Genomic DNA, 60,948 nt, shown 5'->3' with positions numbered 1-60,948 from the left:
GAGCTCTTTCGGTTCCGCGCGTCGGAGTCGGGGACGAGCGGGTGAATCAGAAAATTCCCGACAGACGGGTTATCGCATGGATTATGCCGTCGGAATGGTGCTGTATTTTACAATTCCCGTACTGCACACACTATCAGTCTCACGTAGAAAATCGCGACCTCGTTCTGCTACCAGTGGTCATAGCTGACACCCAGATGCAAATTTGGAATTCGCTTGCGACCCTTTTCGCCTGCGTGGGCCCTTGGAAGTCCTAATCAACATTCATGGCTGCTTCAGTGAACGATGCTGTGAGGCTAGTGGGGGATGCGACAATATTGAATGTCGTCTACCATAACATTTGATTCGATGAATTTATCGAGTGACTGATCCCAACATCAATCCGACTCTACTCACCCCATCCCTCCAATGGAAGACAGGAGTTCCCAGTTCCGACGCTTGCTCAGGAGGATCTAGAAGCTTCGGGAGCTATGGGTTTCCCGACTACGCTGATTGGAAATATCTCTAGAGCTCCCTCGATCCAGCAGAGGAATGCGGCGCGAAATTCACCTTTGGTAAGGCGCTCCGCTCCATCGGATTGCAGCCCCTTTGTTCGGGGCTGTCGAAATGGATGTTCTTGTCAATGGAATGAATCGAGCTCCCAGCTTGCCTTGGGCGACGCTTTCGTACGTCTGTTTCTGTCCCGAAAGCTCCGTTGACGAGAGAAACTGGCGTCGATCGAGCGTCTCCTGTGTACACCATCACAAGCATCGTTGTGGAGGGTCCGAGCAATCACTCGAGGTTCATTCCGTACCCGACCTTTCCTCGCGAGTTTTCGGGGAACAAACTTGAGCATACAGAAGAATAGAAAACAAAGGAGTATATTCTCAGCTCAGTGCTAAGCTGCGGTCCCGAATGAGTCGCGGATGTGAGACGAGAACAAAGAGCTTCAGAAGAAGAATGTCTTCTTGACCCTTCAGAAGTGCTTGACCAGCACATAAGATTATCGAATGCGGCATAAAGCTCCTCATACCCCATATTCGATTTAAACTCGGACCTTGCTCGGCCTTGCGAAGGCGCCGAGAATTCGAGGAGATCAAACCCGCCAGGCGTAGGGTCAATATTCAAAACGTAGGGTCTGAGGGGAACTGAGTGAGACCTATGAAATTCGTCTCATCTGATGGCGATCCCCATGGAAAAAAGTCGAAACGGTTAGGAGAGAATCTTGGGTTGAAGAAAGGACTCTGTTCCTCGCCATGACGGGACACCGCCCGTCGTTAGATGACATATTGCCCTCCTGATCTTGGCGGGATGAATCCCGCATTCCGCGGACTTGATTTCGAAAGAAATGTACGTATACGTTGTGAATGGATGAGTCTTCGCAGCATTCATCGGTGATGCGTCCTGTTGACCACCGGTCTGATGTTCCTCGCTCTCGAACAACTGCGAGTACTTCGCAGAAATCTTCAACAGTGAATGAAACATTGCTCGGAGCCGCAGTCGCTCGACCCTCTGAAAAAAACTAAATATTCCCATCTGGTCCTTTGATCTATGCCGCCATCGGGTCAGGAGATTCAATTTTTCCACATTCGGAGTCGGACCGATACACTATCGAAGCGCCGCGCCGTTGAGCCGGGATTCGTCACAGGATTCTCGGCCACAGGATTTTCTCTTATGTGGAAAAAACGTTCAGAGACGGGAAGCCGGAAAATGAGCTACGATACCAACCGATAACTTATAGAAAAAGATTTTCCGCTGAGATCCACTGCAGCAAACGATGTTCTGGCTGCCAGGCAACGCCGAGACATATTTCTGGTTTCATGGCAGAATTTCGTGGCTGTTTTCGAAAGGACAGAGCTCAGCAAGCGTACCCAGCATGTGGATGACATCAGCGGTCGGCGGTGTCGGTTTTGGCCGATTCAACCGAAAGTGATCGGTTATTCAGCGCTTGTTTTTACCACCGAGCCGATGGTTCTGGTTCACTTGATGCGGCTCCACTGTGACTTCGATCCACCGGTTCCGGTAGCCCCTGCCATTGGACCGCAGCTACGGAGGCATTCCTCGCTTCTTAAGTGGCTTGTTTGAGGCCCAAAGGGGTTCCCCGATCGGCACCGGCAACGAAAACGCCAAAATCGTTACATCGGAGCTCGCACAAGTCGGGAGCTGCGCGACATCCTCCCTCCTGCTGGCGTATGTGCACATGCAATTCCTCCGTCCGGTTGAGTGGTGTCCCTATAAGAATGGTATCGATTATGTGTGCACCTTTCGGGACACAATGATACACGGAATACGCGGTAAATTCATGACTTTGGAAGCTAATTAGGGCTTTCGATCTCGTTGGAGTTCTATCTCTTCCTCCCGGACTCTGTCCCGATACTTCGTTCTAAATCAATTTCGGATGGGTAAATTAGCCTCCGGCGCGCACAGCAACGTCGCGGAGTCGAAGCTCGCTGTTCGCTCCAGCGTTCGCGAAACGACTCCGTCCCCGCCTCGTTGAGAGGAAGCTCTAGAAGCTAAGCAGGATCGTCACGCGGTGAAATTGCGCTAATTTTATTGATACAGTCTAAAATAGGGCGAAGTCGCAACGACCGGTTCTCGCCATCTCTTGCGATCCTTCAATTCTAGAACAAGGATTGAAAGTGAAGGGCTTGAGCTCTACGTCGCCTATGCCATGACGCAGGTGAGGTCGACTAGACCTCGAGCGCATTTAGACTACACCCGACAACATAACTGTCGAGACCTTCGACGCTGAGAATAATTATTGACTGCACAACTCAACTCGGCCCGGATCCGAACGTTTTCCGGTCGCTCGCCGTGGCGAGCGAGCCACATTGACGCCGTCAATTCTTTGGTGCTCATCGTCAATTGCGTGTCGGCTCAGGGATATTCGAGCATCCAGAGTTCCGCGCGTAGGGCTCGGGATCTGAAGTCTGTACCCATGCTGTCCTTGGCTTTTTGTTTCCTTCTTAGATTGGATTTGCGTGCGGTGCTTCACGTTGGGAACTGTCGTAAATTTCCAGATGACACGGTAATTCCTTTGGGGGACATCTGGGACATCTACGACGAGGCGAATACGCTCGAGAAGTTTCATGCAGTTCATGGGTGAGACTCATTATTCGGATTGTCGAGCACTCCTCCTCCGTCTACTAATTAATTCCACCGCTTCTTCTCTCCCGGGGCTCTGATTTTCCGAAGAAAATTCCTGTGGAAAATATCAAATGGGTGGTCTGAGCTATGGTCGCCATCGTTGCCGCTGCTGACTGAAAGAAGGAGAGAACGGAGCTAATCTTTCGAGATGGTCGATGGGTTCGGGTCAGTCACTGACCTCTGCTGTCTTCCGGTGAATCAGGTATCCGCCACGTCTGCGGCAAGCGAAAATTCGAGGCCTCAAAAAAGATTCCAACTAATTGTTTCTGAGACGCAACGTCCATCATTCATCCCGACCTATTCCCGTCGTCCGATGAATGGACTCAATGGGTAGAGGATCTACCGATTACCTGCTCACCGCATAATGGCCTCATTCGATTATTCAAATACGGCGCACGATAATTTATAAGACTCACCGCGCTGTAGGGGTCGCACGGCTGAGCGACGCATCAAATGTTGCATTCCTCCGGCTTCAGATTCCAGAAGAACGATATATTTAATTATTATCTCGATCTTGATGATAAATATTTCCAAACTATCTAGTTGACCATTCGGGACAACGATTCGCCGAATCTCGGAATTGGAAGCGTTTGTGGTGGACGAATCCAGAAATCCTGAGCTTCTATGTGGCTTCAGCACTGATGGCAAGGGTGAACCTGAGCATCCTTGAGCTATAGTCGACGAATTCTACAAAATTAGAGAAGGATCTGACTTTAGAGTGAATTCGCGATGTTGACTTTTTTCCTGTCTTGCAGTATAATCCCATCAGCAGCTATTTCACTCGAAGTGCGTTTCGAACAAGGGAAAAATTCTTCCGTATACCGGGCACTTCCTCTTCATACTCTTACCGGAGTCTTTCATTCCAGTTCGACATGTTCGGCACGAAGAAGAGCAAGAAGGGGGGCGGGGGCAACCTCAACTCGACGAAGGCCCCGTTATCCCTTCAGGGCTCGATACCTTCGATAGGATCTCAGGATGATGTCAACGGTAACAGCGTGCTCACCACGCAGCAGATGCTCGATAGCCTCGATGATTCCGAAATCGATCGTCTCTTCCGTGAGATGATGGTGAGTGCTTGGGAGATCAGTCGAAAGTCAGGAAGCGAGATTCCCGCAGCTTTTCGGAAGCATAATCAGACTCAATGAATGTATGGCTCTTTGTGGCTAGGTTCCCCCCACGGATCCTGATCCGCGGATCCGGACACGAGAGAGTGGCAAAGTCCTCGCGAATCTATCAGGCTAGACTCGCTGACTACATGCACGCGTTTGAACGTTCATATCTTGGGAAAAGATGTGGAATATATGAACGTGAATATTTGTGCCACGGCGGTATCCTGCGTACGCTAGCCATAAAAGATTGCGGGGATGGATGAATGAATTCTTAGGATCCTCTGAATAGAAAAAGGCTAGAGTGCTAGAGAACTTGATCACAGCTTGCCGTGGCGGCACATCTGATGCGGGGGACTCCGTAAGGTTCATTCGCTGAGGACGAGCCTCCGGTGGGGATCTGAAGGAAGCAATCAGCTTCCCTTCCGTCGCAGATGAAAGCTGGAGAATCGCGGCATTACGTTCCTGAGAAAATATTTTGTTCCCGTAAAGAAATTCGCGCCGGGGGAACGCTGTGCATCATTGTTGCGTTGCTTCGGAAATAATTAAATTCCGTTCACGTTCCCTTCGCCTGGGCTTGACTCGCCTCATTCCCACGTTGATGCCTCATTTCGTTTTGAAGATTTCGTTGGCATAGCTCTTGTGATGTGCGGCGATATTATATCCGTTGATTTATAAACAGGGAAATCCAGTCCCGTGCCTCCCTCGAGTCGGTAATGATCTCCGGAAGTCTGGAAGACCAGTGCCGGCTTGAATCGTTTGCGAGAAGACCATCCATCGTCTCGTTTTGGATTCTTCCCCTACTGGGCATCGCAGCATTCTTCGTCGCTCGAAGTCCTGCTCTGACGTTCGAATTTTTCGAAATATAGAATCTCTCTGTCAATTTCGGCAATCCCCCACCATGCTCGGACTTTGACATCAGTGTCATGACTGTCAGAGATGAGAGAAGAGTGGCCCGTATGATGTTTTGAAATGATGTTTCGAAGCCGACAGGTATCAACTTCGTATATCTTCCCGTGATCTTCCCTTGAACTAGAGATATCGCCGGAAATCTAGGGCACACGTTTCCCGCCCTTGAAACCATTCGAAGTTGCTCCGAATGATCGAATAATTCTTCCACCGTCGATGCGAGTGGAAATTTCCACATCGAGCTGTCTTCAGCGCCGAAAACGTTGCTCCGGTGCTTCCTTTCGATTCTAAAGCTCTCCCGATTCCGCTTCGACTCCGGTTTTCGGTGCGGAGAATTCTCCTGAGGGAGTTTTCTTGCAAATTGGATGGCTGTCAATAAGTCAAACAATAGTAGTGAATCGGAGGAATTCTAGATGAAGCTCTCTCGGTGACATCAAATGAGCTAGAGGAGAAAAACAGAAGAATTAAAATGACCCCCTCCCCAAACATGAGCGTGGAGCGCTACGAAATCTATCTCATGCGAAGATCGGTCCCGTGATTATTTGAGAATTCCCCTCCAGGTGGACATGAACGTACAACAAATGGATAAAGTGCTACAAAAATCAATCCAAGAAAAACGAATGATGCTCTACATGCGGGAAACGACGGATACAACGGTGAGTTTTCGCAAATCCATGTATCTTTCGAGCAACCTACGGGGCGTCACACATAGCGATGAGCCCTTGAATGCCTGCGGTACCGTCTCGCATATGATTTCAATTCGACTCGATATATTTCAGCGAGGGAAGCTGGAGACCCCAGCCATGTTCGTTCAGTGTCTCCGCAGCGATGCGAACTCGGAAAAGTTGTTGAAAAACTGTGAAAGCTTGAGGATAGCTCTGACGAGCAAGACTGTGTCGTGGGTGAAAGAGTTCATCGACAAAGGCGGAATCGATGTCCTGCTCAATCTACTTAAGAAAGTTAAACCAAAGTAAGAGGAATTTCTCCGCCGTCAGAATTTGATCAAGATGAGTCGATTCTGAGGAATGCGTACTGAACTCGAAAACTTTGCAGTAAGAAACTGAATGAGAAGATAGAATTGGAACTCATCAAGTGTTTCCGGGCCGCTTTGAACATCGGCGTAAGTTCGCTGTTATGAGTAGTAGCCGAGAGTGATATCAATTATTACCAGTCATATGGTCGTAAATGAATTTGACGGATCGAGGGTTACCTTCTTCCCACGGTGGGATTTCCACTGGATGGTGTCATGAAGTCAGGTTTCTTAAGAGATCCCTGTCACTTTACAGCACGGCGTCAAACACGTACAAGCTCACCAAACGGCTCTCCAAGTTGTGTGCAGCAGCCTCCGGCCGGATCGCGCATCTGTGATGTTGGAAGCCGCCAAAGTTATCGCTCCGATTTGCCTTATTGATGGGGGTCATGCGTCGGTTTTGAAAGCGCTGACACTGGCCGCCGAACAGGACGGGACCGAGAGATTTCGCGCTATCGTGCAAGGTCTAGAAACAGACAACGATCAGCTGAAGACGGCATGCATGCAAATCGTCAACGGTATCCTAGACGTGGACGATTACGATTTTCGAGTTCATCTGCGGAACGAGTTCATGCGCTCGGGCATGTTGCGGATCTACGAGAAACTCCAGACTGAAGAGGAGCTGTCCAAAGAGTTTGGTTGTCAGTTCGATGTGTTCAAGAACGCGCTCGAAGACGATTTCGATGAGCTGACCCAGAAGCTTGAGACCATCTCGCAAGATTTCTACGATTTGACGGAATGCTTCGAGATGATCAAAGCTAGTATCACCAACACCCCGGCTCAGTCAGCATTGCTGTCAATCTTGCAGCACATGCTGTTGATACGGGAAGATGCGCAAATTCGGTAAGGAATCCGCACGAATGGGGGGAGGGGGCTCAGTGAACGCATTTAGAGACATCGCTGGGGCTGCATCGCGAACACGTGCACTGACATTTCTCCCGAATGAATTTCCAGCGCTGCCTACTACAAACTCATAGAAGGATGCATAGCTCAGATCACGCTGCATCGAAACGGTGTCGATCCGGACTTTGCCTACACGCAGAAATTCAACATCCAAGTGGACGAGATAGTGGAACGCATCAAAGGACATTCGTCGATGGAGGACATAAATGTAGATGCTCTCCAAAATCGATTGGAAGAAGCGCTCACCCAGAAACAAGAAATGGAAGCGAAGTTGGCCAATTACGAAGCCAAACTGGGCCAGATTGGTACCCAAGGATCTCCTACGAAAGCTCTCAATGTGCCAGCAGGTCTATTGATAGGTCAAGGCTTGAAACCTCCGTCGGGCTCGGGTGTACCTCCGCCCCCGCCTCCTCCTATGCCTGGTAAGGTTCAAGAGTCGGAATTTCGTGCATACGGAGATATGAATGAGGGATCTCGAAATCACGAGCGGTTTGCTGAAATGATTTCTTCCCGCTAGGCTCGAACGTACCCGCCCCTCCCCCATGCCAAGAATGGGCGTTCCCGCTCCCCCTCCGATGCCGGGGAGTGGAGTTCCCCCACCTCCTCCACCGCCAATGCCCGGGATGGGCATCCCTCTCGCACCGCCTATGCCAGGAGTCAGGGGACCACCCCCTCCCCCACCTATGCCAGGTGAAATATCCGCGCTCTATCATATAATTCCTTTCGATGCTCTGTGTGGTAGCCTTTGCACAACATTTCCGAGTACTCATGATGGGGAGCCTATTTGACAGGTATGGGAGGTCCTCCGCCGCCCCCGCCGCCACCAGGAATGATGATGGCGCCTCCTGGGATGCCTTCTGCTGCCGCAAGCCTCGCTCTGCCCTTCGGCATGAAGCCCAAGAAACAGTTTGAAGTTCACGGAACACTAAAGCGAGCGAATTGGAAAAAAGTAAATCCCACGCAAGTCACAGCCAACTCCTTCTGGGTCAAGGTCGACGAAGGAAAATTGGCCACCGATTCCCTGGTCGAGCAGCTGACCTCTAAATTCGCCACACAACCACCTAAAAAAGAGCTCAAGAAAGAGGATACTGCCGGCCATAACGGACACAGCAAGAAAAGCGCAAAGGAACTCAAGGTCATCGATGCCAAAGCCGCTCAAAATCTGAGTAAGTTCGGTTCGAAACTCCTAAATGCTCAGTATAATAACAACAGCTCAGTGCTTGATGGATAGGGTTGCGTGTGCTACTGACACCTCCGTGAAATCATGAGAATTAGATAATTAGATTGTATAAATCGCGTGTGCTTTCAGTGATCATGCAAGGTTCTCTGAAAATGTCGGCTGATGACATCAAGACATGTCTGCTCGAGGTGGACGAAAAGCGTCTCGATGAGAACATGTTGAATCAGCTCATAAAATACATGCCGACCCAAGATTCGTTGAATAAGCTCGCGAACCTCAAGGAGGACTACAGCGAACTCCACGACGCTGAGCAATTCGCGCTGTCTCTGGGCTCGATCAAACGACTTCATCCGCGTCTGAATTCGATTGCTTTCAAGCTGCGTTTCCAAGAGATGGTCGGCGACATAAAGCCGATGGTGGTCGGAGCAACGGCGGCCTGCGAAGAAGTCAAAAGTAGTCGGAAATTCGCCAAAGTACTCGAGATCGTCCTGCTTTGCGGTGAGTGCGCGAATCGTCAGGTGGTTCCATAACTTCGCTTGCGAGGTAACATACACGCTCGAGATGTCGGAAATTAACGATTCGCAACATGTTGATCGCAGGCAACATCTTGAACACCGGTACGAGAAACGCGCAGTCGATCGGATTCGACATCAGCTTCCTGCCCTCGCTCGGCAACACGAAAACTGTCGATCAGAAGTCTACTCTGATACACTTCCTGGCGGAATTCATCGAGAAGAACGATCCCGATACGCTCGCCTTCGGGGACGAGTTATCTTACGCTGAAAGGGCCTCGAAAGTGAACGTAGAGCAGGTCGAAAAGAATCTCAACACTATGAAACGGTGAGTCCTGGCGGAATAATCTATCTTGAATGAAATTGGCCGTAAATCGGTAGCCGTTCTCCGTCTAGGGGCATGCGCATGACTGGGTCTGCCCTTTCCAGGTCATTGGAAGACTTGAAGACCGATCTGAAGAACTTCCGGGCTCAAGGAGAGAATGATCGTTTCGGGGAGATTATGCATCCATTCTACGAGCAGGCTCAGCAGACTTATGAAGTCCTACGTGGCATGTTCACGAAAATGGTGAAGCTGTACGAGTCGCTGGCGGAATATTACGCGTTCGACATGAAGAAGTACACCCTGGAGGAGTTTTTCACCGATATCAGCACTTTCATCAAGCAATTTGATATGGCCTATGCTGAGAACCAGAGAAGTCGAGAGCTCGAGGAGAAACGTCGATTGGAGAAGCAGAAGAGAGAGAAAGCGGATCAAGACAGACGGGAACGCCAGGAGGCACGCCGGAAACTGCTCACGGTCACCGGCGACCAAGAGGGAGTCATGGATAACCTCCTCGAGGCGCTCAGCTCGGGAACAATCTTCAATAACAATAACAAGGCGCGGCGGAAACAGGCCCGTAGTACGAATCCTGGTGAGTGCACCGATTTTCCGATCTGCGCATTATGACTGATGTGGATATCACAAGCTGCTTAGAACCGGTGATATCCGATTTTAAATTCCTTTGGAAGCACTGCTGGTGCGATCCAATCGTCTCTTTCGTACTTCGATCTCCTAAAGAGATCATTCGATCCTAACGATCTCCAACTAGAGCCATCTCGATTGCAATCGATCTTTCCTAAAGATAAAGATTCAGAGTCTGACAAATTCTCTATCTCGTAGAATCTTTCATGGTGAGTTTCTCTTCGAGTGGGACAACCATTGAGATCGATACCTCTTACTCGGTGGGAGCGCTTGGGAGAGATACGAATACCGTTTTGATTCACCTGGGCTCGCAGTTCCCCGATGACCTTTGCTGCACGTGGATTGGGGAATGCAGAGGACAGAGGCCTGGAATTCAGATGAATCTTTTCTTTCCAGCTGTGAAAGCCCAACTGATGCGTACGAGGTCTCGGAACGCCATCGCGATGGACACGATGAAATCGTTCGACATGAGCTAGTATGAATTCACCTAGTAAGCGAGGAAACTGTGAGAACGCCTTTCAGTGACGCGGCCACTATCCGCTGTGGGAGATGAAGCTCCGAGCGCAAGCTCGCAACATCGGGCGCCGCAAACATTCGAGCACGAGCATGGAGTGGCCGTCTGTGGCATCGAACCTGTGAATGTTCAAAAGTAGAAGCTACATCCAATGTGCACAAGCTAGTCTTCGAAGCGCGCGGTTCTGCCAAGAACGATTGACTTCGAGTACAAATGTACATAAGAGAAAGTAATTAAAGCCCACCATGAAGAAAGGGTCTCGGTATGAAGTAGTCTGACACGAGGAGCGGAGAATTCAGATACCTACATATGTATATGTTGGACCATATTTTTGTTGTTCGAAAGCGCCCGAAGACCCCGCTACATTCCGAGATGAAATGGTGACCTCCCGTCTCCGGAACGACGGTCGAGTTCTCCGATTTGTGTAGATTAAGGCTACTGAATATTCCCGGACTCTATACGCTCAGTGTCGGAAGGGTTTCTTTTTCGCCCTATTGTTAAACATTGTTTTGCCATTCCACAATAGATGAAATACATGATTCGAATGAGGGCGAGAGCGGGAGCGAACTCTGTGTGACGTGATTGTCCTAATTTGGACCGAGTTGATTTAGTTCAGAGAAAGCTGTGGACTTTGCCTCTGAAGCAGGTGACTAATAAAAGACAAATAAAGAGAGAGAGAGGAAGAATGATATTGCTTCTTCATTCAGAGCAAGGGGTGAATATTCCGCGATGAGTGGGATCTGTCCGAATTCCAGGTAGTAGGTCTCTGGGTCCATTCTCATCACCTGAAGAAGTTCTCTCAGAGAGAGTACTGCTCCCCGAGGGGTACGGATATCGCCTAGGACTCCCGTCGCTTATCTCCTGAGCACCATCGAGGGGTGACCGAGATCTCTCGAAATCCTAGGTTTCGTTCCGAAGTTTGCGAGGATGCTCCTCTTCAGGCTGAGTCGAGATATCACAGCGACCCCAAAGCCTCGAAGGCTCTCTCCTTTAAACACGCTCATTTTGTTTGTGGATGCAGGCATTGTCTCTTCTAGCGGTGAGATCGGTTTCTATCAGTACGTTGAGACGGCTTTTGTCTAGCGTGTGCTTCGTCTGTTTGTGTACAAGCGTGTATCTGGAGCACACGGTGAATCTCGAAGGACGTGGTGCCCCTCCGGATCCGGGTCTATTTGACATCCGAGCAAGACCTGAACTAGCGAGATCCTCTAATGAGCGCAATGAGGTTCCCGTTTTTTGTGACATTGTGTGTTCTGGCCCACTGCGCTCAGGGTGTCAACCGGCCTACCGTTGCTTTTGGAGAGCCTGAGCATGCCCATCCTCTGAATTTGAACCGCGTACATGAAGTGGGCAACGTCTTTGATTATCTCTGGCATATTTGGAAAGGAGTGGAAGATGTCATTACTGGGAGAATCCCTCACCCCTTCAAATGCACCGAGTGCTTCAAGGGTCTGGGCTGCTTCGATGCATGCAATGGAACTTTCCATTACATTCACCTATTACCGGAAACTCCCGAACAGATCAACACGACGTTCCGTCTGTACCCTTGGTGAGTGTGTATGAGAGCTCGGCATCATAATACGATTTGCATCATTCGGATCTTTTTTTGTTCCTATCAGTCTCGTAGATGGATGTGATGCCGTTGTATGACACCAGAAACTTGATTCCAAGGTACGATAACTCGACGGCGCTCTTGCTGAACTACACGAATGTTAGCGGCTTGAACAAAACGATTTTTGAAGACAAAAACCGCGGACTTCTCATCGTGAATCATGGCTTCGCAGCGGACTCGAATTCTGACTGGATGGTTACTCTCAAGAACACCGTCATCGAAAACGTACGGACGACGCAAGTTTTAACACCTCAACTACGTAGAGGCCTGGCGCTCGTATTGAATTCGCCCTTTCAAAATATCTGGGCTCTGAATCCGCGCATATAGCCTAGCGGGATCCCCCGCGAGTCATGCACTAAAGCAGGCGATTATCTCTTTCCCCTCAACAGCGACAGCACAACGTCATCCTCGTCGACTGGCTGAACGGCGCGGGACCCTACGACTTCTTCTATCCGATAGCCGTTGTCAACACAGATTTAGTGGGTCGCCAAATTGCCGTCTTGCTCCACCAGCTGATGTCAACGTATGCCTTGAAACCCGTGACCATTCACTACGTCGGTCACTCTCTAGGCGCTCAGTGCGGCCACTTCTTCGCCGAGTACTTTAAACAGATCTCGGGCGGTATGAAAGTCAATCGAATCACGGGTGAGGAGAAGCGACTCGTCTTCAGCTCTACATCAGAACTTGAGGGGAATTCGTGGCTTTCCCGGCATGTCAGCATTCGTTCGAATATCCTTGACCAGTATCTCATACTTTCATTCCCAGCTCTGGATGCAGCCTCTCCACTCTTCGAAGCCTATAATGTTGGTCTGAATACGAGTGACGCCATGTACGTGGATGCGCTCCATACATCAGCCGGAGATTCGATCCTCACTGGGAAGCTTGGCGTGGCACACCCTATTGGGCACGTAGACTTCTACATTAACGGCGGAACTTTTCAACCAGGATGCTGGGAAGTTGGTGAGTGCTCCCTCGAGGACGTATCAGCGTCTCGTCTTATACAGAAGGAACTGACCGAAGTCATTGTAGCTCCAGGTGACCCAATATTCACATTCTCGAACGCCTGACCGAAACCCTAATTACATGATTGCTCTTCTCCTCCGTCAGATCTCGTGTGTGCTCACAAGAGAGCTCACGATTACTACGTAGAAGCTGTCGAGAATCAGTTGGCGAACACACCTTGCGAATTCATCTCTCACTCCTGTGTCAACGGCATCGGCGGCTATAAAAACGGCACATGCATATCTGCCATCGGGAACTTCAGTCGCATATCGTACGACACTGTGTCTCAGACGGGCGACGGCATGCAGTACCTCGAAACGAATTCGTCCGCACCCTATTGTGCTGCGTGAAAGGTTATTGGCGGAGCGATTCGGCAGTACCGGGATCATTTTATCAGAGCTAAGGTGTTGTTCGTAGCGGTTCCATGTACAGATTCCAAAGAATTGTTCCGACTTGAAAGGAAAATGCACCCACAATACAGTTATCTTCGAACTAGTCGTTGTAACAATTTTTTAATTAGAAGTAAGTCATGCAAGCAGCCCCCTGCCTTCTGGGAATCACGCAGAACCATATGTTTATGTAGATAAACTTATCGAATTTCGGCCAACTTGAGCTTCTGATACATGGAAGACATTATCCGAAACTCCCCTTCACAACATCGCAATCATCGTCGGGGCAGCCCCCCGAATTTCGGTGAGTCAGGTAGCGGGAACTCTGGTTCTTCTATAGCGTGTCTCTTCCCGTACGGGTCGAGTTAATATAGCTCACCCAAAGATCAGTACAGGATGAGCAATTCAATGTAGAACATAAACTTTATTCCATGAATCATGATTTTTTTTATGATGCGATCATGTTCTGCACAAAACACTTCATTCAGTATTGTTGTAGAATCATCTTCTCTATCTCGTTCTACTCCGAAGTTTTCTCGTAATACGAAATTCACGGCGAAACTTCGTCTCCTCGCGGCTGAGTTATGGTAGACAGTTCACACCCAGGAATTAGAACGAAACATTGTTTCGCTCACTTGCTACCTGAGCTCGGTGATCCGATCAAATTATGTTCCGGTACCGAACTCGATCCCTCCGTCTTATCTCAGAAATCTAAGCTTTGACAGGAAGAATTCATCGATTTGGGGAATTCGATCGTGGTAGAAATTTGCAGGGATCAGAAATATCTATCACCCTATTTGAGACCTCATCGGGAGAGCACTCGTCCCAGAATCGATTACTCGAGAAAATACGAAAGCTCTGAGAGCATATTCTGCATGGTTCAACTTCCCCCACCCTTGCCGGAGATTTCTCATCCCGATACGAGGTCGACGCTGAATATCTCTGAAAACAGAGCAACCGGTGCTTGTAAAGCGCAAAGAATATGATCGCAAAGAATATACCATCGTCTTCCGCGAATATTAGGTCAAAGAAGTATGATCAATAATAATTTTGGGCGCCACCTCATTTGTCGTGCGAGACGCTCGTTAGCGACGCCCGATCTTCCCCAATGAAAAGAAAAGATCATGGATAAAAAATAACCGGATAAGAAATTAGGAGATCAAAACGGTTCGTAAAAGTTTGTATCCTCGGAGACACAGCCTGTTAGTGTTGAGTGTGGGTTTAGAGACGGTGGTCGCAAGAGCAACGATTTCACCCGAGTACGGTTTCCGAAATTCGTGTTCGACATGAAGCGTCGCAGCTCACGACAACCAAGATGCCTTCGATGGGTCCCATTATTTAGCAACCTCGTTCCCTATCCGCGCCTTTTGTACTCGCAGAGGTCCCCTCCAAAATACTTTCACTTTTCTGCTCTCCGCTCGATCGCGCAAAGCTTTGAGTCGGTCGCAGTGTTCTCGGAACAGGATATACATCGCGTCGATACCCGAGTTTAATTCTGTGTCGGACTTGATACGGTGCTACTTGGGCTGGTTTGGCACTGTTGTTTGTTCGTTTCTGAGACTCACAATCAGTAGATAGACTCAGCTGCGTCGGATTACTGATTTTTTTGACAACCCAAGACCCCCACATTGGTGGATCGGAATTTATTCGCGAACTCCTTCATGAGTATCGACTTCGGAAACGAAGATATTCCTGCTTTTCTCAACCGATCCATCGAGTAACTCTACGCGAGCCCGCCGCCACGTGAGCCTGCCCATGATTTATCTGAGAGCTTCATTCTTACGCGGGACATCGAGAGATATCTAGACGCCTTTTCATTTGCCGGCGATTCGACAGCCCTTACAAAATGTTCCCCTTGACGGCGCGGCGTGCTCTATCCGTCAGAAAGGCCTAATCCAACGATCCTTTGTGCTGGCGACATCATACAACTAGGAGAAGTGCATCCGAATTGCGGGTTCACCGCTAAAGATTGACAATACAAAGAATCCAATCAGATGGTGCGCTGTAAATACACGCACCAATGGCTATCACTAACACATTCTCGTGAAGCACATCTATCGGTATATCGACCGACCAACCGACTGATCAGTCCGCGAGTCAACTAAGCGATAGAGTCCTGTGAAATCACTGCAACCGCTGCAGCCCGATCACATAACAGTCTTCTGTCTGCTCAATCTATGTACAAAGGGCCCGATACTCGCGCAAACCCGATGCTTGCGCCAAGTTGTATCGTGACAGCCTTTCATGGCATCTTGACTCTGACTGACGTGAGAACGTCATTCACAACAACATTCTGATAAAATTGGTGCGAGAGGAAAAGCACTCATCGAAAATATTTTTTCCACTCGAATTGACTACTGGATCCTCACACATTAACGTCACGTCGTGGCTGAAAATGTCGAACACAAAGCTATACAGATAAACTCTTGTTTGTCGGAGTTGCTCTTGGATTGTGAGTTCGCTTTCCGTTTGTACCGTTCATATTTCCCAAGGCTTTATCTATATCAGTCGAACTCCCTCGGCTTTTTCGGGAGCTTCGGCCGAATTGGATCACATTTCGCAGAGTGTGACCATCAGCGAGTCGTCGTCTTGGTCCTTCAGGACGCTCATTTGGAACGTGTCCTCGTTGCAATAATGCTTGACAACATCGTCGTCCATTTCGACGGTGACCCTGCGGGGAATAACACGTATGAATTGAAATACATTTATCCATGATCGCAGGACCGGACAGAATCATAGATTACAGTATCAGATTATTATGCTTATCGGTGTAGAAATTCGAACTACTAGGAAGAATGCTCCTAGGGGCGCCGATCGGGCGAGAGCCGGAGGAGGAGGGGGGGGAAGGCGACCCTTGCACCATTCCGTCGCTTACTGAGGAACTTACCCTTTTTTGCATTGTTTGTACAAACTCTTGATCTTATTTGCCGGTACTTTGTACTTGTTTTCGAGCTGCTCATGGGAGAGAGAAAGGAATCACATGAGAAATCAGAGAAGTTGGCTTCTTCGGGATTTGCGGACTGGCTCGATTTATGGTTGAGGACCGATTCTCCGAGAGAAGCGTCGGACAAGATCTGAGTTCGTCATCCATCGACGGACTTACCGCCTTCACGAGCCCTGAGAGACTGGGAGGGACGACATGCAGAGCCTGGAATACTGGCTCTTTCTCCTGGCGGACGTACAGGAGAACTCTATCGGTCGGAAAGGCCTTCAGTTTTTTCTGCGGTGGTGGCGTAGAAACGACTTCGGGTGCTGCAGTGGTACTCAGGAGCTCGCGTTCCCTGTGAAGATGCTCTCTTTGTGAAACCACCTCCTTCATCATGCTGAGAACTCCGGGATCCTCCCGCGATCGCCTCAATAATACGCCGTCAAAAACATGGGCGGTCGGAACCAACCTGTTCTGAGTGTAGATCCCTGACCAGTCGTGAAGCGAATCACTCGTGGATCCAGGTCGTGAGCAAGCGTCCATCCTTGGGAATAGATCGAATCACTTTAGCGAGTCATTTCTTGATCTTGAGGAGCCCGTACCCGGCGTCTCGTCTCGGGAAGGAACCATCGTCCACAATAAGCTGAAGAAGCGGCTTGAGTTTCCCTTACCCTTGCGAGTTCGGATCGTCTATTGAGCCGCTTGTGTAGAAATTCAGGTCCACATTGTTACCCTGTTGGGATTGCTGGATCAATTTCTCAGTTTCTTCCGTGGGTGTAAATAGCACCGGGGGCTTCGATAACTCGGCCATTGAGTAGAATTCCGTACGGTCACATGTGGTGTGGTACATCTCCTCGATTTTCTTTCGACCATCTGGGAACAAGGGCATTGAGAGTTTTATCATAAGGACTCCGTCTGAAGTCTCATCGCATACGTAGGGACTTGCGAGAATTCTCCAGCTCGATCGGAAACTCACTTTGAGTAGCGGTGAGTTTTCGTTTCTGCGACCGGCGTTCTTCGTCACGAGTTTTACGCTCCGCGCCTTTATCGCAGAACACTTTTATCTGCGAGTACCCTCTATGAACGGGTTGAGATCCTTCGCAGTAGTCATCATAAGTGTCGACCTGGATATGCAACGGAAGGCCTTTCACACCCTTCTGATTGCTAAAATCCGTCGACAAGCACTGCACAGCCACGTTGATCTGTGAAAATTCGAGCGTTATCAGCACTCCCGAGGCACAAAGACAGAAAGGCGGTACGCAATACGCAGGCAATGAGAGGAATCCATCGGGGTCCGGATTCGGGAGGCCAGTGCTCAACGGCGCTTCGAGCATTGGCGCTTTCCGGTGCTATTCCGTTGGAAACCCGCAGAGAAATCAGAATGCTTTCTGAGACGGAAAATGTATCCGGAAGAGTTCGACCGACACATCCCCATAGACCGAAATGAACTCGTTCCATCAGCTCTGCGCGAGCAATTCTTCAGAATGGGGCGCGCAGTTATTCAGCATACGATCGTGAATGGATATCCACGACTCATTCGTATCCGAGATGCCAATATATTAAGAAAGGAGGATAATAAAATGAGGCGCTTCGGCGGAGTTACGAATCTTTCATTAGAATATGATACAGCTGGGCTATCAGTTTGCTCGGTGGATTCATGTCTCGCGTGCTGCAATCGACGTGTTGCAAACTGCCATATCAGTGTGTCCAAATAATCATCTTTTTTCGCCTAGTATCTCGATCAGCAATTAAAAGTCCATTCGACCGAAACAGGGTCCGCGAAATCAGTGCTTTCGTTCTGTGTACTTCTTGACCCAGCTCAGGGGCTACTCGGAGCGTCGCTCCGATTTTGTTCCGGATGTAGCCTAAGTGAGCATGAGTAAGTGAATACCGAGCCACAGACCGACGATCGTCCGAATACCGAACCGCTTAGACCGTGGTAGAGCGGCGACAGTCCATCAGCCCGAAAGCCGAATGAGTGGGGGCTTGCTTCTTACCGAAAATTCGGCTGAATCAGCCGGAGCTCGACCGACTCCAGAAAACTTGCAAAATAAATCATCTCTTCTACCTCTCCATTATTTGGCGAGGCACAATAGACGATAGAGCCCCTTTTGCTCGCTCGTGTCGACTCATGAAACCCCCGCTAGTTCAGCAAGAGGGGGAGGAAAAAATAACTTTCGGGCTAATGTGTGTGGGCCTGATTGATGATACGGGTAGAGCACCGGAGAGTATACAGTAAAATGAGTTTGTAATTGACTCCAAAGCGATCGAACCTTTGCGGGGCCTTCCAAGGGGTTCCAGTAGAAAGCTATTCCATTGTGTGTGATTTCTTCAATGGGCCCGACGATTCCCGACGAGTTCTTGACATCGGCATCGAGGATTCGTTGCTTTGCCGAGTGCTGACGTGAGTGCCAAAATTGCCATGCCTGTGGGAGTCGTCCGAAATTGGATTAGTATCGCTAGATGCCGAGATAGGAGCTCCCGATTCCCCTGCTCGCAGGGAAACCTTTCGCGGGTGATCCCGTCTTACATTAGTGATGGGAACTCTGAGATTACCTTGATTTCATCTTCAGCGCTCTTCTCTTCTCTGAAGACGAGCATAACAAGACTTTTGACCGGGGTATTCTTCAGCGGTCGATCCGGATCGGGAGCGTATTCCAGAGTGACTCCGTAGAACTGGCCCTTGTTAATGTACGTGATTCTGTCATCTTCCTTCCGGACTGACGTGGAGATCGGTGACTCAAGGTAATACTTGAAGCCTACGTCCGAATGGCTGAAAGGGGCAAAGAAATGTTCGGTGTTAGAGATTGTCTCTGGATTCGATCGATTTCGAAATTCCTCCCTACCACGAATATTCTAGCTAGGGACGGTCCCGAATCGATGGACAGTCTCTAAAGAAAGGGCTCGTTTCCAGGGATCGAAGAACGGATGGGCCCGCTCGTTTGTTCGCTCGTTCATAAATTGAGTACTAAATTGAGACTAGAAAAGTCGCTAGATGGGGATTCCGAAATCCTCTCATCTGGTTCGATGCCTTCTGCCTGCATTTGGGGAACCTCTCGGACCGCAGGTGCAGAACCATGCAACTCCCTCGAGCGCTACCGTCGAATGCCGTTCGCTCATCGACCCCGCACTGGAATCCAGTGAGTAGAATCACCTACGAGGAGATACTTCGGAAGAGTGGCGATTTGAAGCACCATGAGACGCTCATGGTGCCGTTTTTCATGCTGCCAAGATGAATACGCAGCCGCAATGGGCGCGACTGACGGCGGGAGTGGCATCGGCAGAAGATGGAAAAAATTGGAACTCCTCCTATTTGTTAAAATTTCATGCTCAGGCGTTTGTAAGAGTCGATCGCACTGCGCGCTGGATTCTTCAGCAAAGAGCTTGGATCGATCGGCCCGGAGAGCGACACGTATGCCCGTTGTCATTCTGGCTGCGATGGCGAATATCTGACAAGACAGCTGAAGTGTTTTTTTTTCGCTTCTACTACATGCTTTCTGTTGCCTCAAGGAAGAATCTCAGGGAGTTCGGTTAACGTCAGAGCATTATACAGAAATGACTTGTTAGTAGACGAGCCCGACGACCACACACAGAGAGCCCAACCACGCCGCGATACAGCAGGGTGAATGGTCAGAAGAGACACCGCTGCTTACGCTCTTAGTCGCGGCCAAAACGAGAATGTGAGGTAAATGAGCAGACCAGAAAGGACCACGAAAAAGACAAGAGCTCTCTGTTCGATTAGATGCAGATCCAAACGATAACGGAAATTCGCCGGATTGTCCTTCTCGGTCCTCGGAGCTGTAGATCGAGAGGGGAACAGCAGGATGTCGACAATTATCGGAATTTCCCCTCAGCCCGACGATCACTCAAGAATTGCCATGCTCGATTCACAATCCCCAAAGGGTTAAAGGTAAAGCGCGCCGGGTGAGGTTCGGTCTCCGGAAAGTGACTGAGAACTTCCATCGCAGTCCTTCGAATTTGACTTCAAAAAATTCGCGAATATACGGCAGGATGGATCAGTAGAGGCTCAGTAAATTAGAAAAAAATATATCTATTCGGGTTCGCCGGAGCAGTGCTCTGCGGTCGGCTGCCGTTGGAATCGTTTGAACTGGAGAAGCGAGCCGTCGCGCTGTCGACATGGAGGTGACGCACCCATAATTGGCTGCTTCATACGTCCACGTTATTTCTGAACGTGATCTTCGTTCGTCCCCTCGCTCTATCGCTCGCTCGATATCTCGGACGATCGCTTGCCCGTTTGCTTGATCGCCGCAGTCGACACACGCGCAAGCATGAGGCCGACAACACAGAATTCTTTGCATATGGCACGACATCCCACCGGAGCTCGGCGCGCGTCAGCAGGGTTCCCGGAATATGTTGGCTTCTCGACACACGTATTCGCTCGTTCGTTCTTTCCATCAAGGGCCCGCTGTCCGGCAACTTCGGAATCCTCACTGATGGAGTTCCTCGTCTTCAGCTTCCAGATAGGATCTGGAGGAGTGGGGACACACAGCGGGAGGAGCAGACTGAAGATCAGAATATAGGATCTGCCTCGAAATCCGCCCGAATCCCCGTCGCCTGCTTCCGGAGTCTTCGAAGCCCTCGACTCGGAGAAAGCAAATCAAATCGAGGAGGCACGCTTCACTTCTTCGCAAACATGAATTCAGTCTTTTTCGATGGTTTGACGCTTTGCTGAAGTCTCCTAAATTTGAAGGGAAGCATCTGAAATGCTCGCTTTCAAGCTGCTCGCTCCGGCTCAATCGCGGACAAAAAGTCGAGGCGTGGTTGCGTCGTTTTCTTCACGCTCGTTCTCCGCACAGGAGCCGGCGACTGCCGCTCGGGTATGCTAATACCTTGCTGAACGGTTCGACACGGAGAAGAAAAACACATTTCGACCGAAGTCAAATGGACTTCCTACGAAAACAACTCTGATGCAAATGTAACTTTTTGATATTATAATCATCGCGGAGTCTCGAGAGCTTCTCCGGGAGCCGGAGGAGCGGAGCCGCGCTCGAGACTTGCCATGGCAGCCCGTTCGAGGAGCATCGTCATTCTTCTAAATGCGAACCTGAGATTGGCTTCGAACGCGTTTGAACGCATCTTTTGAAAACTCACATTTTTGGTATGAGGATCTTGTCTGATTCGTTCGACCTCCCGTACTCGTGCCATGATCGGCATCTCTGGCCTGTTCGCGAGTTGCTGACAAGCTCTCCCTGGCCTGTCACGGAGCTGGCGGGTGATGTGACGAGTGTTGTCGTCGAATTTGGGATATCCGAGTAGTCGAAGATCTGCAAAAGTAAGAAACACGAATACAGTCAGGAATCATGGCAGCTCTCCTGTGGAAATCGCCGGAAGGATCAGAGTACATCGTTTCGAGAGAATGTAGAGAAGAATGGTCAATCGAATCCGAGAGGGAGAGAAGGCGTCAAACCCTGGCCCAGAATGCGGAAAGGTGTTCTCTCCACGGCTCTGAAGACGGTTCCGAAGTCTGGAATCATTCGAGGCGACGTCGATTGCGAATAATGAAGGCGGAGACGAACACTGCTCCATCGCCCGAGAAGTATAACAACAAACTATTCGTCCTGATTGCAAACGACAAAGGAAACCTTCGCCTCAGGCACTCCCGGCACGCCACAACATTCCGTTTTCCCCGCTGTCACTCAGCCACCCCGGGAGTGAGTCGGTTGTGTGTATCCGCTGTGGGCGAGCGGCTGAACCGGTGGGCTTCCCATCGTCAGCGAAGAGCAGGCGACGATCGCATACCAAAGAAAATCCCTGTCGCCCGGAACGCAGTCTGATTGCCGCTGGAGCTGCCTCGCATCAAACAGTATCAACGAACCGGTCGTGTATCGTAAGGACGTCCGAACGACTCGACTGTCGGTCATCTGCTGCCGAAGAATCGAAATCGGCGCTCGACTGGCTGTAACTCCACCCCAACACGAGATGTTTCTGGTCTATCGGTCGAGTATGCGCGTTCCAGAGCAGCCGATCGAACGCTTCTTGAATTGCAAGCTGTTGCGATTTTTTCAATCCAGGTCGAAAAACCCATATGTAATAGCGTCAGAAGATTACTTTCCCCCGCAGCTTAGTTGGACGGACTGGCCTCCGGGCGGACGGTAGACTCGTTACCGCGTTCCGGATTCCGTTCGCACACTGTGAATACCTAACAGCGTCAACGGACTCCGATAGGGCTCGCCGTAGCGCAGTCTCTCATTGTTCCTCTCACGTTTTCCTGCGCAGCCACACCTGTACAACGGCAGTAGACAAGCGGTCGGGCGCCGTACGGCACCAGCATCGCTCGGAATCGGGGCGGCTCTCGGCTTCTAGTTATTAATCGGCGCTTGTTCATGTTTTCATTGTTTTCGAGTGAGGAAAACAGAAAAAGAGAAAATGGCCTATCGAACACAGCTTTTTGCCGTCACCGCCATGAACGGAATTCAATCAGACTCCCAACACGCCTGCGAGAACGAGAACGTGCGGTGCCAGCGATCTCCCAGACAAAGGCAACGAACCGCTTCTCGCTGACCACCCGAAGTGAAAATCTGATTCACTTCATAAAGCCCATCAAAAGGGAGAGGACGCACCGGCTCCACTCCATCAGGCGAGCGATCGGTGTGGTTTGCGAATGAATGACTTGAGGAGAACTCGCGTACGATTAGGAACTTGCAGCCATCATCGCACCGAGACGTTGATCCCGTTCCAGGCCGATGGCTCGGCTCCGTTTTTTATTCCTCCGTCTTCGAAATGAATACCGTAACATATTTGGAGAGTTTACCCCTTCTCGTTCTTCTGATACTCCCCGCAGCTTTCATTGCTCTTGAAATGAGGATCGAAGATTAAATCCAAGAGGCACTGAAGTGGCGTTCAGCAGGTGACGAGCAACTCCATTCCTTCGGTCGAACGACTGATAGGGGAAGGAACCTCATTGAGATTTTGATTTCTATTCCGACCCCGTCGAAAGAGGGTTTAGCGTCATCGGCGTTTCGAATCGAAACGTCGGACCGGCCAGTCGCCGAAACTCATCAAGCAACATGACAATGACGACAATGCCCGCTGAACGATGACAGCGAGGAAAACCCGCCGCCGCCGCCGCCACAAGAATACGTGCAACAATAGGCGCATCGGTGGACGCTGCTCCTGCTGCCGCTTCGGCAGTAAGGACGACAGCAAGCGATGCGTCAAGACATCAGAGCAACAAGTGATATGAGAGCAGCAGCAAAAATGAAAATAATCCAGCCGCGAGTTCGACGAAGAGAGCAATGCAGCGGGAGATGAGAGTTCTCCGAACGAGAAAAAACTATGTCATGACGTCGCGTCATGACAGCAGCATACGGCGTCCGTTTGTGACGACGGTTCAATCTTCGTTTTCCCGCTCAGAGTCAAAAGACCGATCTCGCCCATCCTCCCTTCGCTTGGCCATTCGTCTGATCGCACACCGAGGTTGGGATCTCGATTCATCCAGCCTCTCTCTCCCCTTCCCCCTGCCCTCCGCCCCTCCTGCCCCATGGCGTCGATTGTCGATGCCGTCGATTACCGGTCTGGCGCGGCCCCCCAATTCATCGGGAAAGTCCACGGTAGACGGAGTCGCCAACGACGACGACGACGACGAGTGTATGTAGGAGCCACGTGGAAAGCGAAGAGGATGATTCAACGAGCGAGAAATCGAAGATGAAGAAACGTCCGAGCGTAATTATGAGCACTTTCATGGTGCTGGTCGCCACTTTATTTATTATCGAACAATAACAGTCAACCAGCCTGCCGGTGAGCGAGCGAACGAGCAAGCGGGCAGCATTCAGACAGTTCGCTTTTCCACGGGCGATTCATTGTTCATGGATGTCGGAGAAGCGTAGGGGAAAGAAAAATTGCATACACCCAGAGAGAAATCGACCAGAAGGAGATGGGACGGGATGAAAGAGCGAATTTGCATTCATTAATAATAATCGTCGATCGTACGGATGGATGAACTAACTGACTTGCCACGCACTCCGCTGTTGACCGAACAGACAACATTAACAGGAGCCAGGGGAGGAGCACTGCTCGCACCTGATGAACTGCAGGAAACTTAGACGAATAATCGGACTAGAAAACTCGATAGGACACAGGCACCATCGATTCGGGGATGATGAATTGGGAATGGACCAGAGAAGATAGAACGGAAGGGACTCCGCGGTGCTAGGAGACAAACAATCCAGAAGGCGACCGACCGCAGACCGTGACACCTTTTCCAGAGCGTTTGGACTAGCCCTCGGCCGTTGTGGCGGTCGTTCGAGCCGTCATTAAATCATCTGAATCTCTCGCTCATCTACATATTTGTATATGGTTGTTTTTTTTCTTACGCAATCACAAAGGTATCATTTGCTCGAGTATCTATCGCGCGATCATTGGCTCTTTTGTCGCAAGTCCTCCGACAGGCCGAACAGAAGAGAAAACCTCCCGCGAAGTAATATTTAGCGAGATTAATCGTCCCAAAACACAGAAAACTTCAAGGCGGACATGCGGTCTCTCATTTTGTTTTCTCGGAGATCAAAATTCTGGAACTCGATGTTTTCGGATCGAATTGGTTTGTTTCTCTGTATACTGTCCTAGTGAACGCTCATTCCTATGCCCGCTAGATCGTCGTTAGATTGTCTGATTTCTTAATTGCTTCTCATTGACGTTCGTTCTCCGATTCTCCCGTCACCATTGACCGTCCGATGAAGTGCTTCAGTCCATTCCGAAGCTCCGAATACAGTCGAATCAGTAGCTCCGCCGCGCTTGCGAAGACGGGAACGGAGATCGGGACAAAGATGCGAAAAAACATCGGCAACACTTCTCCACGAGATATGTGCGTGCGCTCTATGTCTTCCCAACGAAATTGAAGCAGCGAAATCGGCATCGAATGAAGATCGTCTTCGGACAAGGCAAGCGACACCGTGTCGAGCCCATCTGGTGGCCAACGACAGCCGACCTGAATTAGAAGCTCTCACCTAAGTGTGACGGAGAAATTCGATGCCGTACGATCGGAGTAGACCGAAGTCATGAACAGCTCCGGTCTTCATGTGGTCCTCAACTCTACGAACTCGCAATTATCATCGGACTAGATAGATTGCGTATCCAATCCGAAAACCTCTGGAGGGAGGAATGATCTCCTTCATCATTTCTCAGTTGGGCAAACTACTCCCCGAATGTGAGCAGAATCCTCGCTTGTAGAGTTTCGTCGATAGCTCGCAGATAAGGAATCTCACCGTCTCCGACTTCTTTCCTCGAGTGCCTTTGTGAAGGTAGATAACTCGCGGTCGTAGAAGCAGAGGAACGAGGATTAATGGCAGGAGCTGCAGAAGCAGAAGTAGCAGCGGCAGCGGTCGCAGCGACTGTTGCTTCGGAACACAATCAGTATAATAACGTCGCCGTTTCCTTTCTACCAGAGAACGCCAAGTGCCCAAGTGGAGAGGAGAAAAGTCAAAGCAATCTTAATCGAAAGCGAAGCAAAAGAATTCAGTCCCTGCTTCGATTTCAGTGCGTCAGTGCGTCGCAGCGGGCGACTCCGCTCGGGCGAGTGCCATAAATTTCGCGTAATTATCTCGTGATTTCAATTTACGAATCGAATTCTCCGTTAACGTGCGAATCGGATCGAAGGTCCGTGGTTTCGAACTGCGAGTTCCTCAACAATTTGCCAAGACAATCAGATAATGATCGCGTGCTTCTGAAGCTTTCTGGCAGATACGCTGAATTGAAGAAGAAGACAGGAGTACGAACGCTCCGATAATTAGGCTTTCGCGCACGCTGTAGGCACTGCGAATTAATCGGTCTCGAGGTAACTTCTCCGATCAGTCATAGAGCGTCGATGGTATTTGTAGCTCGCCTTCCAGTGGCTTGGTAAGGCAGCAATCTAGAGGTAGCAGAACTACAAACAACTTTGCTGTTCGTGATCGGAGTAGCCAACGTTAAGCGCGGCTGCCGGAAAGTTGACGAGCGGTCACGATTCCACGGCAAAATAATCAATGTGCCGATTCATCAATGGATAAGCCACGTATGGAGTCGATGATCTAATGGGTGGTCGCATGGGAAACCTGCAGTTTTGATTCTGTGGAACCGCGGCAGGTTTCGACTGCGGGCCGAGGATTCTGAATGAAAACTCGTATTCATGCGGCTCCAGCCATACCCCCATCTCCGGTCGCCAACTCCCGGAGACTGCCAGCGTGAGGGAATAGGGGGTCAACACGGGGAATATTGATCAGTGCAATCATCGGACTTCAACACGTCTACCGCTGTGAATTCGGATGGAATTCTGTTTTTCTTTCGTTCGCCGAAATTTGTCATTCCGACCGAGACTCGGGGATTACCTTCAAAATCGCTGCAGCGTCAACAGTCCGATTTCGTTTTAATTTCTCGGACCAAATATTTTTCTTACTTTGATTTAAAGTCAGGGTGTGTGCAGGCGCGCTTCGTATTTCTCCCGTCTAATCCAATTCGGGAGTTGCTTTTTCCGATGGAGTACCCGTAGCTCCGATTTCCGTTTCTATTGCTCGTTGACCGGGTTAGAATTTCAATTTTCAAAAGGCACTCCTTGCTTTATTTCCTTCCCCCGTGCGTTCGCCTAGCTATCCAGTTGTCGTCGTCGTTATGCCAAGCAGTTAGGCCGCGGTCTTCCTGAACGATTGTCAGACGTCAACGTCAAGCATGTTCTCCTTGTGGAGTCAACGGCGATGGCGCGGCTGACTGACTTCTGGCTCGGACAAGAGATGCGGAATAATCGAGACGTAGTTAACGAGTTCGAGGTCTGCTCTTTCGTCGGTTGACCTGCTCTCGATTAGGATCATCGTCACCATTGAAAATGAAGAATGGATCCGGATCGGCGTCGAAAAAGACTCGATGAAGAAACTTGTGGCAGAGTCCCGAATGGAGCTTCCATGAACGCATCCACTGCGATTCGCAACGTTCGATCGCCTATGGCGCTCTGTTCTCTAGCCGCGGTCGTTTCGGCAAGCGGAGGTGCCGACGAGACCGATCCGCTCTAACTCTCTCTTTTCCTAATGCGGCTTAATGGCTGGAGAGACATAAAATTTTACGAGATTATCCTTCTGCAGAAGCGTCTATCTGAGATGTCGTCGATCGGCCGCTGAACGCCGATGACGCTCCTTGCGAGGAAAACCAAAAAATAAACAAACGCCGCAATTCTCAGCCTTCCCGCCCGAGTCATCGGCACGACGGTATTCGATCCTTTCAACTCGTCTCGAGAGGGCTCGTCCGAGTTGTAAAATGGCGCGCGAGGAGATGGATTACTGCGAGAATCCTATGGCGCCGATACGGGGGTCATCTTCACCAGTCGAAAGGAAATAATAAGTTTCTCAGAAAACCGAGATGCGACATCAATGGAAGTCTTCGGAGTCGGATACCGTGAGAATTTCCGCCATCGTGATAGATCACAAATAACTCCAAATGCTCAGGATCGGATTCCAGCGCTTTTGCGTGTTTGCTGAATCAGGCGAACAATCGAGGATCATGACTTAGAGCGTCACGCTCTTACCCATGCGAGATTTGAGGATAATAGTCCTCGCAACACACGTCGAGGCGATAGGTTCGGCGACGCTCGCGGAGCTGGATCTCTCTTCGACTTCGGATGATTACGTTGGTAGCACCGAGAGGAGAGAGGAATCAATCATGACGCAAATTTCCAAGAAGGCCACGAGACCCCCCCGCTCGTGTACTCGGTATGTCGCTTCCTCTCGCCGCTCGTCTGCGTCGCTCGTCGGCGTCAATGCGGTCGGGAAGCGTTCTCTCGGAACCCTCATATTGGCTCCGAAGTAAGAGCGATGTCTCCATTTTTCCCTTCCTTTCGACCATCTCCGATATCTCCCGTCTCGAAATTCCCCGGACACGTTTCGACTTCCAGCTGTCTTTCGATTTATTTTAGAGTCCGACGCCGGAGCCACCGCAGAGAGTAAATCGAATAAAGGCGGAGAAAAAACTTCGGCGCCGGGGAAGGAGAAAGAGATGAACGCAGCACGCGACGCGAAAAGGAGATTCCTGCGGTAACATGGCAGTATAATCGAAAAGGGGATATCTTCCGTCCTTTCCCGCGTACGCTGCTCTCACTGGTGGATTTGTCAAGATCTGATGAGGCGAGCGAATGGAAAAGGATGAAGGCGCCTGCAGAGGCTGGCAAGCCGCCGCTCGGGTGAGCGTTGTTGGCAGCCGTAATGGATACCGTAATGACGAGCGTGCTGCTCACGGAGAATGGACTTCAGATCATACCCACTCCCTCGAGTAAGCAGAATGGCGTGCACTGAGTTCTTATCTATCGCGGCGTTAATAAGCATCGTCGCCATCGCTATCATCATCATCGGCGTGAAGTTCAGCGCGACAGACACTCACATCTGAATGTCTCTCTCCGCTCGACCAGCTAGGCGAGATCGCACTTTCGGCAACGTGGGTGAAGCGCGAAGTTTCACTGCGATTCTTCGTTCGTTTTAGTGCGATCTTAGGGATGACAAACGGACGACTTGCAAATGGAATTTCGGCGATTGGCACGGAGCCAGAAGATTTTGGAAACGAAGTTGACCGGAACTCGCTCTTCGGCGAGATTCAACATCATCGATGACACGCAGACTGAGCTCTGCGGTCTTCGCATCGCGAACATCGTCGGGAGACGACCCTGAGTCGCTGGGATGAACCCGCAGCCGAAAATTCGGTCGACCCACCATTCGACCGATGAAGCAAGCAGAAACGATCGAGCCAAAGGTACAGATTCGGCCTATTAAGAAAGCGAATAGGCACTAATAAAAAGTCGATAATTGCATTTTTACTATATCAGAACGAATTTTCTCCCCGGTTCTTCCTCGCTATCGGCTCGAAGTAATTCGGCGAAAATGGTAAAAGTGCTCACGGAGATCGCGTGACCTTGACCAAAGAGCGTTCGGTCGACCTTGACTCCGCCGCCGTCGCTGCAACCGCCGTCGTCATTTTATGCGATATGAAGCCAGCGACGCTTAAACCAGCGCTGTTACCAATTGGAGGAGGCGTTTCGAATGAAACTCCCGTGTTTCAGTTCGGTCTCCTCAATGCCCAGGAGTCGCTAATGTCCAGCCAATCCGAATAGTTTCCTGGTTAGGTCACTGGCAAGAGATTCCCCAAGCCGAACAGTTCACAGCTGAGACGCTGAAGGGCCGTAATTTCGGTTCGCGACATCTCTCTACCGAGGGACGATCACTCCGGAATTCCGAGGGCTCTCTGCGACGAGAGTTTTGTTCTAAGTAAATTACGTACCTGGGGAAGTCCTGTGGGTTCTCTGGGTGTCATCGTCTCCCCGATGCCGGAATCCGGCGACGGTAGATCCACCGTGAGGCCATTGAGCCCCTTGTACGGTTGTGTTTGCGTTTGCGAGCTCGGTCGGATGTACCTTTCAACGAACAGAGGATCCGCCGTCGGTAAGGTCGTGGTGCTCACGGGATTCGATAGGACATCGGACGGAAATACGGTTAGAGTCTGTTGTTGCTGAGGCGTGTTCGAGTTCCGCACGGCGAAGTCACCGTTGTTCTGATAGTAGTCCCTGAAAGAAGCGCCCTGTCAATTCTCGTCGTTGAGCACACTGTAGTCTCGGAGTACCACACGAAGTCCGAAGGTTAAGGAGTCAGTACGGCGGAGTCGAAAACGCCCAGTAGTTGAGTAGTCGCTCGAATTCATCAGATCGCGTCGAGAACCAACGTCATCATCACTCATGCAAATCCACATCACAGCAAGAAGGTTAGCCGCAGATCTCCGAACCTCCACCGGCGACAGCTCGTTCCGCAAATCACCTGTAGAAATCTCCGGTTGTCGTGACGGTGCTCTGTACGGTTGAAGCTGTACCCGTGACGGTAACACCGTTCGTGTAGACCGGTCGAGGGCTTGACCCTTCATTAGACTGCACACTCGAGACAAAGACCTGACCCGATCCCGCCGAAAGAGCCGAAAAGAGATCGCTATAGGGCTGAGCCTGTTGCACAGTCGCGTACACGGGGCTGTAGGGGGACTTGGGCTCGACCTGGGTCGAGACTGTGGATTGAGACGCGTTCGGGTTCCCGGGACTTTGGGTAGGTTCTTGCTTGACCTGAACCAACACCGATATCGGAACCCCATCCAGAGCGACCTCTTTCGTCTCAATCGAAATCGTGCTGTCGGCCGAGAGGTTGTTTTGCGTCGTTTGGGTTTGTCCTGTTACGGGTGAGCCGGGATCGTTTTTGATGTCGTTCAGAAAAACGTCCGTTTCGTGTGGAGAGTCCGCGGCTTTCGGGGACGCTGATCCCTGGCTGCTGCAAGTCTCGATTTTTAGGTTGGGCGACTCGAGTCCAACAAGCTCGTAGCGTGCCGAACATAGACCGTATTCATTTCAAGGACGATTTTCGTGGAACTTCTCGCGTCCAGAGTTATTTTTTCCGAATATCCTCGGATCTTCGTGACAGACCATCCGCTAATGGGAATAATCACCCGGATTCTCGTGAACGAAATCATTTGGAAAATAAGTCTACTTCGAACTCACCTCCAAAGTTCTGGTAGGGCCGCGGACGCAACGTTGGGCTGCCCGATCTGGTGGGATTTGAAGGCGTAACTTTCGTACATCAGAGCCGTCGCCTGCTCCTCATGGATATTGATCATCGCTGTGGCAGCAGCACTGAGCGGATTCTCTGCGCCACCGCTGTTGTAGTACTGTCTCCAAGAGTCTTCGACTTTGATCTGACTGCCAACTGGAACGACGATTGAAGAAAACACCAAGCAAGACATACGTTAAAAGCTGCTCCACAGATTAACAGACTGATCTAGCGTCGTCGATCTTGTCGGGCCGTCTTCGATTGAGCGGGAGTCCATCGGGAAAAGATACGATTCGGTCTTCGCCACTGCTGCTCCTGCCGCAGCATTGACAGCAGCAGCAAAAGAAGATGAAAGAGCATCCACAGAAAAGGACCGAGCCAACACGAAACCAGCACAGATTGCCGCCTCGGGCCTTAGGATTCCCTCTAGTCGGAATGGTCAGTCATCAGTTCTCGCAATCATCAAGTGTACAGATTTCGATACGTCTCCATTACGATGGAAACGATCTTAGGGTTCGAGTGTTCGGTTCCTTATTCCCGCCGTAATCGTTCGGATTCCGGCTGTACCTATCTCTTGGAACGACTTCAGCAACTCAAGCGTACTGAGTTAGCGTCAAGCGAGCCGTGCCGTCAGACGAAAAGCAATCGCGGATGGAAAAGATGATCTTCCCCAACCGCTCTCTGGCTCGATTTTTTTTCGCCTTTCAGATTATATCGCGTCGTCGCCATCGTCGATTCGGCGATTCGCACTTTTGCCGATGAGCCTCATCTACTGACTCCGACGGCGTCGGTCGGTCTGTCTCTGTTTGGTGTGTGTGCGCGCTCGGTCGCCGTCCCGAAGACGTCAACGAGTGGACCTTCCCGACGTCAGGGCCGCTTCTACATATAACCGTAGATCCCAGTTGGTGAAGTTGCTGAACGGCAGCCCCATGGACGAGGACCATGCGTAAAGGACAATCAGAGGAATAATCTCTGGTTGAATGCCGCGAGACTTCCCGATGGGGCTTTTGGAGACTTGGTTTCTGTTGAGAGAGTTCAACTCTATCCTCCGGAACCCTATCACAAACCTCGATCCCTCCCGCGTACTCTCTCTCTCTCCCTGGGATTCCTTGGCAAGAGCAACCTCCAGGGCTAGGGCATACAGCCTGAGACGTCGGCCGTGAAATTCTGCTGCGAAAAGTAGATGGCATCGCCGAGGCAGAACACCGAACGCCTTCGTCTCTTACAAACAATGGTACCTGCTATCGCCACGCAGGAGGGACCGATCACGGTCCCGAATCTGCGGAGTCGACGCGGTATTCCAAACTAATTAAACCGATAGCTGCGCCTGTGGCTACGTCCACGAGTCGGCTGGCTGTCGCTCGCGTTGTGCCACATCAGAGGCTATAGCCCGCTCGTATAGGCAGCTATTTTCGAGACGGACTCTTTTCGGCCAATGACTGGTCGTTTTCTTCCTTCCTCTGATGATTCTTATTACAGAAGAGACAGGTAAGCGGGCAGGCGCGCGAGCGGGCGGGCGCAGACGCTCGTTCACAAATCACAATAAAATATGTATCAAAACGCCACACCGCGTCCGGGCCTCCGGGCCATATGATGGTACTTCGGTCGAACCGACTAGTCCTCGGCATCCATTCGCAATGGAGAATGAATCTTCCGAAAAAACGTGAGCAGAGGACCAAGCAGAGGCGAGCGGCGACAGGAATATTCATACGCTGCGAAAAGAAGCCTCGGAGCGACGCGGTACGTGCTCCACGCAGATACCTCTATGCCGGAGTTATAAACGATCGAATGATAGATTACGAGGCCCTATCAAAAGGGAAGAGAAAAACGCCAGAAAGCGAATTTAGAAATTCTGGAGCGTCGTCAACGTCGAATAATAATAATCGAATCGAGCAGCATTCGATTCGTTCTCGGATCTGCCCTTACGCTCTGTCAATGATTTCGTCTCCTCCCTTTCTTTCCGACCACTCGTACTTCACGTTTTTCCAACCGCGATAAGGCTCGATTCGGCTGCTCGGCAAAGGGTGCGGAAGTTCTCTAATCGCTGACGAAATTCTCGAGACTGCAGCCGGCGAGAGAATCTCCGACATTTCCGAGGAAACAAATCGCGCATCGGTCGAGAGACATTCCGACTCGACCTTCTGAAAGTCCGCCTGGAACGTTGTTCCTCGCTGTACGGATAAGCGCGCGGTGCGGTGCAGGGGACGAGAAAAAAGATGTCAACGCGCCGCTGAACAAGTTGTAAATAGTGCTTTTCTTTTTAACAGTCGACAATATTGAGCCGCGTTTCCCTCATCGCTATCGCATTCGAGCCTCGTGAAACAAATGGTCTCCGGAAAGGGAGCTCGCCGATCCCAGATCCGACCATAAATCTCTGAGCAATCATCCTGAGCTTCTTCGGGATGGAATTACCAGAGAAGAAAATCGAATTTTCCACGTGAAATTTACAACAGCTTTTCCGCGAAATTAAACGCCGGGTTCAGCTCGACGCGGCCATACTATCGAAGCTGCATCAGAGCCGCTGTCAATTATTTCGGCTCGTTGGTCTCGAAACGCTCGATCCTGATTTGAGATTGCCGTTCATCCTCCCTGCTCGAATCTACCCTGCGGTCGCGTCGCTTTAACGACAGCCCTACTCGATGATTGAGGAGTTCCAAAAGCAAACTCACCGGTCGCGACTGAAGCCAGCGTGGTAGGAGCAGTGTTACCTGCGGCTCCTTCGGGCATCACGAGCGCCATCCGCGGTGCATCGCCTTCCGATGTTTGCAATAACGTCACCTGAGCCCCGCCGACCACCGAAGAATCCTCACTGAGGATGACCAGAATTTCACCGTGACTATTTCCTCTTGCTGCCTCCGCTGACTGCTCGTTCGGCGGCAGACTCTGGAAATGTAGATCGACGTTCGCCGGGTCGATCGAGGGGCTGTGCTCGGCGGCAACCCGAGAGTCAGCTGTGATTCCACTCGAACTCGAGGAGTCCGGATCCTCGACGGCAGCAGTTGAGGGCGAGCGGCTGAAATCAATGGGAAAAGAATCCGACGTTAGAAAAGAGCATATCGCACTTTTTTTCAGTGGGAAAGATCCTCAGGTTCATCTAGTGCGACACGGAAGCCAAACACGAGATCAGCACCGCGGTCGTGCATGGTTAGCCGGCAGGAAGCGTCGCGCGCCGGTCTCCTCGGTGGAAACCAGGTTTCCGGTTGGCTGGAGCAGCGGGTCTCCGAATTCCCGAGGAGCCAGTTTCTGCGACGAGTTCGCGCAGCCGGGAGCTGTTCATCCGATTCGATCATGCGCCTTTCTCTTTCGGGGCTGCACGATCAAGGGCAATTTTTGGGAGCAGATATCCGAGGTCTCGTGTGAGCGGACCGCGGAGCAACATCCATCATTCGAGTAGGCCCATCTAAAAATCGAACTCTTTCGAACAAGTCCTCCGAACAGTTTCGATGACCGAGAGAGTTTCACTCGATGATGATGATGATGCCAACGACGAGCTACAGCTAAAGTGGAAGTCCTGTAGTTGTCGATTAGGTTTTTATTGGCATTCATGATCAATGAGCAGCGCGTATATGACCGAAAGGATTCAGCCACAGGCTTCCCAAGTGCGCGAAAGCTTTAGGCTGAACATGAGAGGGACGCTGAAAAGTCGCTGAGCCCTCTGGAGATTAGCATAATCTGCCTCTCGTGCGTTGTGCACTTCGCCTCGGTGTGTGTGTTTACAGCAACGTTCGCTCCGAGCGTCTTCGCCAGCAGCGCTAGAGTCGTCGGCTTCAGCACCAGCATTTCAGCCTTCGCCGCCGCTGACTCCAGAAACAGCGGAACACGCGTCAGCTCCAACAGAATCCCGAACTGCCAAAAGAGTTGTTCGAGACGGCGTATTTCGCCGTTGCCGCCGCGGTGCGAGAACTCATGCTGAGAGTTGCTCATGACTGGCTTTTTATCGATGAACGCCATCCAGCCTGTCCGTCCGTCCGTCACAAAACCATCCAGTCAGTCATTCCGTCAGTCAGTCAAAGCTGCACCGGGAAAACACGGCAGAAGATTTCGCATCTCCTCCGAACGTCCCATGGCATGAGAAAACAAACTATTTATAATTGTGCATTTGCATAGATATACAACTACTGATAGCCGCAACGGTCGGATCCATAATTAACGACTATCAAGCGGATGGAACACATTATTCTTCCGAAGCATGGTACCTACGAAGGGATACGAATGGAAAATGAAGAATTCCGTTGACACATCGTGGACGGCCAGACTGATGACCGTTGCTTTCAATAAGTATCTAAGAGATTGAAGTCTGAGAGAATGCGAGGTGCTCCTATTTCGAACAGAAAACGCCGGTGCGTTTTTAGGTGTTCGTACTTCACGCTGCTCAATATGAAGTCGATTATTCTTCTGATGGCCGTGTTAATGATAGTGATCGTCAATGTCATCATCGACATCAGCTCGATAGCAATGCGAGTGACGCTGTCACTATTTGAAGTGACGATTTCATATCGTTAATCCATCATCAATCATTCTGAGAACCCTCAGACTCCGCAGAGGCATCCCTCGGTGGCTTTCGCCCCATCCTCTAGAGTTACATCCAGCCAAGCAGCCAGCTGAATCCAAGCGCTATACTGTGGCAACCATCAACAACAACAAGTGCAGCCAGCGACCATCATCAGTAACAACATCCGAGCGAGATTCCTGGCTCAAAAATCGCACTCAAAATGCTCGACCCATAGCTGTCGTCCGTCCGTCCATCCATCCATCTATCTGTGCCAGTATCCACCCGTCCCCCCCAGCCGCTCACTAAAGGAGCTCTGGGAGACCAATGGCTAAATCGGACAAGTCTAACCTGGGTTGGGTCGAACGGAGTAGCGCAGCGAAGCTCATAGGTCTCATTTTTGTCGTCTCAGTCGACGGAGTGCAACGATTTTTTCGACAAAAATCCACCGAGCGAAGCCACAGTTTGGGGAATAGGGGTGGTCGGTCGGTGTGTCCGAGGCCAGTGTTTCGCAGCAGATCAGTCGACCGGCCAAACATTTCGGTGGGCAGGGAGACAGGTAGAGTTTACAGCTCGTGGACCAGAAGATTAGTTAGATGGATGCAATGTTCAGCTACTGCAGGTGCTTCGTCAAGTCACCATGAATAAGGTCCTGCATTCTTTTGTCCAGCTGCTGATGATCCTGAGCATGATTACCGAGCAACTACTGTATCCCGATTCTCCCTCTCGAAGCATGCGAAAATATCGCGCAGTACTCCAGCTCTAGTGCTCCCGGGTGGCGACATTCAATTGGAGGAGATCTCCATTCTCGATACTTTATCGAACTCGAGCGCCTTCTGAACTATCCCGGAGATCTCATTGAGTTCGCACTCCTCCTCTCGATCAGGACGATCCGCTCACGCAAGCATTCGGCTTCCACCGTGTCGGCAAACTCGTCTTTGTTCAAATGTAAGCGCTAAAAATGTTTTCGGGTCTCTCCTGAGAGCATCACAACTAACGTCCATCAGCTGTTTGAGAGCAGATCTTGTCCTATTCTCAATTAACAATCTCCGACATTCTATAGAGGCCTCTCGGACCTTTGTCTGCGCATCTTTGCTTTAACGAACGGCTAAGCGCCTCGAATTTTTCCCTCCGATTCTAACACGACGAGCACACTCCCGACGATGGTCTCACTCTCTCTGGGTTTTCTCACGGTGTTGTTTCTTGAGAACTGTGCGACTCGGCCCGAGCTATTTTTCTTGCTCAAACTGAGCGCGAGTATTTGAGCCTGTCAGTACTGCTTTGCAGCGGACAAAGGGTTAAAAAAAACGGGCGAAAATTTTACGAAGCGGAGGAGCTGTAGACGCGTCCTGAGACTTTTGCCCATGTACCTCTAAGAGTCATGCCCGACAGCGGATGGACTTCATTTCGAGCCTTTTTGCGAATTTGAGCAGACTCCGAATTTCCGCCCAATCTATCATGTATTATTGGGTTCGCATCCTCCGCTCGATGTTGAGACAGCTCCACGGTTTTGCTGTTGGAGAATCGAATCTTCTGGAAGCTTTCATTCTCGGCAAATGAGCGCTAAGTGACCGGTGTCTAAGTCATAAATCTACAGTGAAGTCGGACGACTATTTTTCGGAAGAACTTTGGGATCTGCTGTCGAGAATGTAATCTTCGCTCGGTTCCGTTTTCTCTGCGAGCGATCGTGGGCGGTGGTCAACGAAGATTCTACCGACCGGCGCCAGTGATCCCCGATTCGATGATGGATACGCCTTCAGAGTTTGTGGAATCAATTTATTAAAATTGCCAAGATGACCGAGCGACGATGGAGGATAGATTTCCCCTCTTCGTCCACGAAATTCATCTCTTCCCCGGTCAAAGCCGGGCGAACTTGGAGGAACTCCTCGTGCCGAAAAATCCCTCCGAAACCGAGAGAGTTTCTTCCAATGACGCAGGCGATAAACATCACGAACTGATTCAATAGGCTTGATTTTAGTGGAAATTTCTACCATTCGATCGAAAATCAAAACACGAATTGAGTAACCCATTTCACACGTAGAGATTAATGATGGGGCATCTCGCTCTGAAGCGAGAGGGATTGAGAGAAAAAATCCACATACAAACAACAGGTGGGACGCGCTGGGAAATTCGGCTCTCTGGGTATATTGAGCAGAGCAGCACCGAGAAGCGCACACCAGACGAGAGGTCGTCCACCTTTCGAGCGGAACCGGGAAGACCATGTCTTAATGAGTGTTACGATGATTAATTGTTGTTTAGTAAGACAAAATGAGCGGCCGAGAGAAAGCAAGACTACTTGTTCATGTTCGAAACTCGAAATCGATCTCCGCAAGTCTGGTCGGACACTGTCCATCGACATCGGACATTGCGAATCGTCGTAGCCCCTGTCTCCTGACGGGGGACTCTTCAAAATTCAAAAGTTTTCCGGCAGCGTTTCCAATCGATGGCAGACTCGGCCTGTGACTTCTGTGCATGAGCACAGACCAGATCCCGGATATTACGAGACAAGGGCCCAACAGGCGGTCTGTCAACTTCAGCAGGACGTATCAGTGAGCAACCGAACACGACCACCACAATGATCTGGAGCGGCTGGACGAGACGAAGGCTCGTGTAGACGGAACTGGTTCGGACGACGGATCCCATCGATTGTCCCACGAGATTCAGAAATCAGAGCATGAGGGGATAAAGAACCTCTACCGCCCGCATTCCATTCCTTGGGAAACCTGGATCCGATCCTCGGTATTTGAAAAGCTCCCTGAACGGACGATGAATCGTTTCGCATTCGTAAGCGTGGCACGAGCACGGGATGAACTTCGAGCGGGAGAGTGACGCTGACGAAGAGGAACTCACATTACGCCGGAGGGAACGAATAATGAGAAAAATCGTTACCATTAAAATACAGCTCTCAACTGCGACCCAGGCTGAGGCAATACCCCTCGGAAACTTAGGTGATAGTGTCGGTGATCTTGAGCGACTGTCATGACTGATAAATCCAATAAGTAAGCGAAAACGACTGGACGATACTGTTGTGGAAGTAGAAAATCTCATGTGCAGCCTTTAAGACAACATCACCCTAGCAGCTAAGCTCAACCTTTCAGTCCAAGTATATTACGTGGGTTGTGGCTCTTCCAGTCTCAAAATCAACTAGACGCCATATTCACAGACGAGAGAAACGCTCTGACGATCGGAGGAACTAGGAAAGAATTAAGTCGACAAGGAGAACGCCGAAAGCATCGCTCCGTCTATCCGCTCATCCGTCCATCGGTGGTCGATCGGTCACCCCGTAGTAGGAGAACTCATTTTGTCGAAAGATGCTGTTGAAATTTAATCTTGTAAACTGTTGTACGAGCGCAGTCGACATCGCCACGGTGGCTCTAATGAGTGGTTTGCGAAACACGTACATGTTGTTTACCGTGCCGAACAGAGAATGGTCGTCGAATGGAGAATTCATCGGTCCATTCGTTGGCTCACATAATAGAATACCTTCCTGCGGAATAACCTTTTGACAACGGAGGGTCATCTGGTCACCCGAATGGCGACGACGTCAACGACGTCGGCGGCGGCATCTGCAGCGATGCTGATCCGTCGACGAGTTCGACGGCATTGGCAATCTTGTCCGCAATCAGGATGAGCGACGACGACGAAGAAGACGATGTGACAACGAATACGACCTCAAGATGAAATAATGCTACTATGTATTCGCATATTGAAAATCGAATCGCAGCTTGTAGCTCGATCCGACTTGGATGATGAATGGTCGGTCATCTCGAAAAGTGACAATTACGACGTTTGCATTTCGCGGATTGTTTCCTTAGCGTGACGGAGCTCCTCCGGGGCGAGACGATACCGTACAGAGCGATGTTGTCATCAGCCGCCACACTAGGGTCGTCCATCGAGCTCCGTCCGGAGTCGTCAAGGGTGTTCTCATTCGTGATTGTGTTTGTTGGGCATCGATCACAACATCACTTGTCGGAACGGCGATGGTAATGTATTGCGAATCTGTTCCGAAACCGCAGCTCAAATCTCTCCGATCGAACAAGGCATCGTCACAAAAATCAAACTTGATCATCGAACTCCCGAACACACTTATGTACTCGCGCTCAGAGAAGCATCATCGCTAGTACTCGGCGGCAGCGAACAGCGTGTAATCCTTGTGTGGACCACAATAAAAATCGTACACCAAGAAGAGAGCACTATAAATGAGCATCGAAGCATTCAGCCAATATATCGGTAATTGTGCAAAAACATGTCGGACTCAAATTTGCACCCCAATCGGTCTCTTGCTCCCCGTCTCGTTGTTGTCGTCGTCGTCCTCGTCTTCCTCGTCGTCATCGTCCATGGTCCATAGTCACCGTGATCGTTCTCTGCGCTCCACAGGGCATGGGAGTTTTTTGCTGTTTGGGTAGGCATATACCAGAGCTCCGGCGAGAGAAGTGCAAGGTAGCGAGAAAGGACGAGAGTGGCGAGGAGCCTAGCTTTGGCTCTCACGATGATCCTTCAAGCCCCCCGCCAGCAAAAAAAGAGTGCCCAAATATCCACCCAGATTCGTACGGGCAGGAATTTCTAGGGGATGATCTACACCAGAGATAAGCAGCGGCCAGTCAGATGGCCGGTTAGTGGATAGGTAAGCAGGCGACCGTTGGAGCTCGGAGGCCGAGATGTTCTGACACATGTCACAGCTTTTCGTCGCCGTTGCTGTCGACAACTCGCAACAATTTCGATGCACAAATCTCGACCAGCTAGCGAGCCTAAACGTTTTGATAAGGATGACAGTAAGTGGACATTTGTTCCGCTCGGAATTCGGAACCATCGCTCGCGCGGGTCGACACGCATGTACTTCACACGAATTCCGTGTGTATGGGCTCTAGAAGGCAGGTTGCCCATGAATTTTCGCCCATTCCAAGCGTCTCCTTCTGCCGATGTCGGTTGCGATCGGACATCAGACAGTGCTTGTAGGAATGAATCTTCCCAGTCCTAATCCTCTCATCTTCAAAGTCGGGATAGTTGCCAATTATCGATTTGCGCTCTTTCCCAATGACATGGGACTACGTTTGGAGAAATGAAGAGAATATATCCAGGAGAGACAATGTTTCAAAGTGCTAATTTCACCCGTTCCGGCTGTCCGTGTGGGCTCCTTCATGTACCCGGTGCTGGTGTAGCTGCGACGCTCTGTCTCTGGGAGCGATATCGCCGATCTGACTATTCAAATACAGATGGAAAAGAATTTCGTTCACGCCGCGCGCCGCTGTCCATCCAGCAGCGATCTGGCCACAGGCAAGTCTGGAAGCCAACTTGCGAGCTAATCGTATGAGTCTCGTAAAGTGACTGGCCGACTCCCTCAGTTTGTCGAGCAGTTAATTTCCACTCTTTTTCTCATTGAAACTAATTTACGTGTTGTCTTGGTCAGCGCTGCTCCAATTACACCCCACAGCCGTACGCTTCGAGCCTCGCGGGAGTCGGGTAACGACTTCCAGATGAACCCCAAACCACGACTGTCGGTTCTCAAAAATAATTATCATAATTATTATCGACGACTGATCATCCAAGCGATTGGTCTGACATTTGCGATAAATATTTCTGTCGCCATAAATGTTCCCAGACAATAACTTAACTTCATGGGTGCACAGAAAAATTCTCTCCTCCAATCGAAAGGCGTTTCGATCGGCGATTTCTCCACCGCGAGGCTCCGCAATCCGACTTATCCACTCAATGCTCGGTATCAGCTCAGACGGAGTTCATGAAGCGGACGATTATCAACCGACACCGCGGAACCGAATCGGAAGCGCCTCCGTCGCCGACTCTCCTGCTCTTCTGCACCAGGGGGTTTTCAGAAATCATCAGAAATGTCTCAAGGCCAGCGCTCTGATCGAATTACAGTAGCATCCATTAATCAGCTAACTTCAAGCGGCTCATCAGATTTTCGCGTTGTACATGAGCCCAATTTATGGATGATGGAATGGATACGTTCATTTTTCATTCCCTTGGGTTGAGATGTAGGCTCCCGACCGGAAGCTCAGGCCAAACGTCAAAGATTGTCGACGTCTCGACCCGCAGCCAGACCGATGCGCTCTATCGTATCCGGTGTATCGACGTTAGTGTCGCTTTGCGTAGGGGCCTGCCGAACTTCGTGTTCGGCATCGGTCGGCTGGCCGAGCACTCGGTTAAATCTTCTGTTTTCGGGTGACTCGGTTTCTGCATGCGATTTGATGCCGGCCGCAGAGATGGAGCATACATCATCTTCTGTTTTTGCTTCTCCTTCATCATCTCCTTTTTCCGTATCATTCGTAGCCCACAACGAACACAAGCCCGCGACCAATCAGGCGGCCAGAAATTTCAACTTTTATCTCGCTTCCATTTCTTGGCTATACACACAGCGCACACACACGCAAGATAAAACAGGGACTCTTTTTCTCTCTCATTAGATTCTCTCATCCGCCTGCTCGGGGCTCGTTCGCCTCTATCCCTCTCACTCTGTCTCGCTGCTTCCATCAGTTTTGAGCCAGATAAGGTCGCTTGGCATTGATCTGATAATATTGAAATTTCCGTCCACTTAATAACTCTACAGTGGTGTCGCTCCAAGTGCATTCGCGAATCATCACTGACACCGCCGCCACTGCAATCATGAACGTCAGCTAATGCTCATATATGTATGCTATATCACCTACTCTGCAATATCTTCCCGATGGTTTTCGAATGAAACTCACGACGCGTAGTATCATATATCTCAGCATTCATCTGACAGCTTCACAAATCCATCCGACTCCCACCAGGGAATGGAGAGATGCTCGAAAACCCCACGAAGAGGTCAACACGTTCTTGATGACTCCGACGGAGACGGGGATCAAATGGATGGAAGTAGAAGAAATCATGAGGCGAGATCTCGGGCCGCAGTTGGTGAGGTCGTCGATTCTGCTCGATCGCCGGCTGCATTCTTCACTTTGGAGCGCGGAAAAGCGAATTTTCATGGAAACTTCGGAGTTGGGAAGTCGAATCTCGCGGAGAGTCGAAGAAACCGGATGGCAATGAGAAAGTCGAGATCAGATTCTATCATGGCCTTCAGCATCGGTATTTTATCGTAGAAATAGGATCTGAATGCCCGGAAATGACCGAGAGGTCAGACCTCCTCATTAGCCTCGGCGAATACCGGATCGCGCACGGTCTTTATGAACCTGATCGCCGGGGCATTCTTCCGAAGGATCGCTTGTCTTCCTCGAGAGTTTCTATCTCCACCGATGGGACGATCTAGTCTGCGACTGACGAGAAAGAAAACTCGCTATGTTTCCAGCGAGCAGACGGGCTGCCGACTTGAATCGTCTGTATTTTCAGGGTACCCCATACGGAGATCTGAGAAAAGTAACAGACGGATTTACAGAAAGAATCGAAGCAGAATCCGCTGCGTTAAGCCCTGATGGACTGCCGCTGAACAGAGCAGTGGAGGCTCGGTCAGGAACCAAGGAGTCCGACTTTGACCTCTCGCTCGATTCTGTTGTATTCCGCTTATTTAAGTGATTTTTCTTGTCCATCCAGCGGGTAGCTTATTGTCCGCGTCCTGACGATGCGAGACGTCATTCCCACTCAAACATCGACTCCGAATGTGTCAGATAGGGAAGAGGACTGATGTGCGGAGTAAGACAGCTTCATTCAAGTATTCGAAAAGGAGAGCTCTCTGTCTGTCCTCCGGTGTCCGCACGAACGATCTAGGGTTTGTGCGGAGGCTTCCGCGCAGTGGAGGACACGAGGCCAATCTGAGTCGGATGAGGGTCGACAGAGGGGAAGCATCGACGCTCGAGATAGAACGCAGTCTCACGCCATGCAAACCACTTCGATGATATTTCTCTCGAAAACGTCGCCGTCAGATTATTTGCTGTCGTCTCGGTCGTCCCAATAGCATCGACAGCTTCTGACTTTGATCGACTAATTCGTGAGCGTAGCGCTCGGTGAAAATTATGGAATCCGAAGATTGATGAACTTTCATTCCGGGCACTTTATCATCTGAGTCGATCGGAGAACCGCTCAGTCTGCCGCGGCCCTTCATGGAGTCGAGGGAAATACAGATCGGCAGAACAAATCACGGAGGAGAGAATGAAAACACTGCAGTTAGTAGTAGATGGGGCGGTAGACAACGGGTGGCAATTACAGCCCGAATCAAATAGCCGACCCTCTGAATGACGCAGAAACAACGACGATGCCAACGGCGTCGACGGTAACGACGGCATGAGCCCAGCAAGCTGCCAGAAATCGAGCGAGTCTCGGCGACAGATGAACAGATCGACAAAGCGCAAGCCGATCGCGTCTGCAATACCGATAAGCACTGAACATGAAGTCGCCATCTCTCCAAACGCCCCTACAAGGTCCCCGAGCAGTATCAGCCGCTCTCTAGAAGCGGAATTCACACAAATGAAGACATCTACACCGCCACTAATTGCCAAACATTCTGGAATTCACCGATGCCCCGGAAAGATATGAAGTACCAGATACATTCTTTATGGCCGCCTTGTTATCGCTCCTTGGCTCCTACATAGAAATACATATACATATGCATTTATGCCCAATAAATTGTTGGCGCACGTTTGGCGACGACGATAGCTAGTCTTGACACATGACGGGAATTCCGTGTCGATTCGCCAACGTAATCTTCGGTATCAGATCCGTCCCATTCCGCTCTCGGGGAGAATCCTCGACGAACGTGCGAAGCTTTCAGTGATATGTCCGATCGCTTGCTCTCGCTGGTTCGTGATTTCGGAATCCATCTCTCGCGGATTGCCTCCGATCAATCTCCTACAATCGATGGGACTCGGGAATGAGCCGGGAAGTCATGTGCGTCAGGTGGATGCTCCTCGATAGCGGTTCATCTTTCTTCCTTTTCTGTCTTGACGCAAGCAATCAAGAGCGTTTCCCGGTGCTCACTTGGTCTGTCTGCACGTCATCGAACCTATCCATTGGAATGAGATGAAACAATCGACTCGATAAATTCTGACTTCAAGAAAGTCGGTGTAGGTATCTCGGCGGAACAATGGTTGTCCGAAAATGCGTAGATCAGCACCGTCGGCTCTGATTCATTCGGGCCCCTTGGTCCCTCGACTTCGAGCGGTATCGATCGCAGGCGGATATCTTTCAGTGCGAGTCGTTCCCTCGTTAAATTGTTATTCTCCGACGTTGATCCTGATTCGGTGAGAGGGTCTTTCGCACTTGGCACGAGTCCTCGCTGAAGTCCCCCATAGGCGAGCAGAGGTGGAGCGGATCGACTGAAGAACCGAAGGGAACGGCTTGCGTCTTTTCAGACTCTGCAGCCGCCCTGCCCGTAACCGGAGTGTAAAGTGTTAGAGTTCGGGACTCGGAGAAAAAGCAGAAACAGAAAATCGAACAATTACGCTTATGCATGAGGGCATTTTGGCGGTCTGACTCGCTTGACAGGCGTTCTCGTTTGTGGAATCAGGTGTCATTAAAACTCCGAGATACGAGGCGAGGGGACACAGTCTCCGGGACGTGTTCCGATGGATCATTTATTCCAATTAGCCAACTCCGTCATCGAAATGCTCCATAAAAGGAACACACGCAATTCGTCCAATCGATCCACCGACACTATATACAAGGCATTTACGGTCAGACGAAGAAGGAAACATTATGATTTACTGTTTACAGAAAAACATAGCGAGCGTGCGCCAAGGAAGAAGAGAAAATTATCACTCTCAGCAAAGATCCATCCGTATCTTTCCTCTCGCTCTCTTTCCGATCAGCAATCGATCCCTCGCTTGCTCGCTGCAATCAAAGTCGATCCGCATTGATAGGTCGTGCGGCTGCTTTTGTTCTCGTGCGGCTATGATAATAACAACGACAAAAATCACGGACAGGAAAACTGAATAGCAGAAACTCAACCCGACACCCTTAATGACAGTATCCCGAATCTACGAACTTGTAGCGAGTTCCATTGTCTGGCCGTCGCGTACCATTGCTTGTTGCGCCGCGCCGTCACTATATTGTTTCATTGTTGATGTCGCTGCCGCAGCCGCCGCCACCACTTGAGCAGCGACCACTTTTCCGAGCGTACGCTTTGCTCGTTTCCGAAGGTCTTTTTGCGTATCGATGATGCTCCACTAACACGCATCTCCGGAGTGGTTCTTCTGTTTCTGCAGGACAATTTAGTTTGCGGCACTCATTGCCGCGGATGTTATGGTCGTCACAGTCATGGAACGCCCGCGATGAACTGATATTCACCCCGTGGAGACTAACGGTGCTTTTTCTAAATGAACAGAAAACTAAGAGCACGCTGCGAACGTTGCCAGGTTCAAGCGAGGCACAACCAACCAGAAGATGCCGCTGCATAAGCAAGATCAAGGCCGTTCCGATGGGAAGGTCGTCAAAGAGAGCAACAGAAAGACGAATTATTGATTCACACATGGGCTCACACACAAGCAACTTACATAGACTGCTTTCAGGAAAGGTACCATGCTCGCCGTACGCCCCCGATTCCCGGCAACAGAGGATTCTCATCGAATTGGCACCATCGAGAAACGATTACCTCTCTCTTCCATCTGCTGGCAAAGCATCGTGCGCCTGAGACAGTCGACTTGACTATGACTATTCAGCTGTCGACTCGCGTACCTGCATGGCTTGAAACAAGCACTTATTATTCAGTTACAAGGAGAACGATTCCGTACTACAACTGGACCGGGAGTAGATAGGAATCGACAAGTAGGACGTATGATCATAGGAATTCGGTCCGTGAGGCGTTGGGTTGTGCTTTGACTCTTCACACGACGCCATTTAGCGAGGCGATCCTCAGAGATCCCCTATATATTGTGCCATCGAGTACTGGCATCGAGCGGCTCCGGTATTTAACTAGCACGGGATACGGCCCACCGTAACTCTGGATTAATGATACATATGTACATCGAATAGTGGGGCGATTGATCGCCGTCGCCGCACAACGGTCGCAGTTGCTCCTATGCACAACGACATGGAGCGGATTTTCGGCGAGGTTTCCCGAAAGATATGCGCATAGCCATGTAGGATGCTCGAAAGAGAAATCAATCGCAATGACCGACCCGAAGAGGAATGTGTCTGTTCTTATCAAAGCATTTTTTCTGACTAACTGCCTGTCTGTCTGATTGATACGGATCCAATGATTTGTTTGCTCGAACACTTCTACTCCTACGTCCATAGTTGTATCCCCATCGTATGGAATAGTTAACGATCACCAGTCTGTCAGAAAGTCCCTGAACTGATCGATTGAGCGAGCGATTCCGACCAGCATTGTACTTAATTCCTCTGTGAGCCTTAATTATAGCAGCCGGAGCGTCTCAGAAGGGTATCGAAAGGTGATCAAGCTGTCAAGAGCAACGCTGTCGGGTATTCCCGAGTATTGAACGCTGCCCATCGAGAGCGCTCCTAAATGGACTTGCGTTCCTGACACGGATAGCTTCCAAGTACGGTGACCTTGAATGATCCCACGAACAGGTGCGATCCACAATGACAGTACAATAGTACACATGAACCATGACTTCTCCTCCGCTGTGTCACCCCGCGCAGCGGTGGAGAGAAGTCACGGTGCAGGGATTCGTTCCAGTAGTTAGAAAACAGTCCCTAAATATCGTACTAACAGCAAACAACAGAAGTTCTGCCAACCTTGTGATCTGACCCCAGACTGAATTTCAAAGTGCTCAAAATACGGATGCGACCGTCGCAAATAGCTCGAAGACGGGACGGGGTCTTGGAAACGAACCCCGAATCAAGCTACTCCTTGCCAAGATTGTAAACAGCGGGCCTCACGCCGGCACCGCCTCATCTTGAATTGTCTCTAGAAGTCGTCAATACTTTGTTTGAGAACAGTTGTCGGAGCGCGGTCCTCAACGCAAACGTCCATTTTCACGACGTCCGCCCCGCCTGACGAAGACTGGTCGAGAGGTTCGATCGTTCACATTTTTCCGAAGAGATGTCACGCAGAGCTCAAAATTCACCGGTTCGCTTCCAACAGCTTGTATAACGGTAAGCCATTTTTCTCGTCCGAATCGGCCATCCATTCGATACCTGATTCGGTCTGCGGTTCGCTATGTAAACAGCATGAAAAGGCATCATCAGCGATGCATGACCCAGACTTGCGACTGTGCGCGCATGATGATTGTAATGGCTTCGGGACCTGTGATGATGTGCTCGATGTCCTCGGCGGCGGCGACGACGAGAACGATGGGGATCGCTATGGTTCCGGCTGGGGACAGGTGCAAATGAAGCACATTCCTCGTCCACTGCTTATCTGGATGGCAGGCTGCGCCGCTCGGCCGGTCAGCTCATAAAGGAGTCCGGTGCTCTCAAACCAGTTTGGATTTTGGGTAAAATTTTTGGGCGAAAAATTGCACTCAGCCCCTCTTAATTCTCTCTCATCTCTCTCGTCTGAGCTCGTCGTCGTGGTCGGCCGTCCGGTTGTGCATGTCAAATTGAGAAATGCTCCATTGTAGCTGGGCTCGGTCGGCGTCGCTTTCTCGGCGTAAACAATGCTCCCGCTCCGAATGCTATTCCAACGAATTCGCGCAGCATTGTCTTTAACGCGATATCTGCCCTCAGAGAGAATGCAAGTATGTATGAGGCGGCCGACCGCGTGGTGCTTGACGATCACGACAACTCTCCAACGGTCATCACTTCATCTTGACCAGTCCGTTTAAATGTTCCAAGCTGTAACGTATTCGGTTTTGTTCGGGAAGTCCTGGCGAGTCCGCTCTCCCGATGGGGATCGTGTGACTTAAACCCGGAGATCGGCTGGAACGCTTCCTTGGTCTGCATGCCCGGTGAACGCATTCGTCTGCTTTCCTAATGTATTCTTCTGCGAATATTATCTCGGCCGAGAAGGCGCGAGCAGCAGGAAATCAGGCCATCTCCAGCTCCGACAGGATGGAATGAGGGAAGAAACTAATTGAGTCGAGCGGAAGGCACAGCTGTATAGGAGTGTTATGATGATGATGAATTACGTCCGTATTATCACCTTGACATTGGTGCTTCACGCTTCCGCATGAGAAAACTTCCAATTTATGCTTTTTTATTGTTCGTGTGTGTGGAAATTCTGAATCGATCGGTGTCCGCTCGGAAACTGAATACGAGTCGTTAATAGATTAGCACCGAGATCATTACCCGCCGACAGTTATGTACATATATCCATCCAACGCGATGAGACAATTACGACCTACGCGCCGTTCGACGGTACATTTATCGCGGGTCGGCGATTCAGTTCAGAAACAAGAGGATCTATCCTGTCCCATTGCAATTTTTCATTCGATGGCCTCTTAAGTATATTGATTCAAGGAGGCAGCATGAGTCAGGAGCGAGCTTGATCACTGCCGTTCATTAGGTACGGATGCCTCCTACCCTGCGCAGCTTCATGAAGACTGTCTGAGGATTCAATCGAGAGGGTATCGTTCAATGGTCGAGACCCTGGCGCGTATCAGAACCAGAATCCTCCTGCATTTCTTGTCGGACTACTGGGGACCGCGGGACGTTGCCACGATGCTCAGCCATCGTGATTTCCGGAGCATGTCCTCCAATGATCGATCCGAGTGGACTCGAAATTCACTCCCTCCACTACATGCATTGCGACATACATAGTCGCGACGGGAAAGCGCAGTCGGCGCCCGCTGAGGATTATCGTGTACGCCCATCGACCGCGGCCGCCGAATTCGCGGCACATTCCGGGACTGTCCCAGCATAGTTCTCCAGGCCACGGATCAAGAGCATGAATTGTGGGAAGCAGCCTCAACACGCAAAACAACAGCGTCAAGAGAGATTATCGAAGAATGATTGAACACCGGCATGAGGCGGAGCTATCGAAGAGGTCTTTTTGCATCTCCCTCGATGAATTCTCGGAGGAGCATGCCCGACGTCGAACGGAGGGCTATTGCCTGCGCAGAGATCTTCGACGGCGTGACGACGCTTCTTGAACTCTTGATTGTGATATGATCAAAAGCTGTCGAGAGTTAATTCTCTTCCCTGGAAAGCGTTTTCAAATGAAACTCCGATATTGGCCAATGTTACGCATTCTACACATGGCAATCTGCGAGGAATGACGGATCGCCTTCACGACCTGACTTCGCGAAAGACGTCAGGTCAATCTGACGTCCGCTTGCGCCTTCGGCTGCTGCTGTTGTTGTTGCTGCTGCCGCCGCCGCCAGGTCCTCCGTTGTCAATGGGGATTTGTTGTTTCAATCAAGAACTCGGTACAGCTGAGCTAATCACGCCATAGTACGCCGCAGCAGAACGACAATGCAGCAGCAATAACGGCGGCGCACCACCGATATAATCCATTGAGGAGTTTCGGGGTGAGCGACCCCATCACGGATGCGGTTGCATTGTGTCACGGACCCACCTTTTACTTTTTTGTTTCTCGTTTTTAGACACGTGTAGCGAGGACTCGCAGCGATCTACTGCGGTCGAAAATCGATGCCAAAACTCGTAACGTAATTATATTCGGGTGGTTCCCAACAATCGGCCGCTCACGAACCACGATTCCGACATGGCGAATCCAAACATTTGCTTTCACAGGTTTGCTTTCCAGTGAGCGAAGATCGAGGAGATGGTCGAGCGAACATTTACCGATGGACGGATGGACACAGCGATGATCAACGGCAGAAATTTGACCTCACCCAGCCAGGAACATTAGCAGCCATTGGCGGAATACTGAGCTGTAGCAATCACGAGCGCTGCGGATGGTTATTACTACACGTCATTACAGCGAGAAGTCAGTCGGTGGAGGTAGGAATCAGTGCGATCCAGAGGTTCCTGTCCATCCTTCGATCAACCTGTCTATCATTAGCGGCGTCGCGTCGGTAGCTTAGCGGCTACACATCATAGCGCTCCAGCCCCTCGATCATACGGAGCTGAGACCATAGAGTGCCGTCGAGACGATGGTATCGTCCGCTTTATTTCATCCGTTAGTCATCCAGATCCAGCTAATCGTTGAGATACCCGGCACCTTCAACAAGAGCGCTGCCCGAAAATTTCCTCCGCGATCAACGCGAAGTCGTTGACGTAAGATGCTTGATACAGCGGGCTAAATCAAAATTTAAACGACTTATTCGCTGCGGGGGTACTTCGAATAAATTCGGAGATAATTTCCCGCGAGTCATCCATCCAGTCGGTCGGTCGGTCGCGGAATCACGAAAGCCGACGAGAAGCGAAATCGAGTTCTGGCTGTTGGTTCCCGAATTCGCCCGCGGTCAAATGACACGATACCGTTCGATGCCCGTCTTCACTGAACGTTCTACAGCAGCCCCTCTACAGAATGGTCAACGAGCAAAGCTTTACCCATCGATTGAGAAGAGAGGAACATAAAAGGAATGGCGTAGTGAGACATAATTCTCCCATGCGGTTTCAAGACGGCGGCAAACGTCCTTCGTGGAGGAGCATTCGGGTCACTTGTCGGCTTAACCCCTAGACTCGGGCTCGTGGCTCATAATTCTGTCTCCCTAGTGTGAAAACATCGCCGAAATTCAAGCAACGCTATTTTGGTTTTATCATGCCTTGAAGCGACCAAAAAGCTCGTGCTTGGTCACTGCTTGTGGTGGCGGCAAGGTTTTCCGTTTCAACAGTTTAGCGTGACGTTCCGAAGGCAGCTTAAACGATCACGCCGCCGCTGCCATGCGACGAGTATGCGACAGATACTTCCGAAATTGACCTCAGCGGATTCGTGGGCGGAAAGCGACGGCCGACCGTTCTGATCGACATTTTCGACCCACTACTACAGATGATCGAGACATGAGAATCTGTCGAAACGCATCGAAATATATTCTGTCAAACCCCAGGAACATCGGAGGTGTCCAGAACAGCGGCTTGGAATTTCTCCAGGACCACACTTCGACTCTCTACCCGCCGGCATGGTATGTCGTGATTCCACGGATCAACCCTCCGCCTCGAGTGCGTATCCCTCATCGATCGGATAATTCCGTGAGCCTATCATTCATGATTTCATGATGCTTTCCGCCCCACGCTCGATCACGGTTCAGGCTCCGGATTCCCGGATTCTTCTGGGCCTCGAGCAATCAATGATAAGCTGGAGGCGTGGAAGGAGTACTGTAGAGCTCTGAGCTTCTTCTCAGCTAGGTCTGCGAGTCGGTCCGTCCTCCGGCCGGAGCTCCCTCGGATCCATGTAATAGCTTGCCACCTCGGAGTCGGCCGAGCGACCCTTATAGGAGGCTAATGTTCTAATGAGGAAGAATGCAAAGAAGTAAAACGAGGGAGCGCTCGTCCGCTCGCTCCCTCGCTCGTTCGCTGGCTCACTCGCTCTCCGACTCGCATTTACAGTGGGGTAGGGAACAATGTAGGCCGGTCGTTCGCGGCAATAGTGGGCATGGGAGCCGTCCGCGTCGTCGAACGAAGGAAGGCGCCCGGTCGAAGTGGGGAACCTACGCCGACCACCCGACCATCAGAGCAAAGGGAAAACCGGTTTCTACTAGAGATCACATCTGCCGCCCTCAGGGGTAGCTGGCTAGGCAAAGCACGAATGGACGACGACGGATGATGATGACGAGGATGAAGAGAGACTCGAGCTTGGCGCCAACTTCACAACATTTCGTTGTTCCTATCAAGAGCACGAGCGTTGGTGGTGGTGATGGTGGCAGCAGCAGGAGAAGGAGGAGGAGCTTAGCGAATAGCAGCAACATATTCTGCTCCGCAAATTTCGACTTGCCTCTATTTCGAGGCTCACATTTGGCCCATCGGAGAAAAAAACGAGGAGACAAAGCCAGCGGATTCCGAAATCCATGTCCAGACTCTTCGTTCTCACAAGTGGACTCGAACGGGCCTCCAACAATAGAATGCGGAGACTCGAGACCAGACGGTCAAGCGAGCGAGAGGTCCGAGCCATTAGTGCATTATCTCGCCGTTTATGAGACAATTAATTTTCATATGTCGGACAGGATTCAAAATGAGTTTGCCTTGCGTACGATGGCCCGTTTGGTCCGTGGATCGGTCTTGACGGCATATGGAGTCATTCAATCCCCAGCTCTTGAAAGAGTTCACTCTAATTTGCCGAGAAGAGCTGTCAGGAATTTCTCCGTCGAAACTCGCTAACATAGTTTGATGAATTAATCATAGAGACGGGGATCGAATCGAGGCTCGCTCATCCACTATTCACAGTGAGAAATGGCGGGTAAAGAAGCAAAATTGTAATTTACGGCGTAATTGACTGCACGTCACGCTCGTAGCCCGGACCCGCGGATGGGTTTTTCTTCCAAACATTGAATCACATGGGGAGGGTTGGGCCGCCGCTGTCACCGCATATGATCCCGCGACGACGGCGCCGACGTAGACGATATCGAGTACGAAGTTCGCCCGTCGATGGTTCGTAGGTTTATCACGACAATGAGCGGATCAATGAGATCGCGCATGTCACGGCGATCCGAATTTGGAGACAGACGCTCCCTCGTTTGCTCGATAGACTCATCTGAATCGAGTTGCACGGCGCGCGACATACTCGGATAGGGTGATCTGATTCCGCACATCCGAAGAGTTTGTCAACTTCTTCCCGTCCTCAATCTTACCTGTAAATCAGAAAAGAAAGATCTATAAGTGGCTATCGAGGTGAGAAAAGCCCCGTCAGTAAAAGGAGGAAAACCGAGGCGCCCAACTTGAAGAGCTAATTTTGGGCGACCAAGCGAAGGCTCCAGCGTCGCGTCGTCCTCTTAGAACGAGAATCTTCTCCTCTTCTCCATATTCAAATCTGCTCTCTCAACCACACTTCTCTGGCTTTCCATCGCACGCCTCAATCCTTTTTTTCAGATGAGTGGTTTCGGAACGTCACGTCGAGTGAAGAAATCGCTCGTCGAATTCACTGAGACCCTCGAAAAAGCGTAGATTTCGACGTCCAGCCGTCACTCACTCAGTCAGTCAGTCAGTCAAACAGTCCGTGAGTGCAGTGCAGGTGCGATCGTTTTTCCTCCGCCGCGACTGTGACACCCCATTGGCACTTCGGAAAGCCTGATCGTCGCACGGGGCCTCTGACTGACAGCATCGCTGCCGCCGCAGCTACTACCACCTCTAGCTTGGACAAAAATCATGCGAACGAGCAAGCGAGCCGGCCACCGATCGAGATCGAAGAAGTCAAAATCGGAACTAATAACAACAATAAAATCCGAATATTAATAAGCCTCCTAAAAACGCATTCCCGGACCCATCCGCCGCCGGCTTGTTTGAGAGATGCATTTTTGGGAAGATGACTCTCGTTCGGTAGTTGTCGTCGTCGTCAAACTGGGATTCGTCGGCATGGGGAGTAGACAGGTGGACACCGAGTCTACGTCCTGCGAGCCAGCCAATAGCGCGGCCAAGCTGCATAGATATGCAGGATGACGAGCCCGAATTTTTTGAGCCCGAATTCCCGATGGGAGATGCGCTAGCGAGCGAATATTTCTACCGAAAACCTTCCGATCCACCCCAACTATTCTCATCCGTTGCCCATGTCCGAGTCTCGGGTATCTCTCCGTGAACGATTGGCTAGACGAGCTTTTTTTGCTCCTGAAAATATTTGAGGGATTCTCTTCTGCAAATGGACCGAATGTTTTCTGCTCTTCAAAACAGCAATCGACTGAATAATTGCCTCGATCGATTTGAAACATAGGTGCTGCTCGGGCGTCCCAAATTTATTTATTTTAGGCGAGCGATGCTCGCTGCGTACTGCACGGCATGTTCCTGTCTACGATCACGCCTAGAAGGCTGGATAGCGAAGTGCTATCCGCACGGAGCGATCCGACTTGCAATAACAATTGCGCCAGCCTGCTCCTTCGGAAGAATTGATGGGCATGATTCATATTGGCGTCGTGCTTACCGTCTCCTCAGGTCGGACGGCAGGCTTGTCTCGACTCTCGTTTGCTGTAGAGCCATTTTGGTTTATGGCCACTTTTTAATAAGCGGGGTCATTTACTCGATAGCGCTTCGTATTCTGATTCGAGACGAGCAGGAGTCTCTTGGAAAACATCGAATTGACGTCATGGCTCGCAAGTGAGCAAATGAGCGGGTGAGCGTGCTCAGAAGCGCAGCTCGTCGCGGACCCGAGTCGCGAGTAGATGCGAGCGGTTTTTGTTTTTGAAAGGATCCAAATCTTTTCAAAAGATCCACGAGTAGAGGCGAGAAACCGTTGAAGAGAAGTGGAGTTTCCGCGGAAGATGCTCATTCCTCTTTAGGAAAAGACGGTTCCCGTCTGGAACGCTTGCGTACGCTAATGACGGGAAGAAAAAACCGAACTCGTTGCTTCTTCGCCTTGCAGTGAAAACTGAGCCGACGAGACGCGACACTCGCATCACCGATCGTAGACTCGTTCCTAGTGAGGAGGAACTGCAAAAAAAGAAGGTGAAAATGAACGCCGTTTTGGACGGTGGCGACGTGAAGAACGCAAAACTTTCCTCGTTGTTTGACGCGGGTGCTGTCCGCCCGTCTGTCGGTTTTCCTATGTGGACGAAATGAGCGTTCTTCGTTCGCTCGATGGGTTCCGTAGCAGGAGCACAACGGTAGACGTCGCTATCGACGACGACGACAACAGCGACGTTGAAAAAGATGACGTCGGAGACGACGAAAAAGCCGGACAGCCGAAGGAGCGGAGAAAATGTTAACACAAGCACAACGGACTTCAGCCACCATCGAGTGAAAGAGGCCGAGATAAGAAGCAAGGACGACAACAACGACGACGACGATGAGATGGAGACGAATACAGAAGCCGATCGCGTCAATGTTGGGCGTCCGTCCCTTCGTGCGTTCGTCCATCGATTCGCCTGTTCAAGCGCGTCTCCGTCGAGCTGCCAGACACCCATCGCAACGCAGAAAGCGAGCTTGCGATCGCTACTCGACTTCGAATCCATCTTGCAATATCCACACACTCATCTATTCCTCTCCGTGATTGTCGATTGCGCCGCCACTATGACGGAATGCTTCTTAGCAGCAGCAGCAGCATCGACATCACAAATTCAATCAAATTATCTCTCGCAAGGAGATGCTTCCAATGAAGTTCATCTCAAGTTCAATGAGATTTCATTCAGGAGCGGGGAGAATTATTTCCGTTCAATCAAGCAAAAATGATTCCGAGCCGACTCGCTTTCTTTGAGGAAAAGACTCCATGCGCACCACGCAATCGTCTGAACTATCTGCGGTAGCAGTCTCGTTTCCTTTCAATGTGGAATCGAGCGGTGAGTTTGTATTTCCACTCCAGAATACAAACTGATGAATATTTATTGGCTGCCGTATTTTCCTCCTCTCAATCGCTGGATTCATGAAAGCCCGTCGGACGGCGTTCTCTTCGATAGTATTTTTCGTGCGTCCAACGACTAATGTATTTGTTATGTAAAATGCAAACGATAACCAATATTTTTTGAGTCGCGAACGGACGTCCCGTCGCCCATAACTGAAAGCAATCCATGGAATCGATTCCATAGAAAATTAGATTCTGCGATTGCAGGTCAAAACCAGCGGTCACAGCTGTTCTTCCCTGTGTTCGAACTATATCAGTCAATCGAACTACGTGAGAATCCGCCAAACTATCTGAATCGACCCCAAAAGAACTCCGCAAGCCACGAACGATGTTGTACTCGTAATCATTCAGGGCGAGCTAGGTGGTCGTATTTCCCGGGACGGAAAGCTTCAAATGCATGGATGTAATTCAGAGCATGGAGGTGAGAGGTCAGCAAATGTTCCGGAGGAACGCTAGAGAGCTGCCCGTGATATCTTCTGATCAGAAGAAGCTCGATGACGTATGCGGCGACACTCGTCGTCTCGACTCATCCTCTCCATGCTAATGAGGACCGCAAGCTACAGCATCGCGCCTGCAGAAGAAAACAGAGGAATGTTCGGGGCTCCGAGAGTCGAGAGCTTCGGAGAAGTCCTCATTAGAATGGTCCGGATTATATTATTCTATCGAGAAGAAAAACCGAGAGATATTGTCGACGGCGCGTTGCCTGGGATTTGACAATCTATTGAGACGGTAACGGCGTTTTTGACGACGCGGAACAGGTGTGAGAGATTATAAATTCGACATAGATACATACCGCGCTCTGAATTCGCTCGGTGGATTCACTCCAGATGTTCTAAAAGAAGTCGAATCTAAATGAGGCATCGAAAGTTTGGCAAACTCTAGAGAGCGATTGGATTTAGTGAGTTCGGTCCCCCTCATGTTGCCCCGGGAAGTTCTTGACCCTTCCGCGAGTCCCACGTGCCCTTCTGTCAGAGATGCCAATGTAGCAATGCATCTCCCGAGTAACATCCAGACCGTGGAGAATCGGGAGGAAACAACGGATCTGTATACGTCCTCGTCTCTAAAGTTCACAGACGTATATCCTACAGGTTATCAAAAGCCAGAAATAAAGAAGAGGGACGACACTACAACAACAGCGGATTCTGTTCGGATGGCTCGGAGCGATGGACGCTGAATCCCGCGAGCGAGGTGATAGAAGCGGAAAGCAAATTTACGTTCGAAAACCGATTCCTTCACCTCATAGCGAGCACAACACAAACCAGATAGACATACGACCGGACTCACGGACAGACGAGCGAGCAGGCGGCTACATCGAATCGCTTTACAGCTTTCTGACAGCAGAAGAAAAACCAAGACGGCTGACGGTCGTCGGATGGCAAGCAGATAACAGATAAGCATAACCAACCATGAGCTGGCTTATCAAGGAAGAATAGCGAGTTGGTAATCATTGCCAGCAGCATCGCTCTCGTCATCTCGCCGTGTGTTTTTCCAAAAGATTCGATCTCGACCAAATCGGAATATAATTCGTGGATTGGCGGCTCGATCCCGGCCTCCTGTGTACCGTAGAGACTTACCACGAGCCCTCATGCGACTTCCATCCGGATCCGGGGCCGAACTCTCAATGGAATCGATCAAGTCCACCGAAAGGGCTCGTCGTCGTCGTAGGCTCACTCATTGAATATCGTTCGGAAAATTTTTGGCGCTTTTATCAGCCGCACAGGAATGGTTTCTGAAAAATCTCGAGGAGGGAAAATCTTCGATGGAGCCGATTCCTGATAAATTCTCGCCGTATCCGTCCGAGGAAATTTCTGCGCTGCCAGTCAGCCGAGCAGGTTTCAAGATTTTTTGTGTCGGCCAGACAGGAGAAGAATCGATTGTCAACAGGGGGTCTAGTGCGTTCAAGACTCTCGCACGTGCACTGCGTCTGTCTGCGTAAAGCGGTGCGAGTATGACCGTGGATGACAAAAGTGAGCCCGTTCCCGAAACCGGCATGAGAATCGTCTACGGAAACAGACGCTGGGAGGGCAATCGAAGTCTAAATTTACCCCTGATTTCGGACCGGATTTCAACGTACAACTGCCCTAGCCCACTATTCATCAGATTCCGAGTCGGCACCAGGGTATCCCCTCCAGGAAAGTCATAATTCTGCAAATTCATCGATTTCCCTCCAATCGAGGGTCGGTTTCGTCGATTTGCTTCCTAGATGAAGTAGTGAAGCATTCATTGCTTCTTCTTGTTTTTCCTCCTGGAATCAACGGATTCCATCGGCCGGTCTGTCGACCAAGCAGTCGATAGGCCAAACGACTCGAACGGGACGCTGCACGCTGCGTGATCAAGCGGGCTGGACATTGGATGCGATGTTTCTTGTCGAAATCATAAAATATGACTTTTTTGAGCCGCTCTCTACTTACATATGTAGAAGATACAGCAGATAAGAGGATATCGAAAGCTCCATTTGCCGTATATGTCTTCGCTGGCAGGGGGAATCAGAGTAATACTTTTCGATCGCTTTTCAAGTGAGTGTACAGAATCGAAATCCAGACTCATGATGATGTCGATTATAAAGACGACAGTGGCGGGCTTCCATTTTATTCAGTTTCATCAGCTGGGCTCCCAGCCGGTATCTGAGTTCGAGCGTCCAACGAGAAATAATGCCGAAATGAAACATCATAAGTGGAATGATGGAGGCACCATCAGGAGACACCCGGCTAATCAGAGCGCCTAACGGTGTAACGTTTCTGAAGATAAGAGAGTGACCGACATAAACGACACCGGCAATAGCCGCGAGTGATTCCGAAATGTTAAGATCGGAGAACTGCTCGTTCTTATAGCTAGCTCCGCGGAACTCCGAGTACAGTCGTCATCGGGAGAACGTAGCGCTCGCCGTTTCGCTGGGCCGATGCTGAGATGAGGAGAAAATCTGAGCGGACTGTCGTGTGTCGAAACTTGCCTGTCCCGAGGGAAATTGCCTCGAACGCTTTCTCAAGGCGTATACGGATTAGCAGGCTCACGATTTAGCGCTATTTATTCAAATTCCATGCGCTTCCATTGTAAGATTGAGGCGATCGATCAATCTAGCGTCCAGTGTAGCCAGAGATAGACCTAACTCCGAAATAATCACGACCCCATTAGTTTTACGTGAGTCTCGCCTTCCACTTTCTGTTCCCTTCTGATCTTCGGAGGAACCCAGAAAAGGGCAGCATCCCCGTCTCGGGTGAGAAATGAGCGCCCCGATCGTGCTCGGAGAGTCCAGATTGGTTCTTGTTTGGAGTTTTCGTCTTCGCAAGACATATCTTCTGGAGACTTGACGTCAATGAGACCGCGTAGGCCCGGTCGAGAAGAATCTGGAGCGAGGGGCCGGATGGTGAGCCTGTCGACTGGACTGAGCGACTCGAAGTGATTCCACTCGACGTAAACTAGCTGTTGCGGCCTCAAGAATGACTTTACGCAAACCCTCCGCTCTCGATCCTTGAGATACGATCGGTCTGGATCCGTATTTTTTAATGCACCAACCGGCAAGAGCTCGGCTCGATGACACAACGTCGTACCTTTTAGCCGGACTGATCCGCATGAGCATGATCTTCGCGAAATTACAATGCACAGAGAAGCGAACGTCGAACACTCGACGTACCGAACGGTCCCGTGTAGGATTCGGTTGCAGACGGTCGCCGATGATCGCGACGGTGATAAATAAGGGCTTAAGAATACGTAATGACCAATCACGCTAACCGTAAAGACGCGAGTCACGCGAGGACGTGCCGTTGTGACACTTCGTGCACGAAGGATCAACCGCTGTGTCTTGAGTCCCAAATCTCCGGAGAGAAACTTGAAACTTTGAAACCCCGTAGGAAAGACCGTCGCCAAATTCCAGAAGATGCGGATGACAGGAGACGTACCTTTGGCAAAGGACCCTCCTCGGTAAAGAATATCGTTGAGACGTCGAAGCTCTCGAATTTTCCGAGCTCCTCCGGTCGCACTGGACACTATCGAGCACTAACGGTAACTTTGGACCGTCCTAAGAACGAAGGAGCGTAAGAACGAACAACACAGAAGCTCTTCACAAGGAAGATTTATCCGGTGCGCGAGAAAGTTTTATGAGGGTGAAGCACTCGAACACAGTCGCTGGGTCGAGGCGCCCTCAAAGACGCCCCTGGGGATGAACACAAGAGAGACACAGACAGTTCGACACCGAAGACTCGATACTCCAGCCGCTTCGTCGCAAGACGGTTACCAAGAGCCGCCCGGTTCGATCAGATGGAACGTCGAATGTCACACGACACACCGTCGCTCACTCGGCAACCGGCAGACAACTGAAGTTCGGAAGTCATGCCGGCAGTCGAAGCCGAAGTGCCTTTTACGGCCGCCAGGTGGCTCTGCTCGATGAAGGCGGGACTTCGAACACTTCGGGACCACCTATGCAAAACAGAATCATTTCTCGACTATAGAGAGCGACCATGGAACGGGTGCTCGCTGACGCCTCAGCGAGTGAGAGGCGAAGCGTTCGGGGTTGGTTCACTCCGAAAGACTCTCTACCATGAACAACTATCGTCAGCCATAAGTTGAAGGCTCGTTCATGTGCACCGTCCCGCCGGCTCCGAGAGCCCTCGTTTCCCATTGACCGAACGCCGAAGTCGATTCTTTTCGCACATTGAAATTCTATTCGCATGTGGTACATAGGGGATGGAGCAAATCGAGTACTACAGAGCGGAATGAACGTATCTGGTCTGTTGACGTTATCCATGCATCGCCTCACGGAGCCATCCTGCCTGTATGTTACCACCTCGCGGACCCTGATTGACACGTTTCCGTTCTCACAATCAGCGCCGTGATTTTTGTCGCTCATTTCGACACACCACAGAGAACTAGCGGAGTTTTTTCCTTAGCATCTTCAGGACATGATTCGGTGTCCCAATTCGACGCGGACCTTCCTCCCTTCACCGAAAGAAAGTACAACGCAAAGTGACAGAGAGGGGAAAAATGTGTTCGACGATATTCCAAAAATCCAGGAGCGGTTGCGTATTCGGCTCGACGTTACGGGGTATGGGTCCCGTGCCGCTTGCCCGCTAGCGACAGCCCGAGAGGACCTTGGATAATTTCGAGCAAAAACTCACATTGGAAAACACATCTTGCTCGAGCATTCAAGCATTTCCGAGGCACACTTTTGCTTAAATCGAGAGAAAAAAGCCTCGCGTCCACCCGTCACGATCGGCTTCGACGAGTGGTGGTAGATTCCCTAAGGAAATCTGCGATTTGTCTACCCCCTGTTAGTCCTTCACTAGCAGCGAGTTCGCAATAGTATGATTCCACCGTCGACTTCCCTCAGCCGGCATGATTTCCTCGCTATTCTCGCGGAATATCCGGCCATATGCGATTCGCAGTCGATCGCGGACGCGGCTGGAAGTTTGTCATGCTTCCGTCATCTTCGGCTCGGTGCCGCTTAGCCCAGTGGCCATGCTGATCCCTCCTATTCCTTCCCTGGAAGAGCCCGAGAGCCCCATGGGGAAATGAGGAGCGAAACCTGCCTGCGGGGCAGC

General features: G+C 50.6%; 3 protein-coding genes across 3 annotated transcripts; 2 read left to right on the top strand and 1 right to left on the bottom strand.

Moving 5' to 3' along the window:
- The first annotated feature begins 2,647 nt into the window (after positions 1 to 2,647).
- On the top strand, positions 2,648 to 10,916 carry LOC100904873 (diaphanous related formin 1). The gene is made up of 13 exons (XM_029112772.1): positions 2,648 to 2,656; positions 3,990 to 4,190; positions 5,699 to 5,794; positions 5,918 to 6,108; positions 6,192 to 6,258; positions 6,425 to 7,011; positions 7,123 to 7,491; positions 7,604 to 7,761; positions 7,851 to 8,237; positions 8,381 to 8,749; positions 8,851 to 9,091; positions 9,193 to 9,677; positions 10,124 to 10,916. The coding sequence occupies exons 1-13, from the start codon at positions 2,648 to 2,650 to the stop codon at positions 10,201 to 10,203; spliced, it is 3,240 nt and encodes a 1,079-aa protein (XP_028968605.1). The 3' UTR covers positions 10,204 to 10,916.
- A 545-nt stretch (positions 10,917 to 11,461) lies between these two features.
- Positions 11,462 to 13,527, top strand: LOC100904728 (phospholipase A1). Its single transcript, XM_003748060.2, has 5 exons — positions 11,462 to 11,790; positions 11,913 to 12,078; positions 12,243 to 12,498; positions 12,619 to 12,813; positions 12,961 to 13,527. The coding sequence occupies exons 1-5, from the start codon at positions 11,462 to 11,464 to the stop codon at positions 13,203 to 13,205; spliced, it is 1,191 nt and encodes a 396-aa protein (XP_003748108.1). The 3' UTR covers positions 13,206 to 13,527.
- Positions 13,528 to 15,794: 2,267 nt separating this feature from the next.
- Positions 15,795 to 33,452, bottom strand: grh (grainy head). Its single transcript, XM_029112759.1, has 13 exons — positions 33,383 to 33,452; positions 30,665 to 30,869; positions 29,943 to 30,437; positions 29,413 to 29,695; positions 21,283 to 21,455; positions 18,727 to 18,943; positions 18,444 to 18,596; positions 17,147 to 17,372; positions 16,842 to 17,043; positions 16,640 to 16,714; positions 16,348 to 16,525; positions 16,132 to 16,196; positions 15,795 to 15,915 (listed from the first exon to the last, which is right to left on the bottom strand). The coding sequence occupies exons 1-13, from the start codon at positions 33,450 to 33,452 to the stop codon at positions 15,795 to 15,797; spliced, it is 2,463 nt and encodes an 820-aa protein (XP_028968592.1).
- Positions 33,453 to 60,948: the final 27,496 nt, after the last annotated feature.

The sequence above is a fragment of the Galendromus occidentalis genome, unplaced genomic scaffold (genome assembly GCF_000255335.2).
Source record: "Galendromus occidentalis unplaced genomic scaffold, Mocc_1.1 scf7180000077527, whole genome shotgun sequence".
NCBI classification, from domain to species: Eukaryota; Metazoa; Arthropoda; class Arachnida; order Mesostigmata; family Phytoseiidae; genus Galendromus; species Galendromus occidentalis.
The sequence above is the reverse complement of the archived record's forward strand: the minus strand, read 5'-3'. Positions and strand labels throughout refer to the sequence as shown.

Bases quoted from the DNA above. Each gene is read 5' to 3' on its own strand.
- LOC100904873 (XM_029112772.1), top strand. The intron at 5,795-5,917 runs GTGAGTTTTCGC...GATATATTTCAG, and splicing joins GGGAAACGACGGATACAACG to CGAGGGAAGCTGGAGACCCC. The intron at 8,238-8,380 runs GTAAGTTCGGTT...GTGTGCTTTCAG, and splicing joins CAAAGCCGCTCAAAATCTGA to TGATCATGCAAGGTTCTCTG.
- LOC100904728 (XM_003748060.2), top strand. From the start codon at position 11,462: ATGAGGTTCCCGTTTTTTGTGACATTGTGTGTTCTGGCCCACTGCGCT. The intron at 12,499-12,618 runs GTGAGGAGAAGC...TTTCATTCCCAG, and splicing joins GAAAGTCAATCGAATCACGG to CTCTGGATGCAGCCTCTCCA. The intron at 12,814-12,960 runs GTGAGTGCTCCC...CTCCTCCGTCAG, and splicing joins ACCAGGATGCTGGGAAGTTG to ATCTCGTGTGTGCTCACAAG.
- grh (XM_029112759.1), bottom strand. From the start codon at position 33,452: ATGGCGCTCGTGATGCCCGAAGGAGCCGCAGGTAACACTGCTCCTACC. The intron at 18,944-21,282 runs GTGAGTTTTCAA...TGCCCCTTTCAG, and splicing joins AAGATCCTCATACCAAAAAT to CCATTCGGACGTAGGCTTCA. The intron at 15,916-16,131 runs GTAAGTTCCTCA...TATTCCCCGCAG, and splicing joins TACAAACAATGCAAAAAAGG to GGTCACCGTCGAAATGGACG.